The following is a 72,089-nucleotide window of genomic DNA, read 5'->3' on the forward strand; positions in this document are numbered from 1 at the left end:
AGTTAGAAATGGACATGGAACAACAGACTGGTGCCAAATTGGGAAAGGAATATGTCAAGGCTGTATATTGTCACCCTGTTTATTTCACTTATATTCAGAATACATCATGAGAAATGCTAGGCTTGATGAAGCACAAGCTGGAATCAAGCACAAGCTGGAATCAAAGCCGGGAGAAATATCAATAACCTCAGATATGCAGATGACACCACCCTTATGGCAAAAAACAAAGAACTAAAGAGCCTCTTGATGAAAGTGAAAGAGGAGAGTGAAAAAGTTGGCTTAAAACGCAACAGTCAGAAAACGAAGATCATGGCATCTGGTCCCATCACTTCATGGTAAATAGATGGGGAAACAATGGAAACAATGACAGACTTTATTTTGGGGGCCCAAAATCACTGCAGATGGTGACTGCAAACATGGAATTAAAAGACACTTACTCCTTGGAAGAAAAGTTATGACCAACCTAGATAGCATATTCAAAAGCAGAGACGTTACTTTGCCAACAAAGTTCCGTCTAGTCAAAGCTATGGTTTTTCTAGTAGTAATGGATGTGAGAGTTGGACCATAAAGAAAGCTGAGTGCTGAAGAACTGATGCTTTTGGACTGTGGTGGTGGAGGAGACTCTTGAGAGTCCCTTGGACAGCAAGGAGATCCAACCAGTCTATGCTAGAGGAAATCATTCCTGAATATTCATTGGAAGGACTGATCCTGAAGCTGAAACTCCAATACTTCAGCCACCTGATGCAAAGAACTGACTCATTGGAAAAGACCCTGATGCTGGGAAAGATTGAAGGCAGGAGGAGAAGGGGGCAGCAGAGGATTAAATGGTTGGATGGCATCACCGACTCAATGGACATGAGTTTGAGCAAGCTCCGGGAGTTGGTGATGGACAGGGAAGCCTGGCGTGCTGCAGTCCATGGGGTCACAAAGAGTCTGACATGACTGAACGACTGAACTAGCTGAATTGTCCTTTTTAGTGGACTGTAAGGTGTAAGGTCTATATCTATTATTTCCAATAATCTGTGCCCAATGCCCAGCATAGTAGGTTCCCAGATATTGGATAAATCTCAGTGCAAATGAAAAAAGTGAATGAATGGAACACTTGGGCAAAATTTTGCAGGGCACTAGTCTGTGATGTTTGAAAGTGGGCACTAGAGCCAGAAAATAAGTTTGTTCAACAAGAATAATGTCTTTAAATTTAAGTCAAAGAATAGAAAGTATAAAGAAAACTTAAAGATAGCTGGAAAAGCACACTCTATGGTTATACAGAACCTGGGAATGGTTGCTAAGTAGAAAAACAAAACTTTCAAACAGATAACTCAATCAAGGTATTGGTTAAGTAAAAATAATTTGATAAAGTATGATGTTATTTGAAGTACATTTTATTATTTAAACAATTTATGGCAATGTGAAAAAAGCTAAAACTGAAAAAAAATAAATCAGAGTTAAAATTTCCTGTGGTGTGTAACAGGAAGAGACACTGAAGAAATGGCATAAAAATTCATTTCTAGTGAAGAATATGAAAGGTGTTGTATAAAATGAGAGTAAAAAGTCATGGCCAGGCACTTCCCTGGTGGTCCAGTGGTTAAGACTTCACCTTCCATTGCAGGGGGTTCATGTTCGATCCCTGGTTGGGATACTGATACCACATGCCTCACAGCCAAAAAACCAAAACACAAAACAGAAGCTCTATTGTAACAAATTCAATAAAGACTTTAAAAATAGTACATGTAAAAAAATCTTTAAAAAAATTAAAAGAATCATGGCTACTCTCACTGAAAACATGATTATATTGAGTAATGGAAATGTCACCTGAAACAATAGGAGATGTAACTCAAGTAATGAGTTTGAGTAGAAATTACAAGCTAATGACTTCTTGTGTAATTCTCTAGTTCAAACATCAGCAAAACTATTGAAAAGTATTCCATGACCATAGTGCGTATGTCAGACCCCATACCCAATAGTGTATGTTTCATTAAAATATTAGAAACAGTTGTTCAAGTTCAGGAAAAATGGATTAGCAGTGTGGTTGGTGCAATTTCAAGACAGGAAACCTTAGAGGAGGACAGGAGTGAGAGAGGTAATGTCCCATGTTGGCCTTAGGAATGGTCACAGTGATTAATACTTCCTCATAGAGGCAGATGATACTCTGGAAACAGACAGACAGTAGGAACATGTAACCAAACAGCAAAACAATTAAAATTCTTAGTAATAGGAGTCTTAATTAGCTCCTGCTTGATTCATCACTTCCCTTAGTTTCAGTCATTCTCCTGCATCATGAAGACAGGACACAAAATGCATGTTTCCCTAATCTCTGTGAGTCCATATCTTGATCAAAGTGTAATCAAACTGTGTACAAGCTATACTAACAAACTGTAAATACACATGACTCCAGTCTATCTTCTCTGAACTAGAGGAGATTCTTAATATTTACCAGGTAAGACTTTTTGAAAGTCAGGTTATTGCTGCAGCTGATGAGAAAGTGTGTGCTTTGATACATCTTCCAGCTCTAGGCAAAGTCAGTCTCAAGGGCTATTCTTTAAGCCTGAAAAATGTTTTGAGGGTGATCCTATGAGGGTTTTATTTAAGAACTGAATCTTCTAAGCCTGAGATTAAAACTGTAGCAATGATAAAACTAAGAGAAGAGAGGAAATTGGATAGCTACCTGCTTATGAGCCATTTATTCTAAATGGATAACTTGAAGGGTTTTGTCGAATCCACAGCTCTTCAGCAAATCTGTATTCTATAATGCTCCGCTTATCTAGCACCACCAGGAAACTGGTTCGCATAGATCAAATTTCCAGAGAACAGAAGCAACAGAACTACTTTTTGAAATACATAACATACTGATCTGCCAATGGAGGATTTTGAATTTAATAATCACTCCTTTCCCTGAGACGATGATTCAAAACCATCATAATGCCTTGTCTTTAGTAATGACTTGGGACTCTACCAGCATGTGAAGGACTAAAAGATTTTCTTCAAACCAAATGGACCCTACATATTCTACTTCTGTAGTTTTATCAGATTTTAGAAAATTTCTTTGTCTTATTCTTTTGGCATTTTTTTCTCTTCTCCTGTTTCCTTGTTTCTAATTTGTTGGCTTCTTTACAACTGGAATTTCCCAGTTTAAAGGCTTTTTCTCTTAGAGTAAACTACTCTGGCTTTATTATAACTGTTTTGCCATAGCATTCATCACTCAAAAGTACTTTTTGTTTAATTCCAAGTTCACTGCTGGGTCCTAAATGGTTGCAGATTTCTGAAATCTCACATCTAAAAAATACATTTTTCTTTTTTAGTGAATAATTTGAAAAATAAGATAAACCAGTATTGTTTGACACTCAACATGTAGAAATTCAAGTTTAAGAATAAAAGCATGGCTATTTATGAGAAGAGAGTAAATGACAATTTTATGCTTCAGTTCTCACCTGCCTATTATTCAATCCATGAAACTTTGAGGAAGTTTAGAATATTCCTACTGGATTAGAATATTCCACAAACAAACAAATATAATTTCATATTCCAAGTTACTGGGCACCATGTAGAACCACAGCAGATACATACTTTATACCCTTTCCCATATAGATTTTTTTCGGTAAAACTTTGCCTGCCCTTCTGAAGCCAATATTGTATGCATCACATTGTAATGAGGAGGGCAGGGCTTAATATCTATAGTGAGTTAGACATGATGCACTTGATTGAATTCTAAAATATTCAAAAGGATTCAAACAGATTAATCTGAGCAATACATTTTTTTTACAAATCCACAACTTAGGCTTTATAATTTATTTTAGATAGTTTTGGGTTCTTGTTCCTCCTTCATTTGCATAATCCTAGCCTGGAATCTATGCTTTCAAAGACCACATAGAGAAAAGCAACAGTCATACCCAAGTGCAATGACCCTTGAGGCTCCAAACTGTCTCTCTAGATTAAAACCTCTGCTAGGAGAAATGCAGACTGTGTGAAGAAAAACAAATTTTATCCAAACCCTGAGGTAAAAGTGATGCTCTGAAGTTACCCTGAAGAACTATACAACAGGAGATCTAGCTCCTTTGAATTTCTACTCGGCTATCTCAGGATCCCATCCTTCACCTATAATATGTGCTTACTACCCTATTTATTTATTTCACTCGTATTCTTTTCAACTTTATTGTATAATTAACTGTTCTAAATATATACTTCTCCCTTATATGCAGTCCTTTCTACAAAGAGATCAGAGGCTCTGAAAAGATTTCTTTGGGAGAAAGCATGTTCAGAAAGTTTCTTCTAACTGTATCATTCAGTTCAGTTCAGTTGCTCAGTCATGTCCGACTCTTTGCTACCCCATGAATCACAGCACACCAGGCCTCCCTGTCCATCACGAACTCCCGGAGTTCACTCAGATTCACGTCCTTAGAGTCAGTGATGCCATCCAGCCATCTCATCCTCTGTTGTCCCCTTCTCCTCCTGCCCCCAATCCCTCCCAGCATCAGAGTCTTTTCCAATGAGTCAACTCTTCACCTGAGGTGGCCAAAGTATTGGAGTTTCAGCCTCAGCATCAGTCCTTCCAATGAACACCCAGGACTAGTCTCCTTTAGGATGGACTGGTTGTATCTCCTTGCAGTCCAAGGGACTCTCAAGAGTCTTCTCCAACACCACAGTTCAAAAGCATCAATTCTTCGGTGCTCAGCCTTCTTCATAGTCCAACTCTCACATCCATACATGACTACTGGAAAAACCATAGCCTTGACTAGACGGCCCTTAGTCGGCAAGGTAATGTCTCTGCTTTTGAATATGCTATCTAGGTTGGTCATAACTTTTCTTCCAAGGAGTAAGCGTCCTTTAATTTCATGGCTACAGTCACCATCTGCAGTGATTTTGGAGCCCCCCCAAATAAAATCTGACAGTGTTTCCACTGTTTCCCCATCTATTTCCCATGAAGTGATGGGACTGGATGCCCATGATCTTAGTTTTCTGAATGTTGAGCTTCAAGCCAACTTTTTCACTTTCCACTTTCACTTTCATCAAGAGGCTTTTAGTTCCTCTTCGCTTTCTGCCATAAGGGTGGTGTCATCTGCATATCTGAGGTGATTGATATTTCTCCTGGCAATCTTGATTCCAGCTTGTGTTTCTTCCAACCCAGCGTTTCTCATGATGTACTCTGCATATAAGTTAAATAAGCAGATAAGGATCCCACATTTCTCATATGTTAGGAACACACACTGCCAACAAACACAAACAAATAATTTTGGAACATGTCACATTCTCTGAATTAGAGTCTGGGATTAATTCTTACAGAGTGAATCTGAAGTTTAAAATGTTTGCAATAGATTGATAATCTTCTTTCTTTTAAAATTAGGAGAGCTTTTTAAAATGCAATGTCACTGTATTTCTGAATTTAGAGATATTTTTATTAAAGTTCATATTGAGTACCGATTATTACCAGGAACTAGGGACTGTGGATAACTGAACTATATATATAATCTATAGTCTCTATCCTCAAACTCATGACCTAGTTGGGGTGGGGCTGGGGAGAGGATTGTGAACACAAGCAGACACCTCCAGAACACTGTGATAAAGCCTATGCCATTAAGCTCTGCCTAAGTTACCTTTGTGGCAATGAGGGCTCCCAGAGGAGGAGATATTTGAGCTGTATCTTGGAGGATAAATGGGGATTCACCCAGAAGACAGAGGCAGGAGGCATTCCAGGTCAATACGGCAGCAATTGGCAAGATGCACATGTGAAGTATGCCAGCACGTTGGAAAATTCTGAGAAATTTGCTATAATTCAAATAAATGTGCCCCCAAAGATGCCGTGCTTGGAAGGGTCATTGTTGTGGCTGTTCAGAGGAAATATTAGAAGAGATGAGAAAGTGAAGGTCATTGATTGAGAGTTATTTTTTAAGCCCAGGTGAAATATGATGAGTGTCTGAACTGAAGTCATTACAATAGGGGTGAAGAAGCGAAGAGAATAAAGAGGGAGTACTCAGAAAGTAGACTCCTAGATTTTGTTTGCTAAACCTAGTAGATGGCGGTACTAAAGTCAGGATGTAAGTAATAGGAGGCACAGCAAGTTTAGGACAGTATTTACCTCTGCATACCTGAGTTTCAGTCACCCAAAAACCATTCAGTTGGTTATTGATATCTGGAATACAGCAGAGATATCTGAGCTAAATCTTTGGGCATCAGGGATGTGAATAAAAAAATAAAATGTCTACAGGTTATAGTTACTAAGTAAACAAAGTAAATGAATAAAGTGAATAATAAGGGGTCGTGGGGATTGTCATGAGCTGGAAAGAGCATGCCCTGTCTATGGGGGATAGCTGCTACTCAGGTATAATAGGTTATTGGCGTGGGACTCTGGGGGGCCAGAGCTGGCAACTTTTTCAAAAAGAGAAACCAGAAACCTGGATTTTATTGTAGGCTTTCCCAATCTTGATTTAGTTTAAGATTAAAATAAAAACTTGTGAGCCAAAGCAAATTAGCTGCCTGGCCTCATTATATCAACAGATACCTCTATTGTGGATGGTAGTACCAATTATAAACATGAATGAAATTCCTAAGAAAAATGTAGTCTACAGTGAGGAAAGGAGAACCTCAGAGTGAAACTCATAGAAGCTTGAGGTTGAAGAGAGAGCCTTGAACCAGATACTGCACAATATAATTCATATTTTTAGTGGAGAAAAAGTAAAACTAACATTTCACAGCACAAAGATGTGTCCCATTAGAAATCCAGGAGTACCAATTTCAAATAAGCCCTCAATTGTAGGCAGTCCTCTTGCATTTCTTTCATCAACTCACCCTCATCCATCTTAGACATCATTTCAAATCTTCTCCACAATCTTTATTTATCTATTTATTTTTTCATTTGAATTTTAAAAAATTTATTGTGTATATGTATTTTTATTTGTTAAAATTATTACAAAATGATTCATGAAGGAAGGAAATTTTCTTGGATTAGTGGAATGACAGTACAAATTTAAGGAGAAAAAAAAATCTGTTTAAAGTTTCTCAGAACTAGTTTTTTTTTTTTTTTTTTGGAAGAATCTTTTTTTTTTTTAATTTTTATTTTTACTTTATTTTACTTTACAATACTGTATTGGTTTCGACATACGTTAACATGAATCTACCACGGGTGTACATGTGATCCCAAACATGAACCCCCTCCCACCTCCCTCCCCACAACATCCCTCTGGGTCATCCCCATGCACCAGCCCCCAGCATGCTGTATCCTGCTTCAGACATAGACTGGTGATTCGATTCTTACATGATAGTATACATGTTTCAATGCCATTCTCCCAAATCATCCCACCCTCTCCCTCTCCCTCTGAGTCCCAAAGTCCGCTATACACATCTGTGTCTTTTTTGCTGTCTTGCATACAGGGTCATCATTGCCATCTTTCTAAATTCCATATATATGTGTTAGTATACTGTATTGATGTTTTTCTTTCTGGCTTACTTCACTCTGTATGATCGGCTCCAGTTTCATCCATCTCAACAGAACTGATTCAAATGTATTCTTTTAAACGGCTGAGTAATACTCCATTGTGTATATGTACCACAGCTTTCTTATCCACTCATCTGCTGATGGACATCTAGGTTGTTTCCATGTCCTGGCTATTATAAACAGTGCTGCGATGAACATTGGGGTACATGTGTCTCTTTCAATTCTGGTTTCCTCGGTGTGTATGCCCAGCAGTGGGATTGCTGGGTCATATGGCAGTTCTATTTGCAATTTTTTAAGGAATCTCCACACTGTTTTCCATAGTGGTTGCACTAGTTTGCATTCCCACCAACAGTGTAGGAGGGTTCCCTTTTCTCCACGCCCTCTCCAGCATTTATTGCTTGCAGATTTTTGGATCGCAGACATTCTGACTGGTGTGAAGTGGTACCTCATTGTGGTTTTGGTTTGCATTTCTCTAATAATGAGTGATGTTGAGCATCTTTTCATGTGTTTGTTAGCCATCCACATGTCTTCTTCGGAGAAATGTCTATTTAGTTCTTTGTCCACAATCTTTAAATCTCTGACCCTCACGTTTAATTCCAACTATACCCTCTCTCAGCTGATGACCCCATCTAATAGTTTATATAGAAAACAGAAACTATGAGATAGGATCCTGTATTTAGTTTCAGGGATATGAGAAATTCCTATGTTCTCCTATTCTATCCTGTTCTCCTCCCTCCAGCTTGTCATGAATCTTACACTCTCAGTGCTTTCTATGATATATTTCTAAGATATATGCTTTCTATGATATATTTCTATGATATATGCTTTCTATGATATATTTCTATGATATATGCTTTCTATGGTATATAAGATACCCCATCTTAATCTTTCCCTAGGTTTTAAAACACATCCAGGCCTCTCCCATTAACAAGAATGAAAAACAAAACAATCACTCCCAGGCTCACAAGTTTCTCCAGCTTACTCTAGCTTTCCTCCCTTTTATAGTTAAGCTTCATGAAAAATTGTATACACACCCTGTCTCCAGTTCCTTTTCTACACTCATTCCTTAGACTATCTGATCTAGCTTCTGTTTCAAAGCCCTACCAGACTCTGTCTTGTTAAGGTCACCACGCTACTAAATCTATTGAAAGCTTTCAGTCCTCGCCTTTCTTGTCCTCTTAACATCATTTGACCTTGTTGGCCAGTCTACTGTTTCCCCGGCTTCTGTGATACTTGGCTTTCCTGGGCTTCCCTCCTACTCCTTCTTCAGATCCCATATTATTCTTCACTTCCCCAGGGAATCTTGCCTTGACTGGCTCAAATCTCACTATTATATGCTCTCTGAGGACAGTAAAACCCTCCTTTGTAACATTTTTCACTGTGAAATTTTATATTTGTCTGTGTGCTCTCCCCACTTATAAGCTGAAGATAGGTAGGGAATATGCTAAGTTTTCTCATCATCATGTGCACTGAGGCTGGTCAAAGTCCCGAGGGATTACTATATATCTATCTAAAGAATGAATGACTAAATAACTGAAAATGAGTGAATGTAAAGCCTGAAACTTCAGACAATAGAGGCTGCCTCACTTGTTTAGCATCTTATTTCATATTTGGATCATTTTCATTTTTATTAATGAAACCTGCAAAATACATTTCAGTTTAAAAGAGGTTATTTCAATCTATTTAATTTTGAATTATTTTTATTTTTACTTTTTATTCTTAACTCACACTTAGTATATTATATGACCTCTAAGTAGAGTGACACAAAAATGAACAGGAGTTTGTCTCTGCTCTTAAAAGCATATTTTTTTTCCTTTTTATATATTAAAATTGAAATCAGAAATAAAATTCAAATTATCTATTAATTCAAACAGTTGCAAATGCAAAGAGAATAACAATAAGAATGGTGAAAAACAATAATACAAAAGGGTTAGAAGTCATAAAAACCTCATTGAAATTATATAAAAAGGCTTTTATTTCACCTAAGATATTTTTAAATTATTAAATAAGTTCATGTGAAGGATCTCTAGAGAGATATATAAAGGATCTATATTTAGAAACTAGTATGGATGAACACTTTCAGTATGAGAAATGAACCAAATGTTATTGCTTATGATCATCAGCTATATTCATTCAACAAGCATTTATGGAGCTCCTACCATTTGCTAAGGTAAGCTAGGCCACATCTTCAAGACCAACTGAATATGAGATTGAACACAGGGGAGAGAAAAAGATCAAAGGGGAGAGAGACTTCTAGATGTGTTGACTGCAGGGGGAGGGATGAACAGGAATTACTTCTGGAAGTTTTGACTTTAGGCTGTTGATGTGTAACTAAATCAGAGCACGTTGACAGTGTGCCTACAGTAGAAAGTAGAGTTCTTGCTTATAAATATCTTCTTGGTAATAATTGACACATCACTAATGGTTGAAGGTCAGGGAGTAGTCAACAGTGTTGGAAGCTTATGGAGAGATCAAGCCATATAATCAATGAAAAGGCTTTGAGACTTTCTAATTCAACATATATGAGAATCTAGGAAGTATATTCAGAGATTAGAAAACAGAATGTGTCAGCTCAATTCAATCCATGTCAGACAGCCCTGTGTTCAAATCCAGCTTTGTCACCTTCAGTATATGACATTGGTCAAATTTACTGAACCTCTGAAAGCCTCGGAGTTTCTCATCTGTGAAGTGGAGATAACAATACCTGCCCCCAAAATGTTTAGGGAAGAATTAAATATGATGCTTAGTACAATGTCTTTCATGTTGTATAAATGTCAAATATAGCATTGAGGAGGAGGACAGTGGTGACAACCACGCTGTGTTTATGAGGGCCAGGAAAATAGAGAAAAGAGGGAAAGAGATTTTGATTCAACATAGAGATGACATTTTAAAAGACCAAGTTGTCTAGATGGAGAGGTGAACTGTAGGAAGGGTAAATTTCCCATCACCAGAAGGAAGGATTAGATGCTCATTTGGTGGCAAGCTGAAAATGAAGTTTCAAGTATGAGATATAAGTTGACATTCTAGATCTATGACTTTATTATAGCTCTATATTCTGTCAGAGATCAAATTGCCAACATTCATTGGATCATTGAAAAAGCAATAGAGAGCTCCATAAAAACATCTACTTCTGCTCTGACTGTGTGGATCACAACAAACTGGAAAATGCTTCAATAGATGGGAATACCAGACCACCTTACCTGCCTCCTGAGTAATCTGTATGCAGGTCAAGAAGAAACAGTTAGAACCAGACATGGAACAATGGAAACTGGCTCCAAATTGGGAAAGGAGTACGTCAAGGCTATATATTGTCACCCTGCTTATTTAATGTCTATGCAGAGTACGTCATGTGAAATGCTGAGCTGGATGAAGCACAAGCTGGAATCAAGACTGCTGGGAGAAATACCAAAAACCTCAAATACGCAGATGGCACCACCCTTATGGCAGAAAGCAAAGGGCTAAAGAGCCTCTTGATAAAAGTGAAAGAGGAGAGTGAAAAAGTTGGCTTAAAACTCAACATACAGAAAACTAAGATCATGGCATCTGGTCCCATCACTTCATGGCAAATAGATGGAGAAACAATGGGAACAGTGAGAGACTTTATTTTTGGAGGGCTCCAAAATCACTGCAGATAGTGACTGCAGCCATGAAATTAAGAGATGCTTGCTCCTTGGTAGAAAAGCTATGACCAACCTAAACAGAGTGTTAAAAAGCAGAGACATTCTTTGCCGACAAAGGTCTGTCTAGTCATAGCTATGGTCTTTCCAATAGTCATGTATGAATGTGAAATTTGGACCATAAAGAAAGCTGAGTGCTGAAGAATTGATGCTTTTGAACTGTGGTGTTGGAGAAGATTCTTTGAGAGTCTAATGGACAGCAAGGAGATCCAACCAGTCCATCCTAAAGGAAATCATTCCTGAATATTCATTGGAAGGACTGATCCTGAAGCTGAAATTCTAATACTTCGGCCACTTTATGCGAAGAACTGACTCATTGGAAAAGACCCTGATGCTGGGAAAGATTGAGAGCAGGGGGAGAAGGGGACAACAGAGGATGAGATGGTTAGATGGCATCACCAACTCAATGAACATGAGTTTGAGCAAGTTCCAGGAGTTGGTGATGGACAGGGAAGCTTGGCGTGCTGCAGTCCATGGGGTTGCAAAGAGTTGGACATGACTGAACTGACTGATACTCTGTTTGCTCTATGATTATATTGGTTCCAAATAAATAGGACATGTAGTGGGCATAATTTGGGGGGAGAGGGGAAAACAGACAACTTTCTTATCAGATTAATAGAAAAGTTGATATATTATTTCAACACAAAATCAGAGGATCCCCAACTGGATAATGACAATTTTGTTATCAAATGCAGAGTGGAAACTATTACAGTTGACCCTTGAACAATGCATGGGTTAAGGGCACCTGAACTGCCCAGTTGAAAATCCTTGGATAACTTACAATTGGCTTTCTATATCCATGGTTGCTCTGTATCCAAGGCTCCAAATCTACAGATTCAAGCAACTATGAATCACATAGCACTGCAGTGTTTACTCTTGAAAAAATCTGTAAATAAGTGGATCTGTGTGTGTGTGTGTGTGTGTGTGCATATGTGTGTGTCTGAAAGTCGCTCAGTCATGTTGACTCTGTAACCCCATGGACTGTGGGAAGAATACCGGAGTGGGTAGCCTATCCCTTCTCCAGGGGATCTTCCCAACCCAGGGATCAAACCCAGGTCTCCCACATTGCAGGGAGATTCTTTACCATCTGAGCCACCAGGGAAGCCCCATAAGTGGATCTAAGCCGTTCACACCCGGTGTTGTTCAAGGGTCAACTCTGTACTCAAACACATCCTTATGCCACTTCCACCCACACATTGAGTTTCACTAATAGCACCCTCATTTCTTTCGCTGTAATGTCAAAACTTTAGGAAAAATAAAAAGAATTCTTCGAAAAATGTTGAGACCCCAGATTTGTGGAAATAACAATATGTATTTTCCTAAAAATAAAACCCTGGATTTTGAAAACAGGCTCTTCGGTTGGTGATTAGTAGTATTACCAAAGATTTATTCAATTAAGAAAATCATTACCTAGAGATGTCACAAATCTTTTAAGTGGCAACTCTCCAAAAGTATTTCACTTTATTCTAAATGTGTGAACTTCACATAGGATGAAATGCTTATTAATGTAGCCATTTCTGAAGACTGTTCTTTTTGTTGTTTTTAGAGTATGGTCATGAGTGATGGAGACATCCCTACTTGTTCTTGTGATGGTTCATATTTACACTCAAGATGACTGAGTAGGACCACAACTGTAAATTCTAGCTCAAAGCCTAAATGACAGTCACAATCCTGGACTCACTCTCACCAGCTCAAACAAAGAACTCAGGGACTCTAAACATTAGGATAAGATTTAACATGACATTATTCTTCTGAGGGAAGTACTTCAGATAAATCTTCCTAGTCTCTAGATGACAGAGAGTACAGGCTGCTTTGGGAAATAATCCCTCAGAGGAGAAACTTTGAAGGAGTCCTATTTTTCCTTATGGCATATGGAATCTGAACATGTGAATTGTTCTTACATATACATCAGCTCTAAATTCTCCAGGGTAAGAGTTCTTTTCTAGTTTTAAACATACTAAAGAGACCTGTTCTGGATCTGATTCTCTCCCAGGCTAGCCGACTTAGATATAAGGTGGATTTATAGTTCACTCGCATACATCCTGAGTGCAGTGTTGTATGGAGGACAACACTGCTTTGTTCTGAATAAGAAATAAAATCACCAGGGTAGCTAGGGTCTTTTAGGGTTATCTCAATCACACCCTATATCTCGAGCTGTAATTATGAGAAATGCATCAAAGCAGCTCCTCATTTGTGTATGGATGAAGAGAAAGAACAGGTCTCTTTTATCCCTGAAGAGTAAATAAGGGGTATAGAGCAACATGTAAGCAGTTTGGCCTTCTTGGATTTCACAGTCATGGTTCTACCTAGTCTTTTGTGATATTTTTAGACCCTGACTGGCAGTGTTTTATACTTCTACTGAGGCATAAATGTCACTTGAGCATGCAGCAAGGCCAGAAAGATTGGATTAGCTAGTGAGCAAATTGTTTGCTGTTGTTTAGTCACTAAGCCATGTCTTACTCTTTGCAACATCATAGACTGTAGCCCGCCAGTCTTCTCTCTCTATCCATGGGATTTCCCAGGCAAGAATCCTGGAATGAGTTGTCATTTCCTTCTCCAGGGCATCTTCCCAACCCAGCAATTAAACCCACATCTCCTGCGTTGGCAGGCAGATTGTTTACCACTGAGCCAACAGTGAGCAAAATGGATGAGTCCAATTGACTACTCAGCATCCACATCTCAAGGCACCTTTGTCATCTTCCTTCTGGGACATATTTTCAATAACTGGAATAAAGTTATTTTATAATAAACCTCTGTTACTTATGAAATCTGGCCATGAAGTAGAAAAGGAGACAGTTGAACCTGAAACTCTATATAATGCATGCTCACAGTAATGGAAGCATGATTGAATCACATTTTGAATTTTATCCAAACATTTTTCAGGCTTCCCTTGTGGCTCAGCTGTAAAGAATCCACCTTCCATTTTTTCCATACCTGTGAATTTAGGGGATTTCCAGGCCCACAATTTCAGAAATATCTTTCATGGAAGCAAAGAGTTAACTGTATCTACAAAAAAGGTGTGAAACATATCAAGGCACATGGAAAGGCATTTGCAGATAAGAAATAAAATGTAATTTCTGCCTTCCAGGAAAAGGCTTCAAGGCAATGTCTTTTTCCAGTGTTTGATCTCAAAAGATTTATTTGGAAGACATAAAAATTATCAAAAAATATTTTGTAGGATCATCTAAATGTTACCCTTGTTGTTGTTCAGTCACCATGTCATGTCTGATTCTTTGCAACCCCATGGACTGTAGCACGCCGGGCTTCCCTGTCCCTCACCAACTTGAGAAGTTGGCCTAAGTTCATGTCCATTGAGTCAGTGATGCCATCCAACCATCTCATCCTCTGCCATCCCCTTCTCCTCCTGCCTTCAGGCTTTCCCAGTGTCAGTGTCTTTTCTAATGAGTCAATTCTTCACGTCAGGTGGCCAAAGTACTGGTGCTTCAGCTTCAGCATCAGTCCTTCAAAAACAGTACCTTACAGAGAGAAAATATCTAAAATAATCCCCAATTTCAGCCAATAAAACTCAGTTAAATTTAGTAATATAAATTCATCCTGAAAATTCATTTCTAACAAAAATTTTAGTATAAAATACAGATATAATTTGACTAATAATTATTTTACCACTTCATAATATAGAAAATATAATAAATTTTTCCTATGAAAATAACTTCTGATTTGTTGTGAAATCCTTTGGTGGTTCCTCATTGCCTTCAGGATAAAGTCCGTATTCCTTCACGTGGTCCACAAGCCCCTTTATTGCCTACCACCAGAGCCTCACCTTGAACCACACACCCCAACTTATATTTCTGCAAGTACCAGTCACACTGAACTATTTGCACTTCCTGGGCATTTTGGGCCTTTGTTTATGATGCCTTCTCTGTCTGATACTCTATCCTCAGTCTTTTGACCTTTACGACTTGTCTCAGGAACATGTCTTCTATAAGGCCCAAGAACTTCCCCAATCTGCACTCAGTGTCCATCAAACCCTTTCCCAAGGACCCCATGTTTCTGTGTATCGTAGCAGTATTGATACTATATCCTGTCTACTTGTCAGTTTTAATCATTCACTCATTCAAGCATTGCACAAATATTGAATGAGTATTAACCATGTGACAATCTTTGAGGCACTGAGGACAAACAATGAACAGAAAAACTACCAGCTATCCTGGAACTTAGTTTCTAGTGGGAACACAAAAAACAATAACACATAAACATACAATAAAATGCCAGGCAACTTAAATGCTGTGAAAAAAAAAAATACTCAACAAGGTAAGGTAAACAGGGAATAAGTTAGTTCTGGTGAGGAAAGTGGTTGCTTTTACAAACAAAGTGGTTTATTTTTTAAAAAGATTGTCCTGAGAGACCCTTTAATGAGGTGACAGGGTATTTTTTTATTGTTTACTTTTTACATAGATTTGAAATAAGCAAGAAAGCAAGCAATACTGGTTTTTAAATGAAGCTGTGTTCTAGGCAGAGGCAGAGGAAACTATACAAAAGCAAAAGCTGTGAAACAAAAATAATCCTGGCACATTTGGGGGAATAGCAAGGAGGGCAGAATGGCTATCGTACATACACTCTGTGAGGGAGAGAGGAGTAGAAGATGGCATTAGAGAAGTGTCATAGGATGTTCAAGTAGAACAATGATCCTCAATAAGGATGTACATTAGAGACAACTGGTGAACTTTAAAAAATGTAGGACAGCCCAGTCTCATCCCAAGGGAGCCTAAATTTAATAACTTGGAGTAGAGCCCAGGCATTGATGTTTGTTGTTGCTTGTTTCTTTACCATTTTTTTCAAGTTTAATAAACTTTTAATTTTAGAATAGTTAGGAGGTGGATTTAAGGTCCACTTTTTGGAGGGGGTGGGCACAGATACTTTTAAACAGATCTCATGATAATTCTAATGTGTAGTTTATTGGGGGCATTTTAGGCCAATTTAGGATTTTGACCAGCATTCTGACTGAGATGGGAAGGCATTGAAGAACTGTGAACAACTGAGTAATATGATCTGACTTGTGATTTCAAAGAATTTCTCTAGCTTTTTAGTGGACTATGAAGGAAAGGACAGGAGCAGTGAGATCAATTGAGATTCTTACAGTAATTCAGAAGAGTCTGTGGACTTTGGGACCAGGGCTGGCTATGTGCTACCTGTATGGAAATCATGGGTCATGATTTCTTTATATCTTCAGAGTCTAGCACATGTAACAGGTGCCCAATAAATATTGCCTGAATGATTGTGAAACAGATGGTTTATGTACTGTGCTTTGGGAGACAGCACAGCTCAAAGGGTAATAAGATAAGAAATCTGGGAAGGTTCTAGGCCATAACATGGCCTGGATCATTTACAACCAATTGAACAACTGAAAACTTATATTCATTATCTATAAAATGGGAATAACGATCCTTCATGGGGTTGTTAGTAGACTAATAAAAAGAGTCAAATATAAGGAGTAAGTTTATACTGCTAGTAATCTGCCATAATTACTCAAACCTTACATACACTTTGTGATACAACAGTGATAAAGACTGTGAGACCTGGGGTCCTAGAGACTTGGTTCTTATCCCAGCCTTAGTATTTATTACTTTGACCAAATGATATCAGCTCTGTAAGTCTCATTTCTTCACCTTGGAAATGAAGATAACAGTTCCTAGCTCATAAGATTTCTGTAAACATCAAAAAATACCACATAAAAATACTTTGATTCCTGGCATATAATAAGCTCTCAATATGCAAACTGCTGCTATTGCTGTATCATCACTAGAGTATGTGTTACATGTTCTCAGAACATTTTCTCATTTGATACCAGTGTGCTGGATATTCTCTGTTTGCCCCTCCAGATCCATCCTTCATTCTGCTCTGGGCCTGGGCAGCTGACCTTTATGGGCTATGTGAGAATAGTGCCCAGTTGAAAGGCAATCAGAGGACATCATTGGGTAAAAGGAGAATGATGGTAGAATATCAGTCCCCCTCAGAAACCTCCCCCCATGATATCGAGTTGATGTTGGCTGTGTTTTCCTGTGGTAACCCTCAGCTCTGGGCCAGAAGCCCTCTCTACACTCTCCACTTCCATTAATCATTGTCTTTTCTGCCCTTGAAGGGCATGAGGTGCCAAAGGGTCTCCCTTATTCTTAGCCAGAGCACTGTCCCTTTTTCTATATATGTACTCCAGTTCAGTTCAGTTCAGTCTCTCAGTTGTCTCCGACTCTTTGCGACCCCATGAACTGAAGCACACCAGGCCTCCCTGTCCATCACCAACTCCCAGAGTTCACCCAAACTCATGTCCATCGAGTCGGTGATGCCTTCCAGGCATCTCATCCTCTGTCGTCCCCTTCTCCTCCTGCCCCCAATCCCTCCCAGCATCAGAGTCTTTTCCAATGAGTCAACTCTTCGCATGAGGTGGCCAAAGTATAGGAGTTTCAGCTTTAGCATCAGTCCTTCCAAAAGAACACCCAGGGCTGATCTCCTTTAGAATGGACTGGTTGCATCTCCTTCCAGTCCAAGGGACTCTCAAACGTCTTCTCCAACATCACAGTTCAACTCACCCTCTAGTAAACAGTCCCTTTTGGAATCTTCAATTATTTAACTTGGGTCTATATCAGTTTCCTGTTGAAATCCTGACTAATACATCTGGAAATATGTGTCATTCCCATTTTGAAGGTGATGATACTGAACCTTTAAAAGATAATACTCAAGATAGTGAAAGCAGAAGAAATTTCAAATTAGATAGCCATGAGTTCAAATACTGTGGGAATTTGAGCAAATTACTTGAACTTCTTTTTTTCTGTGTAAATCATGTAAACTTATTTTTAGCTGTGTGAGTTTGGACAAGTTATCTAAACTCTCCAAGTCTTAGTGTTTCCTACTACCACATAGGATTTCTGTATTGTAAGCAATACTGCTTTTAAAATAATTATCATAGTATCAACCAGAGTGGTTAATTAAAAAAAAAAATGTTAGTTTTATGTCCCAAGAAGTCCCTGCAAGTCATACATAGTCTTTGGCAACTCCTCTGTCTGTGGCATTTTCCAGGCAAGAATACTGGAGTGGGTTGCCATTGCCTCCTCCAGGGATCGAACCCACGTCTCCTGCATTGGCAGGTAGATTCTTTACCTCTAGCACCACATCTTGTTGTTCAGTCGCTCAGACATGTGCAGCTCTTTGGAACCCCATGGACTGCAGCACGCCAGGTCTCCCTGTCCTTCACCATCTCCTAGAGCTTGCTCAAACATCATGTCCATTGAGTCGGCGAGGTTATCCAACCATCTCATCCTCTGTTTTCCCCTTCTCCTTCTGCCTTCAATCTTTCCCAGAATCAGGGTATTTTCTAATAACTCAGCTCTTCACATCAGGTGGCCAAACTGTTCGAACATCAGCTTCAGCTGTCCTTCCAATGGATATTCAGGATTGATTTCCTTTTGGTTTGATTTCCTTGTAGTCCAAGGGATTCTCAAGAGTTTTCTCCAACACCACAGTTCAAAAGCATCAATCCTTTGGGTCCAGCTCTCACATCCATCCATGACTACTGGAAAAGCTATAGCTTTGACTAGACTGACCTTTGTTGGCAAAGTAATGTCTCTGCTTTTTAATATGCTGTCTATGTTTGTCATAGCTTTTCTACTAAGGAGCAAGCATCTTTTAATTTCATGACTGCAGTTATGATCTGCAGTGATTTTGAAGCTTTACTTGGGAAAACCATAAAATTTTGGATATAGTTTGATAATTTCTGATTCAATATCAGTGGTCTCTTTGTAGGCTAATTTTTCTCTTTGTATTATCTCGTAAGCACAGCTGTAGATATAAAAAGTGTCTTGGCCTAGTGTAGAAAGTTTTCATCAAAATGACATTTACTAATGAAAGCAATCATAAATACCAAATCTCCCTTTTAGATATTAGCTTTTTCCTATTGGTGTATTTGATAGTTGCTTATCTTACACAGTGGGACAGATTTAATTCAAAGCTATTTCTGAAAACTTCTCAGGAGATGGCAAACAACTTTTTTCAACAGCATTTGGCTTTAGAATAATTGTTTTCACATTGGGGATTTTCAATGATTATCAGAAATCATTTGCAATCTGAATGGCAATGCAAGTGGCATTGAATGGCTTTATTGAATCTGATGTTTTGTCCAACAGGTATGTTGACAGGAATATGTCAACTCTAGGCATATTACCATTTTGCAACACAATGTAACTGTCACTTGGAAATTTCATTATAGAGTGGTGTACTGGGCTTGATCCTACCAGGAAATATAAATTGCCTTTTTTTTTTTTTTTAAGTTAGGCTCTCAAACTGCCAATTCAAAAAAAGAAGTCTTTTTATTTTAAAGAATTAATTCTCATGGATTTTAGAGGTGAAAAATAGGGCAGAAAGCAAGCTAATTGGCTATCCATGTGCACCAAATACTGTTCATAATTTATTTAAACATCCCAACAGTCTTGCAAGGCAGGAATTACCTCCAGTTCACTGAGATTCAGACGGGTGTCTGACCATGAATAATCCATCTTGGAAGTGATGGATGTGGGTCTCAAGTGTAGGCTTTTCTGATTTCCATGCTCAATCCACCCCATCTAATGACCTATGTTGTCAGTGCAGAAATTTATTAGAAAATGGCTCTTTAAAAATTACTAAAAATTTCATTTTACTTGATATTTAGGTAATTTTCTCAACTACTAACTAATCTCAAAGGTTTCTCTCCCATTCTTTTGCTCTATTCTCAAGTTAAGAACTCTTAACTGGATTGCTATAATATTATTTTAACTTATCTTTCTGAGTATTGTTTTGTCCACCCCAGTACATTATATATATTAATATTTTAAGCATAGAGACCTGATTATTAATTCCTATTGATACCTTTCTATGACTCCTGCCTGCAGTTCAGGAGACCTGTGTTCAATCCCTGGGCTGGAAGGATCCCCTGGAACAGGACATGGCAACCCATTCCAATATTCTTGCCTGGAAAATCCCATGACAGAGGAGCCTGGTGGGCTTAAGTCCATGGGGTCGCAAAGAGTTGGACGCAACTGAGCAACTAACACTTTCATGGCTCCTTATCACCAATGAGGTAAAATAAGGATTCCTCAGTACCATGTTTGGCATTCCTGACTATGTACTCAGCAATCAGGGTAACTTCTCATACCCTTAGTTCAAAGAATATGGAATTTTCCTAAATCTACCACACTTTTCCATGCCTCCCAGTTTGAACATATTTCCCTCAATACTCACCCCCACAGTACAGTACCTACAGAACGTTTACTTATCTTTCAAGAACTTGGTCAAAATTCCCCTTTAACTAAGTCTTTCCTGTCCTTTCCAAATGATTTTATGCCCATATCATTATTCCTCTTTGTAAGGTGCTGAAAAACATCTATTTCTGCTTTATTGACTATGCCAAAGCCTTTGACTGTGTGGATCACAAGTAACTGTGGAAAATTCTGAAAGAGATGGGAATACAGACCACCTGACCTGCCTCTTGAGAAATCTGTATGCAGGTCAGGAAGCAACAGTTAGAACTGGACATGGAACAACAGACTGGTTTCAAATAGAAAAAGGAGTACATGAAGGCTGTATATTGTCACCCTGCTTATTTAACTTATATGCAGAGTACATCATGAGAAACGCTGGTCTGGAAGAAACACAAGCTGGAATCAAGATTGCCAGGAGAAATATCAGTAACCTCAGATATGCAGATGACACCACCCTTATGGCAGAAAGGGAAGAGGAACTAAGAAGCCTCTTGATGAAAGTGAGTGGAGAGTGAAAAAGTTGGCTTAAAGCTCAACATTCAGAAAATGAAGATCATGGCATCTGGTCCCATCACTTCATGGGAAATAGATGGGGAAACAGTGTCAGACTTTGTTTTTGGGGGCTCCAAAATCACTGCAGATGGTGACTGCAGCCATGAAATTAAAAGACACTTACTCCTTGGAAGAAAAGCTATGACCAACCTAGATAGCATATTCAAAAACAGAGACATTACTTTGCCGACTAAGGTCCGTCTAGTCGAGGCTATGGTTTTTCCAGTGGTCATGTATGGATGTGAGAGTTGGACTGTGAAGAAGGCTGAGAGCCAAAGAATTGATGCTTTTGAACTGTGGTGTTGGAGAAGACTCTTGAAAGTCATTTGGACTGTAAGGAGATCCAACCAGTCCATTCTGACGGAGATCAGCCCTGGGATTTCTTTGGATGCTAAAGCTGAAACTCCAGTACTTTGGCCACCTCATGCGATGAGTTGACTCATTGGAAAAGACTCTGATGCTGGAGGGATTGGGGGCAGGAGGAGATGGGGATGACCGAGGATGAGATGGCTGGATGGCATCACTGACTCGATGGATGTGAATCTGAGTGAACTCCGGGATTTGGTGATGGACAGCGAGGCCACGTGTACTGCGATTCATGGGGTTGCAAAGAGTTGGACACGACTGAGCAACTGAACTGAACTGAAGGTGCTGAAGGCTTTTTGTTATGATTTGTTGTTTCCTTTTTGCCATTTTGTTTCCTCCTAGTGAATTTTGAGCTCTTTGCAAGCAGGGACTATGTCTAGATGTTCAATAATTATTTGTGAATTTACAAATCTATTGAAACCCTTAGAGTTAGTTTCATGCTTTCAAGCAAATGTATTTCAAAATAGCAACTTCAGGGACCTAATTCATTATATTGATGCTTCTGAGAGAGTTCCAACAGACTTGACTCTTGAAATCTTCTAAATGGGTCCCGGGTATGCCTAGAAAGTGATAACTGCTCACACTATTAAAAGTTGGGAAGAAGGCTCAAGAAGAAAGAGAAAGAAAATGTAAGAAGCAGAGAGCAAAAAAGGAAAGCAGCAGAGAATAACCTGGATGTAACAGAGTTGAAAGAGGTAGAAGCTGCATAAAATGTACAATCTATAGATTCAATGCAATCCCTATCAAGCTACCAATGGTATTTTTCAGAGAAATAGAACAAATAATTTCACAATTTGTATGGAAATACAAAAAAAAAAAAAACCTCAAACAGCCAAAGCAATCTTAAGAAAGAAGAATGGAACTGGAGGAATCAACCTACCTGACCTTAGACTATACTACAAAGCTACAGTCATCAAGAGGGTATGGTACTGGCACAAAGACAGAAATATAGATCAATGGAACAAAATAGAAAGCCCAGAGATAAATCCGTGCACCTATGGACACTGTATCTTTGACAAAGGAGGCAAAAATATACAATGGAGAAAAGATAATCTCTTTAAAAAGTGGTGCTGGGAAAACTGGTCAATCACTTGTAAAAGAATGAAACTAGAACACTTTATAATACCATACACAAAAATAAACTCAAAATGGATTAAAGATCTAAATATAAGACCAGAAACTATAAAACTCCTAGAGGAAAACATAGGCAAAACACTCTCTGACAAAAATCACAGCAGGATCCTCTATGACCCACCTCCCAGGGTAATGGAAATAAAAGTAAAAATAAACAAATGAGACCTAATTAAACTTAAAAGCTTTTGCACAATGAAGGAAACTATAAACAAGTGAAAAGACAACCTTCAGAAATGGAGAAAATAATAGCAAATGAAGCAACTGACAAAGAATTAATCTCAAAAATATACAAGCAGCCCCTGCATCTCAATTCCATAAAAATAAACAACCCAGTCAAAAAATGAGCCAAAGAACTAAACAGACATTTCTCCAAAGAAGACATACAGATGGCTGACAAGCACATGCAAAGATGCTCAACATCACTCATTATCAGAGAAATTGAAATCAAAACCACAATGAGGTACCATCTTACACACTAGTCAGAATGGCTGCTATCAAAAAATCTACAAACAATAAATGCTGGAGAGGGTGTGGAGAAAGGAACCCTCTCACACTGTTGGTGGGAATGTAAACTAGTACAGCCACTATGGAGAACAGTGTGGAGATTCCTTAAAAAACTAGAACTAGAACTGCCATATGACCCAGCAATCCCACTGCTGGGCATACACACCGAGGAAACCAGAATTGAAAGAGACACATGTCCTCCAATATTCATTGCAGCAATGTTTACAATAGCTAGGACATTGAAGCAACCTAGATGTCCATCGGCAGATAAATGGATAAGAAAGCCGTGGTATATATACAAGATGGAATAGTACTCAGCTATTAAAAAGAATGCATTTGAATTCATTCTAATGAGGTGGATTAAACTGGAGCCTATTATACAGAGTGAAGTAAGTCAGAAAGAAAAGCACCAATATAGTATATTAATACATATATATGGAATTTAAAAAGATGGTAATGATGACCCTATATGCGAGATAGCAAAAGAGACACAGATGTAAAGAATAGACTTTTGGACTCTGTGGGAGAAGGCGAGGGTGGGATGATTTGAGAGAACAGCATTGAAACATGTATATTACAACATGTGAAATAGATCGCCAGTCCAGGTTCGATGCATGAGACAAGGTGCTCAGGGCCAGTGCACTGGGATGACCCTGAGGGATGGGATGGGGAGGGAGGTGGGAGGGGGTTCAGGGTGGGGAACACGTACACCCATGGCTGATGCATGTCAATGTATGGCAAAACCACTACAATATTGTAAAGTAATTAGCCTCCAATTAAAATAAATAAATTAATTTTTTTTAAAGTACAGGTGTAGCTTCAGAGTAACTCAGATGGGTTGTGGCTTCTTGAGCATGGAATAGACAAGAGAGGGTTATGAAATAAGAAAGGGGACAGTAGGCCAGGCTAAATTAGCCAGAGCAAATGTTGCAGCCTGCTGGGGCTCACAACCATGTTCTTCCATCTCTTCATCCAGTATTGGGAAGCTATACAAACCCTACTAGTTATAATCAAGGGTATGTCACTCCCATCTCACCTGTTGCTCGTGTAAACAGATTACTTGTGAAAGGAAAAAACAATGAATTTGGGAGCAAGAGACATCTGTAGTTGACTTTGTAAACCCAAACAAAAAGTTCAGATAGACAAATAATATCTTTTTTCCTTTACTAGTTAGATCCCTTGTAACACAATTTTGTCTTTGTTGACACTCTGGCAAGTGATAGTGACATGCCAAGGAATGTCAATAGCAAAGTGTAAAGGAAAGAAAAGCAAGCAATGGGCATAAGAGTTAGAAGGGATAATTAGATCCTTTATAGTTGAAAGTGGAATGTAGGCACAATTAAACAATCATTAACAAATTTCTTTATTCAATAGAAAATTGGATTGCCTGTTTTCTTCCCCCCTGAGCACATATGAAAATGGTACGAGAACTAACATGATGTATGACAGTTCATACCCACAGGTGCAACCAGAGGATCCTCTGGCCACTGATTCCTCCTAACTAGTCTTAGCCTCCAAACTTGTATTATCTAATGTAATTGCTGCTACCACGTGTGGCAATTTAAGTGTAAATTAATTAAAATCATAAGAAATAAAAAGTTTGGCTTCTCTGTCACAGCAGCTACATTTCAAGTGCTCAGTAGCCACATATGCCTAATGTATTGAACAGTGCTGGACATTTCCATCATTACCGAAGTTTTTATGGGAAAGCTCTGCAAGCTTCCCAGTTTACCCTAAACATCCCCACTAAGCTAAGACGACTCATGCATAATTTTATCATATCACTTTCTGGCTCATAAACTTCTGATGGATTTCTTACTGCCACCAGGACAGTGCTTCTCAACATAAAACACACATTTGTATTATCTAGAGATCTTGTTAAAATGCTGTGTCTGATTCAGTAAGACTGCAGTGACCCCATGATTCTGCATTTTAGCTTAGCTACCAGGGGACACTGATGGTGTTCCTTCAACCATATTTTATCACCTTGCATTACAGGTTCTCTGTTTCCTCACCAGCTCTTCCTAATGTCCATCAGGTTCTAGAAATGGCCCTTCTTTGCTCCAGGTGCTAAGTTTATTAACAGTTCCTTCTGATGACAGTATTCACTCCTGCTCCCTTCCTAGGTTCCTCCAATTTCTTTGTCCTTAGGGAGGTTGTTCCCATTGACTCAAGCCAGCTCAATCACCTCTACAGAGATGGCTTTCAAACTTCAGTGTGCATAGAGATCACCTCAAGGAAGCTTAAGGACTTGTGCTACTCAGGTCCTGTGTACTTGGTCACTTCAGTCGAGTCTGACTCTTTGTGATCCCATGGACTTCCAGGCTCCTCTGTCCATGGGATTCTCCAGGCAAGAATACTGGAGTGGTTAGCCATTCCCTTCTCCAGGGGATCTTCCTGACCCAGGGATCAAACCCGGGTCTCCTGCATTGCAGGCAGATTTTTTTTTTTCTTTTCTTTTTTTTTTTTTTTAACATCCAAGCCACCAGGGAAGCCTGTGCTCAGGCCCTACCTCGGGAGAATCTAGTCCTTACATTTGAGATGAGGCCCAGAACCAACTTGACTCAGACTTTAGGTGATTCTAAGTGTTTCCCTAACCAAACTCTGAGAAATACTGTCCTTAGTATACTTCCTGGCTATATAACTGATTTTGATACTTAAAAAACTTATATATAACCTTATACTGATATTCCACTGCTTGTAGTATTTTTTTAAATCTATTGTGAAATTAAGTATAAACAATGTTGGAATCCCTTGAGGGAGATTTTAAAAGCCTTCATTCAGAGGCCCCATCCCGAGACTGATTTAACTGGTAAGGAACTCATCATCATCATTAGTGTGTGCTCAGTTGTGTCCAACTCTTTGTGACCCCATGGACTGTAGGCCACCAGGCTCCTCTGGCCATGGGATTCTCCATGCAAGAATACTGGAGCGGGCTGTCATTTCCTCCTCCAGGAGATCTTCCTGACCCAGGGACTGAACCTGCATCTCTTAAGTGTCCGTCTCCTGTATTCACAGGAAGATTCTCCACCACTAGCACCACTTGATAAGCCTCTGATAAGGGAATATATTTTTGTTTGTTTTCTAAAGCTCTGTAATTCCTCTCCTGTGGCTGCCATAACAGAGTGCTATAGATTTAGTGACTTCAGATACCAGACATCCCCTCTCTCAGTGTCCAGAAGGTTAGAAATGTGCAGTCAAGGGGTTGGCAGGGCCACACGTCCTCTGAGGGGTCTGGGAGAGAGTCTGTTGCGTGCTTCTCTCCTAGCCTCTGCCGCTTGCAGGTTATTGTTGACATTTCCTGGCTGATAGCTTCATCTCTCTAATTTCTGCCTCTTTCCTTGCATAGCCTTCCCTCCTGTGTCCATGTCTCCAAATCCCACTCTTCTCATACAGACACTGGTCATGGGAATTGTTTGTGTGTGAATGTGTGTGTGCTCAGTCATGTCCAACTCTTTGCGACCCCATGGACTGTAGCCCGCCAGACTCCTCTGTCCTTGGAATTCTCCAGGCAGGAATACTGGACTGGGTTGCTATTTCCAACACCAGGGGATCTTCCTGACCCAGGGATGGAACCCATGTGTAAGTCTCCTACATTGGCAAGCGAATTCTTTACCACTGAGCCACCTGGGAAGCCCCCATGGGATTTGGGACCCACACATATCAAGTCTGACCTCATCTTAGCTTGATTCCATCTGCAAAGACTATCTCCAAATAAGGTCACAGTCAGCAGTATCTTGGGTTAGGACCTCAACCTCTCTCTCTCTCTCTTTTTTTTTTTTTTTTTTTTTTGTGGGAAACAATTCAACCTGCAAGCTCCTCAAGTGATTCCAATGCACAGCCCAGTTTTAAGAACAATGGTTCTGAAACTTGAACATACAACAGAATCACCTTGGGGCTCAAAAATTGAAAGGTTGCTGAATCCAAACTCAGATTTGGATTCTTGGGCCTAAGAGTTTGCATTTTTTCACAAGTTTGAAAACCACTGGTGTAGGGGAATGGAAAGTACAATGAATGGACACTTTGACCCTTAAACAAAGCATGTTTGAACTGGGTCCACTTCTATGAGATTTTTTCAATAGTAAGTACTACCATACTATACAACTTGTGGTTGGTTAAATCCACAGAATCGCAGATGCAGAGGAACCTCATGAACAAAGGACTGAGAATAAGTTATACACACAGGTTTTTTACTGTGCAGAAGGTTGGCACCTGCAACCCCTTTGCTGTTCAAGAGTCAAAGTGACTTTATTTCTTTCCTGCCCTTGGAGGAACAATGTAGGTATCACCTGGGAGCTGAGGAGAAATGCAGAACTTTGAGCCCACCCCAGATTCCTGAATCCAAGAGTGTATTTTAACAAGATTCCCAAGTAATTTGCACTTCCATTAAATTTTTAGAAGCATTGTTGTATACTATTCAAAATAAAGGTGATCTTAAATCGCTAGTTGAATTAGTTAGTAAAGGGATGGCTGGATAAAGAAATAAATGTGTGCTAAGTTGTTTCAGCCGTGTCTGACTCTTTGCAACCCTATGGACTGTAGCTCCCAGGCTTCTCTTCCATGGGATTCTCTAGGCAAGAATACTGGAATGAGTTGTCATCCTCTTCTCCAGGGGATCTTCCTGACTCAGGGTCAAACCCACAGCTCTTATGTCTCCTGCATTGACAGGCAGGTTCTTTAACATTAGGGGAACCTATGATTGAATAATAAAAAAGATTCCCTAACTGCCTTTCTCCCAGGAGACAGAAAAGTGGTCCTTCTAAATCCATTGATCAAGTTGTCTTAGCAACTGTGAAGACAGTGGCTCATCATCTCAGTGGCTCCAAGGGAATCTGTCTGTTGGTTCTTCGGCAATGGAGTGTTCTTGCTTATTTGGCCTTTCTCAGGCTTTAACCAAGAAATTCCATACTTTCCTCTACCTGCCTCTTCCAAAATGACCTCATCTTAACATTTTGTGGCTTCTCTATCAGCACTTTGTCATTTGTGCCAAAATCAGAAATAGGAGGCTGGCTGGGATACAGAGAAGTAGAGCACAGTGTAGATTTAATGATGAACTGGCTTTGGGCCAGAAGGGTAGCAGGTAAGTTTCAGAGTTTCAGCTGAATAAGAAAGAAAAGCTTTTAGAAAGCTTAGAGCCAAGTCAAAACATGCCGTATATGATTTTTTTTTGGCAGATATGCTGTAAAATAAGAGTAGACCAAATTCCCTAGGTAACAGTAATTGACCTATAAATGTCATTATTGATAGATTGTGTTTCTGGAAACATTGTTCTAGAGCTAAAGTGCTCATGTGAATCTCAAAACGGAATTTAGAGACAAGCTTTGAAAGTCTTTCTTTTTCTCTCTCTGCTACTGATTTCCATTTTCCTCTTGGAAAGCTGCACTTTTTTTTCCCTCTTAAGCAAGTCACACACCCAAGCTGTCACAAACAGTTGTCTTCTAGAAGGCCAGTTTTCTTGGAAAACAGAGTTGTTTTTCAAAGGCCATTACCTTTCATTCCTTCACGGAGCCATTTCACATAGACAATGAATCATTTAATAGAAAGATTAATAGAGTTCACATTAAAGTTTGCTTTTTTTAACTTGACAGTTTGAGAAAGAGTTGATATTTCATTTTAATAAAATGGGTATTGTCTGGAGAGGCACACTCTGATTTTAGGAAGCAATGCTGTACATGTGGTACCTCCTGTCACATGGCTTAAGAAGTATTCTTTTAATGTTTTGTTGCCTCCTCTTCCTCTTCTGTAAAACAGGATTAACAAAGTTACCAATCTCTCTCCCAGATGTCTGTTAGAAATAAAGATAACACACATCTCATAACCAAGAAAAAAAATCTCTCATGTCTTTAGCCGTATAATATAGGTACATTTCTGTAATCACTACTTAATTTAAATTTTCTTTTCTTTTTGGCATGAACTTATGAAAATCAGTTTCCACATTCTAAATGTTCAGTTAAAGCATATAAGGTTTTTTCTTTTTTTTCTTGTCTGAAATTAACCAGTTATACACATTAGTAGCTTTGTAATAAAGATCACATTAACAACTCTAGATATTTCTATATTTGTCCACAATCAGAAATGTTGCCTACCTAAATCCAGGATGAAAAAATTCTCCTTCTTCTCTCTGTCATATATTCTGCTAGTAAATTGCTGAATCACTGTGTATGGCAGCTGAGTTCAGCTCTTGGGCATGCCTCTTAGAGAACTGTCAGGGGCACCCAAGGTCCCTCTGCTATTTCTAGATAACAGGAATAGCAAAGCAGCCTGATGCCATACTCTCAACAGCTATGTGAGGATGTGTGTGTATGAGAGAGAAATTATTTCCTTCCTCTTTATTAAAGCTGGTAGAGACTGTATCCCTGCATACTTATGCAAATCACAGTTTATACAATTTGAGCATAATATAAGGATCTTAAGAAATCTTGTAATATGACTCTAAATGGTAGTATGATAAAATGTAGGCAGCCCTGGACAGGAGTCAGGGGAGTTGGGTCCTGTCTCACTGAGGTACATAAACTATAAGTCATTTTCCAAGACTAAGGTGAGTAAAAATTTGATACTTAAAATTTTCCTTCTCTCACTGTAAAAATAAACCACAATCTGCAGATTAATTCTACTTTTAAAAATTCTTGTTGGGAGTAGTACAACATTCTGGTAATAATGTTTTATTGATTTCCAGTTCCATTACTATTTTTGTCTTCCTCAAATTGAAACGTTTCTTTAATTCATCCTTGAAAAAGTCTTCTGCAACCCCTTAATTATTATCCTTTAGAGCGAGACATAATAACATAGTAAAGAGTTGATGAACATTTAATAAAACTGTAGATTATTTTATAGGTCAAGAGTATTAGGTCTATAAGAGAAGAAACCAACTTAAATGCTGGAAAAGGCCTGCCTGGATTTGACTGAATATTTTACTAGTGTGATACTGAGCATGTTACATAAACTCTTGGAGTATTAGTTTCCTCTTCCCTAATAGACCCTACACTACAGGGTCATTGTGAGAATGAAATGTTATAAAACATGTAAAGTTTTTAGCATGGTGCTTGATATGTAGTAAATGTTTGTGACTTACAGTGAAATATTATCTAATTAAATGTTTCTTAAAATGCTTGCCAGCTGGGTCCTAAATTCTCTGGGTTATGCAGAAAATTATTTTTTGTATTTTGTTATGATGGATTTTATTAACACCTATTTGAATTTAAAGTATTGGGCTCTATTTTAGTTACTGTTTATTACTGACTGATTCTTTCAAATAATGTGTTTACAATCCTTAAGCCTTTTTAGTTTCACTGATATGTCATCAACCTTCCCCAATCCTCCAATTCTTTGTCAGAAGATATGACTGCTTTTTCTTAAAACACAAAATTATCCTTAAAAATTTTTTAAAGATTTATTTATATATATATTTTTTGGCTATGCTGAGTCTTCATTGCTGCACATGGGTTTTCTCTAGTCGCAGAGAGTGTGGGCTACTCTTTGTTGTGGTGTGTGGGCTTCACATTGCAGTGGCTTCTCTTCTTGCAGAGCAGAGACTCTAGGGCCTGTGGGCTTCAGAAGCTGCCACACGTGGGCTCAGCAGTTGTGGCTCCTGGGCTCTAGAGCACAGGCTTGAGAGTGTGCTGCGTGGGCTTAGTTGCTCTACAGCATGTGCGATCTTCCTGGAGCAGCGGTCCAACCCATGTCCCCTGCATTGTCAGGCAGACTCTCAGCTACTGGACCACCAGGGAGGCCTATGACCAGATGTTATGGGGAGGGAGGTGGGAGGGGGGTTCATGTTTGGGAACGCATGTAAGAATTAAAGATATTAAAATTTAAAAAATAAAAAACTAAAAAAAAAAAAAAGAAAAAAACAAATTCCAGAAGAAGATCCATTTCCAACAATCAACCCCTCTTGCTAAGTAAATAGAATTCAGATGTGGAAAATTCATTTTTAAAAAAGATAAGAGAACATTGTAAGAAAACTTTCACAGTAGGAAGACAAGGCAATTTTCTGAATTATTTAGGGAGAAAAATCTACTTTTTATTAAGTTATATGAAGATGTCATGTTTAAATACCCTTCATCTGATGGCTTTGAATATCGTTTACTTACTGAAGTAAAAAAGAAAACATTCTTTGATGTTGGGGAAATTTTGCAAGTGCTAGAGCAATTGAAAGACATGTTCTCATTATTTTCTGTTTTCTTCTGCTGTCTCTATAGTGTATGTCTCAGTACGCTAAGGTTAATTATCTAGAATATCTCTTAAAATCTCCAGAGGCCATTGTAGACAATGGGCTGATTATGTATTGTGAAAGTTCATAGGTTTTTTTTATCTTTGGAAAGAATTGTTTCCTTTATCCAAACTGCAGTTTATACTCTGAGAAGTCCTGCTACTTATATACTCTAAGATGGGCTTCTCTGGTGGCTCAGACATAAAGAATCTGCCTGCAGTGCAGGAGAGACCCAGGGTCGATCCCTGGGTTGGGACTATCCCCTGGAGAAGGGAATGGCTACAGTACTCTTGCCTGGAGAATTCCATGGACAGAGGAGCCTAGTGGGCTGCAGTCCATGGGGTCACAAAGAGTTGGACACGACTGAGTGACTAACACTTTCACTTTCCTACTCTGAGATGAATAAAAGTTTATTATTGTCATGATAATGGTAACTGGTAAGCTATTAAACTCAAGAATAACACACATGAAAAATTAATAAGGTTTTTGACTATGGAGTTTTAAAGCATTTGTTGAAATAAGAAACAACTTTTCATATCTAGAATTTAAATGGAAAATTCCTGATTCAAGTTATATCTATAATGATTTTCATGATAGTATGATGGCAGAGAAAAATTGAAGATGACTACAACAGGAAACTGGCTAAGTATTGATTAAACCAAGATGACCACTCATGATGTAATGCCTCTGAGTAAAACTTATTAGAAACAGTATAATGGAGAAAAAAAAAGAAACAGTAAAATGGAAGACTGATGGAAAATAGACAAATGAGTTTATCATTAGAAGTATAACTGTCAAACGGACTAGATATTTGTTTTGTCTGGGTAGTTTTTCTCTTTTCTCATACAAGGATTTAATGCTGTAAATGTCCTTCTCAGCTCTGATTTAGCTGCATTCCCATGAATTTTGCTATATTTTATGCTCGCTTTCATTCAGTTCTATGTGTTTTTAAGTTTCCTTTGAGATTTCTTTTCTGACCTATGGATTGTTGAGAACCATGTTGTTTAATTTCCAAGTGTTTGTTAAGAGGGCAGATCTCATGTCAAGTGTTCTTAACACACATACACACACACATACACATAAGCACACACACACACACACACACACATATACACATACACACACACACAGCCAAAGGAACACAAGGAAACTTTGGGAGGTGTTGGATATGTCCTTTACCTTGACTGTGGTGATGGTGTCAGGGGTCTTTGCCTATGTGAAAATTATCAAACTGTGCACATTAAATTGGTATAATTCTTTGTATATGAATTATACTTTAATAAACCTATTAAAATTATTTCATTTGAGTCTAATCTCCATTCTGTAATGATTCTACTAATTAATTTCATTTTTATGTTGTTTTACATAGTCTTATTTGCTCATCAGCAACACTGGCATAGTAAAAAATGAGAAAATATTTAAAAGAGCACAACTATTTCTAGGTATTAAACTGAAAGATTAATATTAAAGATAAGAGCATTTGCTTCAGATTACTTATAGGAATAATAGATGTAAGTGATTAGATTTGTTGTTATGCCAAAAAGCAGGAAAAATTATTGTCCCAATAATATAGCTCTGCCAACTTTAACTTGTTCACCTTTCAAATTAGTTTAATTATTAAGACCATTATTGATTATAGAAACAACTTGACCAAATAATTTATTCAGTAAATATCAATTCAACAAATATTGAGAGATACCCTGCCACTCAATATGTTTTAATCTGCTGTAAGAAAAATACTCCTTTTTATGGACTGAATCTTACTATCTGCATTGTTTTTCTGAATCGCTTTCTAATTTGTTCCATTAATAGAGTAATGGCCCATTCAGCCTTGGTCAAGCCTACATAGACTATGAGATCTCAGTTTCTTTCCTGGTAGAAAACTGAAGTCAGGTGTCATAGCATTGGTGCCAAAGTGGCAGGTATGTGATCAGGAAGCCTCCCTGACAGCTGGAAGATCTGTGGGTTATAAACACAGTCAACCCTTCCCTCTTGAGATCAATGAATTAGGGAAGCTGGAGGGTGTATCATAACAATTACCCAGCCACACCAGCATTTATGCATTGTTATTTCATTACCATGCCCCTCAGCCTCTTAAACTTTACCTAAAACAATTATTACTTAATCTGAATTATTACTTATACAATTGACAAGATTAATTTTTCAGAGGCAGCATCCACCCTTGTATTATATTTATGAGAAAGTTCTAAGGGTGGCTTTAAAATACCACACATTTCTTAACATTGGGGAACCTTGTTCAATTGAAATACAGTCACCTTTAATGTATTTAAAAACAGTCTAGATTTTTACAGCTATTTGATACAGAAATTTTATAGTTACTATATAATAAATCATTATACAGTATTTATCCCTGGAGCGGGGCATGGCAACCCACTCCAATATTCTTGCCTGGAGAATCCCATGGACAGAGGATCCTGGCGGGCTATGGTTCATAGGGTTACAAAAAGCTGGACAAGACTGAAGTGACTTAGCACAGCACAGCACAGCATTCGTATTTCAAAAAGTCGAATTGATTGGAGGTGGAGGAAATACTTACCAGTCAAGATGCAGATGTTATAGGTTTAATAAATCTCTCAGACTATCTGAAGCTGGAGAATTCTGGAACCCTAATAAACTATTTCATTTTGTTCTCTTGTGACTCATAAACAAAGACTGGTATCTCTTTGGGCAGGTTTTAGAATACTATGCAATCAAAGCTTCACAAGGACAGCACACTGAACTTCATACTATGGCAGACCTGGCACCCAAGGGTGGCCCTTGATTGCCAGTGTCCAAACTGATTCTTTAGGTCCAGAGTTCTAAGGAAAAACTTGGTCCAATTAATTGCATCTATATTTCTCATTTCTTTCTTTCTCACTGCCCTTAAACTCAACCAGTCCTGCTGTTGGAGGTTGATTCCAACCACAATAGGGAACTCAAGATTTACTCCTTACTAAGTCTATCCACAAGAAGCTAAGGACTTGAGGTAAGCCTTTATTGAGCTTAGACCTTAGTGCATAATGAATGAATGGGCTAGAAACTGACAGACTGTGTTGTGGTGTAGACTGTGGACATTGATCTTCTATTTGCATTCATCTACATAGATTACTTTTCTTTCTATGCTCCTCTAAGATTCTTTAAGTAGGTCAGCCACTCTCCTATTGGGAGATAGTGCCAAGAAGTGGGAGGATTTCAGCTGTTCATAAACTTTTGATGAGCTAAAACCTAGAAAACTCAGAGACTTACAGGAACCAGCCAGATAATTACTGCTGCTCTGGTAGTGACTCTGGTGAACCCCAAACCACATTGCATCAATCTAAAAAGAGCGGCTCCTTCTAGGGTTTCCAACAGACTTTATAGATTAAGGGTGTTTTCAAGATGTGGGCTTCTCAGTACTAAAACTGGAAATTCCTGGGCAACTGGCATGAGTTGGCCACTCTAGCTTCTACTCAACATAGCCAACTGTTACTATATTCAAACTTCCTTCTTTCTAATTTTCCTTTCTTCATTATGTAAAATCTTCTAATGTTGGGAATTAATTCAAATCTGAACAATATCCTATGGATAAAAACCATGACTAAACTTGGTCCAGGAATCTCCCAGTTTGTAATCTCTGTTTAAGAGATGAGAGTGTGGACTGAGGGAGGGAGAGTTAAGTAGATGACCTTGGTTTGCTTTTAGTCTGTATCTTAAACCAGAGTCAAAAATTAATCATTGTGGCTCATGTATCCATAATATCTTACTAACTCTGGGGCTTCCCTGGTGGCTCAGACGGTAAAGAATCTACCTGCCAAGGCAGGAGAACTGAGTTTGATCCATGGGTCAGGAAGATCCCCTGGAGAAGGGAGTAGCTACATACTCCAGTATTCTTGCCTGGAGAATTTCATGGACAGAGGAGCCTGGCGGGCTACAGTCCGCCAGGGTTCAAGAGTCGGACATGACTAAGTGACTATAAATGTTCCACGTAAGCTTTAAGGCTAAAACCTAAACTAGTTATAAATTGTGTCATTTTAATAGTTTTTTTTTTTTTTAATCCTTGTATCTGTATATACCCTCTTTGGGAATCTACCAGAGGTATCTGTGAGAAAACAGAATTCAGAGACTCTGTTTATGCTCAAGACTATCATCACAACTACTATTCTAATTATCACAATGCTCTGCCTGTTCTTCTGTCCTTTCACCACTGACCCTGTCACTCTTCTTTTTGCCATTTTAAATTTGCTTATTTTATCAAAAACAAACACCTTTACATCCTCAGCGTTTTCTTTTTCACAGATCATCCCCTCCCCCCACTAGACATAAATAAATTAATAAATATAAAAATACATAGAGCAGTGCCTAGAATGTAATGTGTCAATAAACATTTTAATCACAATCACAATGATCATTGACTGAAACCTGACTCTGCTCAGAGGACACACTATTTTGCAGTTCTCTCAAAGGGAAGCTTCCTATTGTCTATAATGCCTCAGCTGTCCTCACAGGGACAAAATGATTGTATTTTCCCAGCTACCCACTGTTGTTGATAGATCATTATTTTTCTTTCTTCCTGTGAAAACTTGTGTTTTCAGATTCTTACCATTGACCCAAACGCTGTTTTCCTCATCTTTGTCGCTTAATCACAACCCTCTTGTCGCTGAGGACTGGTGATGCCTCTGCATTTTCCTCCACCCTGAATCCTGGTGGCTCAGAGGTTAAAGCATCTGCCTCCAATGTGGGAGACCTGGGTTCAATCCCTGGGTCAGGAAGATCCCCTGGAGAGGAAATGGCAATCCACTCCAGTATTCTTGCCTGGAGAATCCTATGGATGGAGGAGCCTAGTAGGTTACAGTCCACGGGGTGGCAAAGAGTCAGACACGACTGAGTGACTTCACCTTGACTCCTGTCAGAATCCCAACAGACTGCATGTCCATGTGAATGAGCCATCCATTCTAGCTTCCTGCTTTCTGCACCTTCAGTTTTACTGTGTGCCTCTTCAGTGTCATCAAGAGGTGCTCTGAAATCCTAAGTGTCAATATACCACTCTCAGACTACATCCTCCTTTAAAAACCTCTTTTACAAAAGGCACTTGAGCCTTTGCCTTTGCAGTACCACCCGCTTTCTCAGCATCGTCCTTCATAGAAGAAACAAAAACTACCATGTGGAAATAGCCTTACTTTCCCTCCACTGAACCTTGACAGTTAGGTATCTGTCTTTCTACTACCTGACTCAGAGGAAAAGGACCCTGGCACCATCTTGATCAAACTAAACTTGCCACTTGTGTTTTTAATCTAATCCACACTGTGTAGAACATTTCCAGATCACTTCTTTCCATCCTTTCATTCTGTGTTAGTTCTGGATCCTTACTGTTTGCCTGTCAATCTGTTTAAGACTCTTAAGTCTCTTGCATCTTAAAAAAACCCCCCAAAACCCAACAGAAATGCCTCTCTATATCCTCCAGCTATTACCCCACCTCTTCTCATTCCTTCACACCCTAAGTTTTCAAATGCTCTTGTCAAGCATCTTTACTTCCCACACCCTCTTAAGGATTTCACACCTGGGCATTTTCCAGTCACTCTAATGAATAACTTCTGTTTAGCTCACTTAGCACACTTGATCCTAGGAGAATCATTTTCTTTTCTAACACACTTGTTACTACGGAATATTTGACTAACCTTCATTCACTTTTCCTCCATTGCTTTATGTAGAGAATTTCATGTGTGTGCATGAGTTTTTGTCATTTTTCTGGCCATTTTTCAGCCTCCTTCACTGTATCCTCCATGACTTTTCTCAGTTTTATACTTACTCCTCATACCAACCAATATCCTTGTTATTCTCATTCATAACTACAGAACAGACCACCACCGACATGTGATAACTCTCAGATCTATACCTGTGTCTCTGACCTCTCTTCTGAATTCTTGATTCATAATATGCAGTTCTCTGCAGGGCTTCCCAGGTGGCACCAGTGGTAAAAAAAAAAAAAAAAATCCACCTGCTAATGCAGGAGATGCAAGAGACGTGGGTTCAATCTCTGGGTCGGGAAGATCCCCTGGAGGAAGAAATGGCAACCTACTCCAGTAGTTTTGCCTAGAGAATCCCCTGGACAGAGAAGCCTGGAAGGATGCAGTCCATGAAGTTACAAATAGCCATACGCAACTGAGCACACAGGTGGGAGTGTGGGAAATCTGTCCCTCAGTGTCCTAGAATCCTGCAAAACAACATATATAATCCTGCAAAACTGACCTGGTATTTCCCAGACTCTCATCATAGTCTTTATAATTGTCATCAGAATTGATTATTTTTTTTCCTAGCATTGACCTGAGAATCCTTTAGAATCTGCCTCTTCCAATTTCCCTACATTTAATTAGTACTATGTTACTGTGAACTAGGAGTCTTGCCTCCTATAGGAATGGTCTGCACTGGTGGCCCAGCCATACTCATACATTGGTTGGGAGCAGCCCATGGGAAGCACAACCTTGTCTTGAATAAAGTGGTGGACCTGGTGGGATAGACACTGGGACCATTGGTCCATTATACTCTACACACTGCTAGAGATCTGAGGAATACATTTTCATGGCTTCCACTTTCCAAATCTTGTCCGTTTAACCTCCTAATTATCTACATACTTCTTTCTGATCTATTCCTCTGAACATGACCTCATCATCTTTTGGGAGGGGGAGTTGGAACACTAACTCTTCTCTCTGCCACCACTCTTGCCTGTTTTTCTCTCTAGTTCATTCTCCAAGGTGCTGACAAAATGCTCCTTTGCACATACAAATTCAACTTGGTAACTCCCGGCAACCAGACTATAATATTGCAGTGGACACTCAGGGATAAAAGCCAAGCTTCTTACCATGGGAACAAGGATGTACCAAAATTCTACTGGTCTGGTCCAACTGCGTCTGTCAGTGTGACTTCTCCAGAAACTCAGTGCAATCCACTGACCAAATCTGTAGTTCCTCCGATGCATTTTCCTCAATTCCATGCCTTCTGCCTTTACACACACAGTTTCATCTGCCTAAAGTGTCAGCTCTTCACTCTCCTCCCTCTCCCTGCCTAATGGCCTTGTTGTTCACTGGCACATGGCTTAGTATATTCTTCTAAGCCAGTTCTTGTGTTGGCTGTGCAGCGGCTAGAGAGCTTTCAAAGTAAAACAAAACTGAGACATAAGTACCTAAGATTCTTATTTGGTTAGCCTGGCTTCTTTTTCTTAGCACAGCATTTTTGAGATTCATCCATGTTGTATATATTAGTAGGCTGCTTAAGTAATTACTGAATTGGTGATAACTGAAGAGACATGACTTTTTTGAATAATTAGTGAATATATATGCTGTTGAGTTACAGTAGTTGCTGGAGTTCTTTTGCCAATGATCTTACACTGAAAGCAATTTGAAAATTAAGTATTTAGATGAATTATTTGAAATAAAAGTTTGCAACTGTTTAGTGGCTAAAGCTGGTTGTTTGAATTCAACTAATTTTTGTTTAAAAACCCAGTTGTTTCTCTGAATTTTTATTTTTTTCAAAACATTTTGGAAATTTCCGTGAAAATCATGTACACAAGACAGCTAATGACTATTGATTCTATTTCCTTCACAAAGGGAAAAAGAATAAAAACCGTATATCCGCGAAAGTTGACTCTTAGGAGTGTCTGAATTCTTATTCTGAATAAGAAAGTTCTGAGGCAGTAGACTTGGCTTTGCCCCCCCGGGGGCCAGCTTTCAGCTAGATTTGGGCGCTGGAACCAAGAAAAAGATGGCAAACAAGGTGGCCGCCCCCCCACCCCCACCCCAGCAGAATGTAGGCAGCCTGCTTCACTGAAGCATGGGTTGCAAGGACCTAAGCAGAGGGTCAGGACCCACGTATGTTCGTGAGGAAAGGGAGAGCAGCATAAGCCGTGTCAGAATGGAGGAAAAAGGAGAGCCGCTGGGGCCATGGCTACAGGCTCTTCATAGACAACTGTGTTTTGACTGTGAGTGGGTTGTGAGTTGGGAATAGTTTCAAACTGGTCCAGCTATTCCTGCGGAAAAAAATTAAAAAATACACTGAAATGGTAGCAACAACCAAAAACAAAACTAAATGTCACTTTCTTGAGTTGAATGCAAGGACTACTCATATCTGAAACGTTTAGTAGACTATCAGAGAAGTGTTTGAACCACAAGGGGAAATAGTCTTAAAAGCAGCCACACAGAAGATGCAAGTTATCTGCAAAAGAAAGAAACTATCCTGCTTCGGTTTTCTCTTTGTAAAAATGAAGGGCAACAGGGACAGAGCAGCATCCACGTTATCATGAAGGGAGAGGCTGTACCCAGCACAGTTCTTGTTTATATATGGTACCAGGAGAGATTTTGAAATATGCAAAGATTCCAGAAACATTTCACTCACTTATACTAATGCAAATGAAATTACTTGAAGAGGTGTGTAGCCAACTGAAAGATGTCTAAAATGTAAAACTTTCTGAGAAAGTTATGCTATAAAAGATTGATGATAAGCATCAGTGTCAGTTAAAATAGAAGTAGGTCAACAAATCTATAGTAGACCACACAAGAAAAGAAAATTTGTATAGGCCACACCCTTTCTACAGTGCAAAATCCAAGCCATAACAAAAAAACTTTGCATAAAGAGCCTCCCCTGCAATGTGTCAAATGCCTTATAAAAATTACATCCTGTCATCCAATAATCCTTTCCCTGAGCTAGCCTAAGAAACCATCTGAGATACAGACGATATAGACACAAGGATGTTCCTCACATCATTACTTGTTATAGTGAGAATCTGAAATGAAATATTCAGCTGTCATTGAATGGGTACGCAATTACATGTGCATTTCAAATAAGTGGAAAAAAAATTATAAGGCCGAGTATGGTGCTATTTAGGCAGGCATTTGATCACAAAGGATATTGACAGTGGATATTTCCAGGCTTGTAAACTGCTGAGCCAGCTTACATTCTTCCCTGGGCAAGGCCATCCCTCTTTCATACCTAAACTCTCTACTCTGGAAAGGAGTATGCAACAATCCTTTCTGTTTTTCCTAATGGTTAATTTAAACCCTACTTGTAAAATTCTCCCCCAAATGAACTCAGATTTGTTCCAGTGTTCATTATTTTCCACCCAATTATATACATCCAATCCATCTAGAAGGAAATCCAAATAAATTGTTATGAGTTCTTTGATCCCAAAGTCTTCACAGAGAATTCCAGAAACAAGGGATGGAAGAGTGCTGGCACACAAATATTTATTTATGTCCAAAAAGTATTTATTGAAAATTATTTGAATATATCTGATGAAGAGAATGCACTGTCAGGAAAGTTTTGAGAAGTTCCAGAACTGGTATGGAAAACTAAATGATTGTTCAGCAAATGTTCACTCACTGCCTAGTGCTCCCACCTCTTTGGGAGGAATGTCTTCTCTGTACCATGGGTAATGGGTTTGTCTGTGTGACATGTTTTGGCTGATTGGATGTTGGTGAGATGACTGGCAGAGATTTGAAATGTGCTTGTGAGATTGGATGTAGCCTTTTGATTTGCCACAAAAAATAAAATGCTTGGGTAGCCAGCCCAGGAGAAATGAGAGATCCATAAAGCAGATCTGGATCTGTCCTACAATTTGGCACCCAGCACAGCGAACCCAGTCCAGACCAACAAAATTCTAACAACTTGAAGTTATGTGAGCAGAAAATGCATTCTTGTTGCTGTAGGTCACTGAGTTTTGGGACTCAGTGCTTTCTTATGCAGCATATAGCGGCTGTAGCAAACTGATAAACTTCTGTCTGTAAATTTGGAGACAAATCAGTGAATTATTATTTTTTTAATATGAATGTATTTATTTTAATTGGAGGCTAATTACTTTACAATATTGTATTGGTTTTGCCATACATCAACAAGAATGTGCCATGGGTATACACGTGTTCTCCAACCTGAACCCCCCTCCCACCTCCCTCCCCATATCATCCCTCTGGGTCATCCCAGTGCACCAGCCCCGAGCACGCTGTATCATGCATTGAACCTGGACTGGCGCAAATCAGTGAATTAAACAATATGTTGTGAAAAATGTTAGTACTCGTCAAAGATGAATGTAAAATATGAAAGACTGTAATGTTACTCAGGACAAAAAAATACAAAAGTAGTAGTTAAGTATATTCAGAAGCTAAGCTCATGAGAGAAGGAGAATAGAGGAAATTTTTAAAAAGAGAGATTATTCAGAATCTTAGAACCATCAGCAGCTGAGGGCTAAAACACTTGGACTAAAACCTTCTAAAAGTTGGAAGGAAGTGGAGTAATACACATGGTCTATATTTTGACCCAGTTATTTTATTTATTTGGGCCTCTGCTTTATCTTCTAGAAAAGCAGAGAATAGCACTGGGTAAGCTGTTTCAGCATTAAAGCTTGATAAGCCTTTGAGATCATTTTAAATCTCTTTAGTAAAATAAGCTTAGAAAAGTATGCATCAGAGATTTTAAGGAAATTAAATTTTCATTATTTTGGTAAACCTGACTTTTTATAGTTATTCCTTATTCAGATTATTAAATAGGACACTCATAATTCAATAAGAAATCAATTCAATAAGTAAATAAGTTTCCAGCTTAATGTAAAAACTGATTTGAACAGATTGCAGTTTTTGAGTTAGCGATGTGTAATGCAATTACATCCATTTTCTTTTAAATTACTTCTCTGCTAAATGTTATTTCAATATTTTAAGATACCTTTTACATATTTCTAATTTCCCATATTAAGGAAACAATTTTTCTTTCAACATTCTCTAAGTGAAAATACACTCTATAAGACATTTTCATTTTTAAAATCATAAAAGCAGCTGAAAAACAAATTTCTATCAGTTTTTATCCAAATGATCACTCAGTCAGTCACAAGTTTTTTAGTAATTTTGTGCTGGTACACAAGTAAGGGGGTTTCCCTTGTGGCTCAGCTGGCAAAGAATCTGCCTGCAATGTGGGAGATCTGGGTTTGATCCCTGGGTTGGGAAGATCCCCTGGAGAAGGGAAAGGCTACCTGCTCCAGTATTCTGGCCTGGAGAATTCCATGGACTGTATAGTCATGGGCTCAAAGAGAGTTGGACATGACTGAGCAACTTTCACTTTCACGCAAGTAAGGGTTTAGGGATAATGAAGATTCTAACAGATTTGGAAGGTCGCCTAGTTGATAAGACTGAAACTATCTAATCTATTGAAGAGTAGCATAAATATAAGCTTGAGAAATTTATGACATGACATAAATCATATAAATATGACAAAAGTGCCTTGCATTCTAATAGCCATTTGCTTTCAAATGCTCCTGATAAATGGATAGGGCTTTCTCCATATACAATTACCTTTTGTGAAGAATACGTATGAGAAGTGCAAAGCCTAAGTTAGATAGGTCTATTAACCACTAACTGGATTTTACAAAAGTAATGATGAACATCAAAGTTCATTACATTCTGCTGAGGTTAAAATTTAATTAACGATGATAAAAAATTTTAAGAATTTAAGTATTGCCCAAACCCCAAACTTGTTTGGGGGTTTAAGTGTATTTTTCTTAAACATTCTTGTTTGTTGTTTAATTGTATTTTTCATAGCAGAGAGTATCAGAACATTGAACTCATCCAGTGATGTTTATCCATAACTTCAATCATATTCATAGCCTCACACTATTTCTGTTTTGCTGACCTATGCATAAGAAATATGACTTTTAATTTTATTTCTATAAGCATAATTTTCATTTTTTAAAACCTCTGGTTAATCCCATTTACTCTTTATATTTAAAGAGGTTCATCAGTTACAAACTATTTGGTGGTTGTTGTATTTCATAATTTATTTATGTACTGTTCCAAGATGGAAAACCAGGAACAATTTTTAATCATAAATTAGGGGGGAAGTATTTAACACAGTTTCATGATTCAGAATCACTTGGTATTTTAAAGAGTAAAATGATGACTTCAATGTGGGCAATACTAATGAGATCTATGCATTTACATAATAGAAATTAAAATTTTTTAAAAATTTAGAAGGAAAAACAAAATTCATAGCTAGGCAAAGAACTCTATTTCACCAAAAATCTTTCAACAAGTAAGTTGTATATGGGTGAACAGCAGACAGTTGTTAGCAGTTACATAGGAAAACTAAATAAAAAACACATGAAATATGCTCTCTTCTCGAGTCTTAAGGAGCTAAAGTTGTAGCTCTAATGCCAGAGCACTGTGATCCATGGGAATTTAAAATGATATACCATGTGTTTTAGCAATGTTCACAACATTATTTTTAAAGAAAACTAACACTTTCTTTGTTTTATTCTTCACCGTCCAGGGGATATTTGAATTCATAGAAAATTATCTCAAAGTAAGCATGGGAGATGAAAAGCAGCAAGATAGTTGCTCTTCTCAAATGTATATTGATTGCTGAGTATTTGGGGAAGAGAGGGAGGAAGAATAAAAAATGTATATAAGCAACTACAATAAAGACTAGTAAAATATGCCATCAAATAAAAAATAATTCTATCCATGTTAAAAAGGGGGAAGGTGTGGGGAGGAGAAAGAGGATAGATAAATTCATTGATTAAATATTTACAGATAGTCTCCCACATACCAAATGTTGTACAAGGCTCTTAACCAACCATAAAGATAAAGAAATACAATTTCTGCTCCTCAGGGCTCAAAATCCAGAAAGAATGATAAGACAGGAAATGTGCCCACAGCTGTCTTTGAGTTCAAGAATAGCAAGGACTGTATTTTGTTTGTTGTGGCATCCTAAGCAGTGAGTGAATGCTCACTAGATGTTTAATTCACATTTCTAAAGAATCAGTTAGTCACCCGTACAAAGACAACTTAAAGCTAAGCATGACTTTTTTTTTTTTTCCTATTTAATCTTCACAACTCTGAGGAAGCAACTGTCAAATAATGAAAATGAGGGTTGGAGAAGCTAGCTATGCCCAAAGTTATACAGCTAGTATATGGTAGTGTGTATCCAGAAGGCTTTTAATCATTTATTTTCTTATTATCTTATTGAGTGATACAACTTGCAAAAAGATATAGCTAAATTGTTGTACAGGTTAAAGAAGGAATTATTCCTACTATGGAAATCAATAGAGGCATAAGAGTATAGATGGTTGCCCTGGACACCGTGGAATGGAGAGAATTCTGAGAGATGGTGGCAAAATCCAGAACCATATTTTCTGGTAACCATTCATTAACATCAAATAAAATTAAGAATTAAGTTCCTCAGTTGCACTAGCCACATGCCAAGGGTTCAATAACTATGTGTGGCTTCTGGCTACCATATTGGTCAACACAGACTTATAGAGCTTTTCTATTCTTATAGAAAGTTCTATTAAAGAGAGCTATTCTGGACAGAGGAAGTAAGTAAGTAAGTGTTAGTCACCCAGTCGTGCCCGACTCTGTGACCCCATCGACTGCAGCCCACCAGGCTCTTCTGTCCATGAGATTTTCCAGGCAAGGATACTGGAGTGGGTTGCCATTTCCTTCTCCAGGGGATCTTCCAGACCCAGGGATTGAACCCGGATCTCCTGCACTGCAGGCAGATTCTTTACTGACTGAGCTACAAAGGAAGCCATTCTGGACAGAAGGGACTATGAAAACAGAGAAAGCAGCAAGGAAACAAAGTTCAGGTCTGTTCAGAGATCAGGGTGTTGAACTTGCTGATAGCATAAAGTCCTTGTTACTATGTAGGACATGATAAGTAAGTGCCTGATTATTTTTGATGATGTTAAATGCTAACAAGTAGAATTTATATGAACATGGAATGCATTGAGAAACATGGAGGATTTCTCGTTAAGGAATTATGTTATTGGATGGCCTTCCCCAGTGGCACTAGTGGTAAAGAACATGCCTGCCAATGCAGGAGGCATAAGAGATGGTGGTTTGATCCTTCCCCTGGAGGAGGGCATGGCAACTCACTCCAGTATTCTTGCCTGGAGAATCCCATGGACAGAGGAGCCTGGAGGGCTCCAGTCCATGGGCTTGCAAAGACTAGGACACGACTGATGAGACAGCAAGCGTGCACAATCTGTTCTCTAAGTGGTTCACAGGACAAATGCAATAGTGAGAGCTGATGGTCAGAAAACTGGCCGTGAGGTTGTGGAGCTTGGGAAAGGAAAAGCTGAAAAGGCTGTGAGAAATTTAAGTTAGAACCTCTATGACTTGATATCCTGAGGAGAAAGAGAAAAAAAAGGTTGAATAACTAGGAGAATGGTGTCATAACTGGGAGAATGGTGTCAGAATGGGAGAATATGGTCAGAAATGCAGAAGTCTGGAAAAGGATTGGATTTGTTTCAAAGGGAAAAAAATAAGTGTAGTTTTGAATATGTTGAATTTAAGCTTCTTTTGAGACATTTATTTGGAAATTTCCATGAAGCACTAGAGAAATTTTCCAAATCCTTTCTTTATTTTCACAGAAAAATCAATGGCTGGTCTATGGAGATGAGATAGATGGGGGAGACAAGGAAGTCATCGGTGCCAGCAGGAGGACCAATATCCAAAATGTGAGGAATGAAGTCCAAAAAGGTGCCAAAGTCAAGAATAGCGGATATGAAATTTGAAGTAAAAAGCCAAGAGTTGGGGCTATGACTGATGTAGTCTAATTTGTTTCTTACAGTATTGGAATATTGTGCACTTTCTTAGCCCTATTGGTTTAACATGATTCCCCAGAAAGACTACTACTAGAAAAGTTCCTAAAGGTTTCAATTTCACACTGTTTGCGAACATCTTAGATGTTTATGATAGTATGACAGTGACTTTGCTGTGTATGAAATGTTATCAGAAATTTGTGTGGGATTTTTCTAAATTTTTTTTCTATGGACTTTCATACATGATACAAACTGTGGTTGTGTTTCATTGAAGCAGAAAGCCTCGTAAGAGTTGTAAACTATCAATCCTGTTGTTTCAAATATCACAGAGAATCATGAGAATTTCTTTCATCTTAATAGATTCCAAGATCCCTGGAGTGATTCTCTTTCACAAGAATTTTTCTATTGACCATTTAGATTTTGTTAGTGTAATTGGTGGTAGAAGGAAAGAACCAGCTGTGAAATTTAAAAGGGAAAACAGAACTCAGATGGTAAGATAAAGTTCTATGTATTTGTCCAACTTCATGAATAGAGACAGGAAGAGATAAAGATCTTTCTATCTTTCAAAAGATAATTAAGTCTTTGTCACAAACGAAGACAAGGTACTTTTGACAACCAAGATTTCAGGGAAAAAATAATGTACCATAAAATGATGGGTACTAACCCAGAATTTTGAAGTTTTACACAGTGGATTCCTGAACATAAGGCAAGTGTTCTAACAGACCTCACTCTGTATGACTGAATATATAAATGCTGATTTTGTTCAGTGAGTTACTCGTTTAAAAAGGTTAAATGCTTGTAATTTGTACACTTCCCAAGGCTGTAATTACTAAAAAGCCATTGAAAGTCCTTCAGTTAGGGAATTTTTAATGAGTTAATCCTTGATCCTCCTTGAGATATCCTGAATTCAAAAGGAAGGATGCAGGTGCAAAAAACCACAAGAGAGGCAAACTGAATAACCTCTAGTAGAATCAGGATTGAAATGCAGACCTCCCAAACCTCAGTGGCAGTGTACATTAGTCAGAAAAGCAAAATGGACTTGACAGCAAAGGGAAGAGAATTAATATGAAGAGGAAACTGTGATGGTGTTGAGAAGTTAGTCATTAGCTATAGCAATTAACTGCAATTACCATTACTTACAAAAACATAAGATATTTTACCCAAGCAACTATTATTCAGTAAAAGATAATTATTTCTCGTGATTATGTTGTGTGATAGGTTGTGTGCCATAGATCAGCTAAGATAAAGTGAGAGTAATTGTCTCAGCAGCTGTATTTCAAAGCATATACCTTCTGCCTCAAGATTAATGTTGACAGCATCTATCCAATCCCAAACATCCAAAGGAAAGGTGAATGCATTTAATTCTCATCCCAATATGCTGTATACACAATGTCAAAAATATAGATGCTGAAAGGCTGTTTTTCACTTAAATAATGGAGAAACTGGAATTCTACCATTAATCTTTTGATCTGAATTTGGGATTTTCCACTTCTAACCTTAATTCTAGCAATACAGGAAACAAGAACTTACAGAATTTCTCTAACGTGAACTGTATTTTTCCATTAGCACAACATGTATTTGAAGGTTTTTCTTGACTGCACATAGTTATCTTTGAATATGCCATAAAAGCAAAGATGAACAAACAATAGCAAGGTGGAGTTAGCTGAGAGTTTCTGTGTAATGTAGCAAATCATGGAGAATATATTGTAAGCTTTCTACAAAAAATTCAGAAACAATTTTTGGACGTGTATTATCTATTTTACCTGCTTTAAGTAAATAAGTGAATTATGCATCAATTGACGCATCTTAAAATGCTTCCACAGCATTTTTTGTACTTGATTCACACTGCCACTGCCATCAGAGGGCTGTTGCTCAACCTGGTCTAAGCAAGGATAAAATATTGCATGATTTTTTTCTTGACTCAGGTGAAAAGCTCAAAATGAGTTTACTGGAGGCCAGGAGAAAATGAAAGGGAAACAACGCCAGAGAACCAGCTGATGTGAAGCCTACCCCCATACTTTGGGTCCTCCAGGAAAAAACAAAAACAAAAATGTGTCAGGGGGATTCCGGCTTTTCAATACTTCTACTTTCCCCTTCTCACTTTTTCTAGGATCCCACAGGATATAACCTGGCCAAGTTCCACACTGTGTTTAGAATGGAAGAGAGGGAGGCAGTAATACTTATAAGAGACAATAAGTAATCTGAAAGAAGAAAACAACAGTACACTCTACATGGGCACCAAGACTTGGTAGTTTTATGCGGTCTAGGTCAGTGGTCAGCAAACTATGGCCCTTGGGCCAAATTACCCAACTGCTTGTAAGGCGTAGTTCAGGCCGAGGCAGAAAAGAAGGAGAGACGACCTCAATGGAAGTAGGTTACCTTTATTCAGGCAAGAAGGAGTGACAGTCAGCCTAATGACCAGGCTGAGTGTAAGAGGGATCAGGGAGGCTTCATATTTAAAGGGAGGTTTGTGGAAGCGATAAGGAAAATGTTAGTCAGGTGGGGTGTTTTGAGTATTCTTTAGTTGAGTTGGCATTTGTAGTTGGGCAGGGGATGATAAGTCCCCTGGGGAGGGGGTGATAAGTCTCAGTTAGATACAACCGTCCTGGAGCATCAGAGCGAGACCTAAAGTTCGGTTTTGTTTTCCCTGAAGTTAGATGATTCAGCAAGGGCCTTTGACACTGTTGTTTTCTTTTCTAGGCCCAAAGACTCCTTCATTCCAGACCCTGAAATCATAAAAAATGGGAGAAAGGGCGCCGTATCTCTCTGGCTACTACCTGCTCGATAGGGGTGACAGTTTTAGGTCTGGAGTGGAGGATCGTCCTAGGGCCCAGGGTCTCCTTTTCCTGAGCTTGGGATGAGGCTCTTGAGAATAAGAATGGTCTTGACCTGGTCTCAAGAGATGGCCCGAGTCAGTTTTTGGAGAAACCTTTGAAAGAGATTGAATAGACAGGGTCCAAATAAGAGGAATAAAATGATAAGTACCAATGGTCCCAGGAAAGGGAGCAACCAAGGGAGGGCCTGTTGCAACAGGTTTTGGGGACTGTAAAGGTTTTGTAACTCTTTTCTGTAGTGTTCAATTCTAAGTTCTTTGACTCTGCCCTGGACTATGCCCTTTTCATTAACAAAATAGCAGCAGTCCTCTCCTAGGAAAACGCAGGTCCCTCCCCTTTTCACGGTGAAAAGTCCAGGGCTCGCCTATTTTGTAGGGTCACAGAAGCTAATGAGTTAGTTTGTCTTGGACTGAAACGAAGGACTCCACTACCTGCTCCGTGTCTTCATTAAGTTCTTGGGACAGCTTGTAGTAAAAATGGGCCGAGGTCGAGATGCCCCCAATCCCAGTGCCTAGGGCTGCTGCTAGGCTAGTACCAATCAGGAGGGGAGCTATGACAGCTCATATTTTCCTGTGGGAAATTTCCCCTTGGGGGTAGACTGTTTGCTCTACCTCTTCTTGAGGAATGTTAGACCCAGGGTCAGGAAGACAAAGATGCAAGGTCCAAGGAGGTCCAGGGGGAGGTATGAATATGCATAGGTCCCGCAGAGGAAGAAGAGTCTTGGATTGGTGCAATTATTTGTGCTGTTCCAGAGAACCCATGGAGAAGGCAATGGCACCCCACCCCCAGTACTCTTGCCTGGAAAATCCCATGGATGGAGGAGCCTGGTAGGCTGCAGTCCATGGAGTCTGCAAAGAGTCAGACACGACTGAGTGACTTCACTTTCCCTTTTCACTTTCATGCATTGGAGAAGGAAATGGCAACCCACTCCAGTGTTTTTGCCTGGAGAATCCCAGGGATGGCAGAGCCTGGTGGACTCTCGTCTATGGGGTCGCACAGAGTCGAACACAACTGAAGCGACTTAGCAGCAGCAGCAGCAGAGAACCCAAGTGGAACAGAAGGAGGGAGCGGAGTTTTTAAGACCAGTATAGTTGGGACTAGAGTAGTTGATACAGGTTAGGTTTGAAGAGGCTGAGAGTAGGACATTGTCAGAGACTGGCTCAATGAGTTGTGCAGTTTTTTGTTGGGAAGGGGAGGTATAGTTGCCCTGTGACAGCCAGGTTGAGGGTAAGGGAATTGCTGTGTGTGGTGAGGGAGACAGTGACATGCATACCCAACACTGGGATGTGTGTTGTGTGTAAAAAGAAGAGTTGAGAAGGCGGGTAAGGTGTTAGTTGCCAGAGGGAGGTTTTAGGAGAGGCCATAATTGGGAAAGGAGGTCTAGGCATTTATAAGGTTCAGGGGTCACCTGTAACCAGGAAATTATGTTCTTTATGACTTGTTCTTGTTTCTTTTACCGATCTTGATCTAGTACCCACCCCCCCTCCCCCACCATCTGAGTACCCTCATTGGGTAATGGGATAGAAGTATATATTTCTTCCATTTGGCTTATGGCAGGTGCTCATGAAACTCCTCTTTTGTACTTTGACAATGAGTAGGGATTTAGACTCCCACCCCACCGAGGTTCATGGTGCATGGTCTTGGAGCCATATTATAATATGAGGAATGAACATAAGAATAAGTGTCTGAGCAGGGGCAGGGAGTAGCCAGAAGGCTGGGGAGTGCCGAAGGATAAGGAACGAGGGAGTCATGGGGCTGTTAGGCAGTGCGGAGGATGTAGCACCCTAGGAGTAGAACACAGCTAACAACGCAGGCGATACTGATGAAAAGATGAAGGATAGGTGACCAGTCCTGAGGGGAGACAGTGACTAGGCCTATAGCAAGGACTAAAATTAAGAGTGCAGTTATAGTTAGAGAGATGGAGAGAGGCCAGTCAGGGCGAGGGGCAGAAGGCCCCAAGTTGGTGGTTACTTGAATCTAAGGAGGAATAGTGTTCATTAGGATGTAGAATGGTGTAGAGAATGAGAGTAAAGAAATCAATTTTATCTGGAGTCAGGTCGTAGAAGGTTCCCTGAAGCCTTGAGACACCAGTTGAGACATCAGTTTGGTTCGGGTCTTTGAAGGAGGTTCCTGTATGGGCGCTGGTCCAGAGGTCTTGTAGTAGTTGGGTCAGGAACAGTTGTAGGTTGAAGAGAGTCCAGGTCATGCAGTGTCTTCTTGGATGGTTGACAGGGGCTGTCGCTGGGTGAATTTTAAGGAGGTGGGTCCTGTGAGTGAGACCTGATAGAGGTCAGTTAAGGAGGGCAGCGCAGGATTGGAGGTGACCCATTTTAGGCGAGAGAGGTGTACCCAGGAGGTGACCTTTTCGAGTTTAGCTGCAGTTGGAGTAAGGAGGATGATTTTGAATGGTCCCTGCCACTTTGGGGTTAGGTCACCCTGGGAATTATCAGACAGATAGACCATGTCCCCAATTTGTGAAGGGGGCAGGGAGGCTTGGGGGTCAGGGGCAGGCAAGTTGTGGTTAATGTATTTCCAGAGGACATTGCGGAGTTCTGCCAGCAGAGGGGAATGTAGGAAGCCTGGTATGGGAGGAGATTCAGGGATTAGTCCATGAGGGAGCATGGGGCTTCCATACATTACCGCAAAGGGGCTTAGCCCTAGGGGCTTTGTGGGCAAAGACCATAAGAACTGTACAAAAAAGATCTTTATGACCTGGATAATCATGATGGTATGATCACTCATCTAGAGCCAGATATCTTGGAATGGGAAGTCAAATGGGCCTTAGAAAGCATCACTATGAACAAAGCTAGTGGAGGTGATGGAATTCCAGTTGAGCTGTTTCAAATCCTGAAAGATGATGCTGTGAAAGTGCTGCACTCAATATGCCAGCAAATTTGGAAAACTCAGCAGTGGCCACAGGACTGGAAAAGGGCAGTTTTCATTCCAATTCCAAAGAAAGGCAATGCCAAAGAATGCTCAAACTACCGCACAATTGCACTCATCTCACATGCTAGTAAAGTAATGCTCAAAATTCTCCAAGCCAGGCTTCAGCAATATGTGAACCGTGAACTTCCAGATGTTCCAGCTGGTTTTAGAAAAGGCAGAGGAACCAGAGATCAAATTGCCAACATCTGCTGGATCATGGACAAAGAAAATTCCAGAAAAACATCTATTTCTGCTGTATTGACTATGCCAAAGCCTTTGGCTGTGTGGATCACAATAAACTGTGGCAAATTCTAAGAGAGATGGGAACACCAGACCACCTAACCTGCCTCTTGAGAAATCTGTATGCAGGTCAGGAAGCAACAGTTAGAACTGGACATGGAACAACAGACTGATTCCAAACAGGAAAAGGAGTATGTCAAGGCTGTATATTGTCACACTGCTTATTTAACTTATATGCAGAGTACATCATGAGAAACGCTGGACTGGAAGAAACACAAGCTGGAATCAAGATTGCCAAGAGAAATATCAATCACCTCAGATATGCAGATGACACCACCCTTATGGCAGAAAGTGAAGAAGAACTAAAAAGCCTCTTGATGAAAGTGAAAGAGGAGAGTGAAAAAGTTGGCTTAAAGCTCAACATTCAGAAAACAAAGATCATGGCATCCCGTCCCATCAATTCATGGGAAATAGATGGGGAAACAGTGTCAGACTTTATTTTTGGGGGCTCCAAAATCACTGCAGATGGTGATTGCAGCCATGAAATTAAAAGACACTTACTCCTTGGAAGAAAAGCTATGACCAACCTAGATAGCATATTCAAAAACAGAGACATTACTTTGTCGACTAAGGTCTGTCTAGTCAAGGCTATGTTTTTTTCCAGTAGTCATGTATGGATGTGAGAGTTGGATTGTGAAGAAGGCTGAGCGCCAAAGAATTGATGCGTTTGATCTGTGGTGTTGGAGAAGACTCTTGAGAGTCCCTTGGACTGCAAGGAGATCCAACCAGTCCATTCTGAAGGAGATCAGCCCTGGGTGTTCTTTCGAAGGAATGATGCTAAAGCTGAAACTCCAGTACTTTGGCCACCTCATGCGAAGAGTTGACTCATTGGAAAAGACTCTGATGCTAGGGAGGGATTGGGGGCAGGAGGAGAAGGGGATGACAGAGGATGAGATGGCTGGATGGCATCACTGACTCAATGGACGTGAATCTGAGTGAACTCCGGGAGTTGGTGGTGGACAGGGAGGCCTGGCATGCTGCAATTCATGGGGTCACAAAGAGTCGGACATGACTGAGCGACTGAACTGAACTGAACTGAATCAGGGAAATCAGCTTTGAGTTCTGATTTATGATTTCAGCTGTTTACAAATTAAAATTCATTAGAATCGGATGACTTTGTATATTGTACCATCAGATTTAACTCTAAATGCCAGTTGCATAATATTAATCTTTATAAAAGACTTGTCTGGTGGTGAAGAGAATAATATTTGGAAGAAGGCTATGTGGGTTTGAATCCCTGCTCCTCTTATATTAACAGTGAAATCTTGGCCAAGTCGTGCCTAACATGCCTCTGCTTTTTCCAGCTGTAAAATGAGCATATTAAAAATAATTGCTTCACAAAATATTGTACCAAATAGTTAATATATGTAAGACCCTTAAAACAACACCCATTACAATGTAAGAGCTATAAAGTCTCACCTTACATTGTTATAGGTCTGCCTCATATTACACACAGCTGGAGGCCAATATGTACGCAGTAAATGCAGGAAAAAACTTACAAGAAGTTAAAAGTTTGATAGTAATAAAATAAAAATCTTATAAGATATAATTAAAAAAAAAACTCTTAAGATTTCAAGAAAGTGCTCAACTACCAAAAGAGTACTCTATCTAATAACCCAAATAACTTATTAAGACTAAAAGTTCCTTCCCTCAACTGTTTATTCACTAAAAAGCTTTTCTTTAAGTTGTTAAAATTTTCACACTTGAGATTCATGAAGACTAAGTTAAACTGACTGAAGAGTTTCTATCATATTACAAGGCCAGTCATATGAAAAATAATTGAGAGGACTTTAAATAAAGCAGTGAATAATATCCAAACTTTTAATTAGCTGTGATAATTGGGCAATGTACCCTGGATAATTAATGGTCACAGAAAATTCTAAAAGCTTATTATTTAAGTCTCTCCTATTTCCAAGTTTTAAAATTTATTTTTGGTTGGAACTGCAAACTAAAAACAAAGATACAGATTTTCTCTGTTTTGTATTTTTCTACCATAATTTTTATTAGCAAAGATAAAGATGGCCAGGAATTAAGGACCTCATGGTCTAGTGGCTAAGATTCTGCCTTCTCAGTTCGGTGGGCCTGGGTTGGATCCCTAGCTGGGGAACTAGACCCCACATGTCAGAGTAAATAAATAAATAAAAATAAGTATAAAAAAACAAATGACCAGGAAATAAAGCTGTAGGTTTCAGTGGTCTCTAATGATTGAATAATCTGTGAAATAAATTCAAATAGTTTCTGAAAACAAAGTTTGGACTGATACAGACCTTAGTATGAGTCTAAAAGTGAAAGTGGAGTCGCTCAGTTGTGTCCGACTCTTTGCGACCCCATTGACTGCAGCCTACCAGGCTCCTCTGTCCATGGGATTTTCCAGGCAAGAGTACTGGAGTGGATTGCCATTTCCTTCTCCAGGGGATCTTCCTGACCCAGGGATTGAACCCAGGTCTCCCGCATTGTAGACAGACGCTTTACCGTCTAAGCCATCAGACAGTCAGTATGAGCCTAGGCTATGTCATTTATAAATTATTTCATTTTGCACAAATGATTCAAACACTGTCAGCCTCAGTTTCCTCCTCTGTCAAACTGAGATAGGAGTATTTACTTCTTATGATTTTGAGATTTAAATTAGATGACACAGAAGAATACATAGTACATTTCTTGGCATAAATAGCTTGATAAATGTGAGCTGCTAATGGTGGTGACAATGATGGTGATGGTAGTGATGGCTCCACTTACATTTGTTTTGCTCCACTTACATTTTGGTCTTTAATCACTGATAGGTTTCCTTATTCTAATGTTTCTTTTCTACTTCTGTAAGTATTCTTTCTCCTTTTTAGGACTTTTCTTTATGTACCTCTTTCTTTAAGGGTTATGATTGTTTATTAAGATCTTTACATAAGAACTGAGATATGGATAAACATACAGTAGTTGCTCGACAACTTGTTTCACATTTTGTAGTGTTTTACACACCTTTATACCTATCAAATATGTAGAATCTGTATAAGAATTCGGAGAAGGCAATGGCACCCCACTCCAGTACTTTTGCCTGGAAAATCCCGCGGATGGGGAAGCCTGGTGGGCTGCAGTCCATGGGGTCGCTAAGAGTCTGACACGACTGAGCGACTTCACTTTCACTTTTCACTTTCATGCATTGGAGAAGGAAATGGCAACCCACTCCAGTGTTCTTGCCTGGAGAATCCCAGGGATGGGGGAGCCTGGTGGGCTGCCATCTATGGGGTCGCACAGAGTCGGACACGACTGAAGTGGCTCAGCAGCAACAGCAGCAGTAGGAATTTGAGGAAGACACAAAATATTTCCAAGACATAGTTTCCTCTGAGGTTAGAGTCTCTTAGAATTTGGGATCTGTGACACAGAACTTCTGGCCAGGGGTCTCTTATGACACAGAGCTGTAGATACATCAGGTAGGGGTGAGATAAGTTGTCTTCATGAGTAGACAGAAGGTAACTGCAATTTATTGGATGCCACTCTATGTACCTGGATGACAGCAGGTAAAGAATCTGCCTGCAATACAGGAGACACAAGAGACGTGGGTTCAATATCTGGGTTGGGAAGATCTCCTGAAGGAGGGCATGGCAACCCACTCCAGTATTCTTCCCTGAAAAATCCCATGGACAGAGAAGCCTGATAAGCTACAGTCCATAGGGTAGCAAAGAGTCAGACTGGACTAAGTGCAAACACTCTATGTACCCCTTTTAAGTAAATATTCCTCAAAGATCTACCTGGTTTCCATTTAGCTTCTCATGATACAATCTCTCCGATGCACGCATTCATGCTCAGTTGCCACAGTCGTGTCCGACTCTTTGCAACCCAATGGACCATAGCCCTCCAGGCTCCTCTGTTCATGGGATTCTCCAGGAACAAAAGAAGATGTCTAAAAATTTTTACATCTTTAGATATATATATAGTTTTTTCAGATGGTTCAAAGGCCCTCTCTCTGGCCCTGACTTATCTCAAAGTCTCCAGTCTGACAGGCAATCTTCAGGGAGATGTCACACCATTACTCCAACCAGTGAAGTGCTGGTAAGCTGGCTCTCAGAAACGTAATTTATGGACTTGTCTGGTGGTCCAGTAGTTAAGACTCCACCTGACAGTGCAGGGGACACATGTCTGATTCCTGGTCTGTGAAAATCCCACATGCCTCAGGGTAATGAAGCCTGCGTGCCACAACCGCTGAGCATGTGCTCTAGAGTTCGTGCTCTGCAACAAGAGAAGCCGCTGCAATGAGAGGCCCACACAACTGCAACTAGAGAGTAGACCCTGCTCACCAAAACTAGAGAAAGCATGCACACAGCAACGAAGACCCAGCAGCCAGACCCAGTGCTGCCAAAATCAATAAATCAATAATTCAAAAAGTTATTTGTAAGCATTCATCAGTTTCTATAGTGTAAATACTTCGAACACGGCCTGTTTCCTAGCTTAACATCACTGAATGCAGATTTGAAAGGAGATGTGCACACTCACTACAGCGGAGCACTGGACTTTCCCTAACTTGTAATGCCCCAAACCAAATTCATCATCTTTGCTCCAATCCCAGTTAACAGCACTTCACTCACCAGTATATCCAGCCTAGAAGCGCAAGAGTCAGCCTCAGTGGAATAGGAGGTATTCCTCAGTTGTCTCCTGCTTACCCCTGCGCCTTTGCTGCTGCTGCTGCCTCAGACTGCACTGTCTCATGTGTTCACAGCTTCAAGTCTGAGCTCAGACATGGAATCTGTTGAGAAGCCTTCCTTACTTGACTTTCCAGTTGGAAGTAGTCACTTTTTCCTCTGTAATCATACTAAGTATTTTTTCTTTAAATAGAAACATCTAAAGTTGGTACATTAAAAGTAAACCCAGATTTCTCAACGTGAGTAAAGAAAGAAGAGCTCTACCTGTAGGGTGTGAAGATGGGTCTGAAGTTCTGAGCTCTGGTCTGCAGTCATTCACCTTCCTCCCAGGAGGATTTCATATGCGTCTTCTTTCCTTAATTCTGTCATCACAGTCCAATCAAGATTGGAACTTTAAAACACAGCATTCAACAAACTCAAGAGAGACAGGAAGGAAATAAAGGACTTTGCATGGATCAGGTCAGTGGCCCACTCCAGCATGAAGGTTTGAGTTAGTAAATAAAGCTGACCTTTCAAAAGCATTTATTTATTTATTTATGCTAATTATAGTCTTCACCAAATATAAACTTCTATCTGCTAGGATAGTGTTTTACTCATCTCTAAACCACTCATATAGACTGGCACTATATTATGTATAATACATAACTCAAAATTTGTGAACACAATTCATGAATGCATGACATGAGAACTTTGATTTCAAAGTTTAGCTTGAGAAGATTGTGACAGGTAACAGAATATAAATATGCCACTAGCCTGTGAGCATCGATAAGAGAACTTTTGTGACCCCATTTGACCTTAAATGGAATATAATAATTTTATTTTTACTTATTTCTATGTTTCTTCTGAAGAAAATATAGATAGAAATACACTATTCAAAATGCACAGTAATCCATTAAAGGGAGATAACTCTTAGCCTTTCTTTCTCCTTCAGAAACATTAAGAGCCGTGACTTTGTTTTCCTATCCTTAATTTGCAGGCAATTGCTTCTAAAGAATCCAGCTTCAAATTGACATGAGGACTGCAGAATAAGTATTTGTCCTTTGAACCTTATTTCAAAAGATCTGAACACTTAGATGGTATATTTTTCTTAGCTGAAGAGCCCTTAACTTCTGGGACAAAAGAGAAAGAGGAGCTGTAGCAAGGGCTGTGATTAAACCTTAACCTGAAAGACAACTGGCCAGACGTGGATGCATGTGCTGGTTTAGCTCGTTCAGACTTGCTACTCCTTGCGTAAACATTCTCATCAGACCCGCCCATCTCTGTCTAGCAGGGATCAGTGAATCATGCTGAATCCAGATTTTTACCTTTTCAAGGTCTATCTATTGCTTTTGCCTCCAATCACCTTTTCTTTGCCTCCTGCCTTTTTGCTTGGCATCACTGTTTACCAGGCATCTGGAAAAGGAAATAGATTTAGAAGGAGATTTGGAATGGAGTAATATTTGGAAATAATTAGGCAAGAATTCAGAAGACCTGGTTTGGTTCTAGTTCTAGCTGATTTTGAGTAGCTATTGACCTTGAATAAACTCCATTATGTTTGTGGGTAGAATTCATAAAAGTTATTGAACTGTCATAAACAGTATTCATGAATTTGTAATATTATCATATGTGTAAGTGCTATGTTTGCCTTTTTAAAAAATAGACTTTTAGTGATATATACAATGCACTAAAAAGCACAGAAGTAGAAATAGTACTATAATGAGAAATTAATGGGATCAAAATAGTTGATATGGGAAGAGAGGAAAATAGGGAAGAAAATATAGACCTAGGTACAGCGATGGGTAGCCTTGACCTCCAGATTTGTTATATAAAATTAATTTTGCACCAAGGAATTGGTTTTAAGGGGCAGAATGTACTGACAATTTATAGTTTTACTTAGTTATAGACATTGGTTGCTATTTTACCCTGATAATGTCTGCTCCTGTTTTTAACTTTTAGTCTGTATCTTTTGTTTTGCTTCTTATTTATGCTTTTTCTTTACAATTGAAAAATGAAAGCATACCTTAAATAAAATAATTAATAAAATAATAATTCATTAATAAAATAATAAATAAAATAATTACACTCATTACCCAGAATCATTGAGTCACAGTTTTGGAGTTCTAGTGTTTGTTTTTTTTTTTTTTTCGGAGAAGGCAATGGCACCCCACTCCAGTACTCTTGCCTGGAAAATCCCATGGACAGAGGAGCCTGGTAGGCTGTAGTCCATGGGGTCGCTGAGAGTTGGACGCGACTCAGTGACTTCACTTTCACTTTTCACTCTCATGCATTGGAGAAGGAAATGGCAACCCACTCCAGTGTTCTTGCTTGGAGAATCCCCAGGGATGGTGGAGCCTGGTGGGCTGCCATCTATGGGGTCGCACAGAGTCTGACACAACTGAAGTAACTTATCAGCAGTGTTTGTTTTTATTATTTGTATATAATGTATATATTAGTCTGTATTATTCCAGAAGAAAATCCTCCAACAATTATTTGAGTGTAAATAGTTTATGTGAGGTAGCAGGGGACACTAGAAGGGCAGTTGGATAGTGAGAGAAGGGGAAGCAGCTAAGAAAGAGTACTTTTGTCAACCCACATCTATGGTGGGTAACTGGAGTTTGTCCCTTGGAAAGACTCTGGGAAATAGTATGAAAAAAGAAAAATACCAGGTCTTGATAATCCCATCTGAAGTTCGAGAGGACTGGCTTTAGGGCTGCTGGTATGCATACATGCCAAGTTGCTTCAGTCATGTCCGACTCTTTGCAACCCCCACGGACTGTAGCCTGTCAGGCTCCTCTGTCCATGGGATTCTCCAGGCAAGAATACTGGAGTGAGTTGCTATGTCTTCCTCCAGGGGATCTTCCCAGGGATTGAACCTGCATCTCCTGTATCTCGAACTGCCAGAGGATTCTTTACTGCTGAGCCACCAGGGAAGCCCTAGGGCTGCTGTGGGGGTTGTTTGTGTGTGTTAATCCCTCAGCACCTGTAGATCATTTTCCATGTATAGAGGGCATAGCAGCCTTCCATGGGCTGGCGGATGGCACTTGAGCACAGAAACGTGGATAATGGCAGCAGAGAGTCAACTGGAGCACACAGAAGAGTTAGAGAAATTTGGGTGTAGCAACAACAATGTCTACTTCAATGTATCACTGAATTTTTTAGGTAAATCAATTATTTTATAAAGATGAAACATGTTTACCTTGAGCAAGTTAGAAATGTTAAAATGATATATTATAAAATCATTCTAAATTTGACCATCTTATAGTAGTCATCAATATGTTTAGGTGAACACCATTCCCATTAAATAAGTGTATGTGTGTGTCCGTGTGTCTGTATAGACATGTGTATGTATGTGTGGAGAGAGACAAATTTTGTGAATTCTTCATTTCAGGAATAAATTTTTATGTCAACTGAAAAAAAAAAACCACACAATAGAAAAGCTGCAAGTTAAGTTTCACTGGGACCTTATTGAAGACTATAGCCTGGGAGTCAGCCACTCAGATAGCTCTGAGAAGTAAGAGAGGGGCCAGGATATATATCAATTTTCTGCTGAAAAAAAAAAAAAAACACACACACACACACACACAACATGTAGTCTAATCACAAAGAATAGACATCTCAAGTTAATTATTTTAGTGCTGTTCTAAGTATGGGAAGATGCTAGACTCTGAGGTCATTGAAATTTTCCTTAGATATGCATCTTAACGATCTAAGGGCCAGTATATCCAAAGCACAGAAGGCTCTCTGTTTTTCTTCATTGCAAATTCCTCTCAGGGTGCACTTGTCCCTAGGTGACTGCAGTATCTCATGGCTTTGATTCTTGTAGAAATGAAATGGCAGCAACATTCTTTTCTTTACAGATACATCTGCTTTTCTTTGGTCAGATTCCTTATTAAGGAGTGTTGTATATGCTCATGATGGATTTTCCTTATCTTCAGTATCTATTAGCCATTCTGTGGTTGGTTAAAACATTATTTTTGCCTCTTTGATATGCACTCATTAAAATTATCTTAAACTCTTCTTCTACATCAGTATTTTGATTTTTATTGGTTTACTTTTTACTCTGCTTTCTTTAAGTTAGCATTTTTTGTGATTATATTTTAGCCTTCTTTTATTTTCTTAAATCTACACTTCCCTTTTTCATTTATTTTTATTGTTCTGTCATCTTACCTTTGAGTTTCTGAATTCATATTCTTGCTAAGTTATTCTCTAAGTTAAGATTATTGTGATGAATTTTCTTGTGCTTTGAATTATGTTTTCCCTCACCTTTAGGATCCTTATCTTCCTTTTAAAGTCACATTTCTTTCTTGCCTGCTTTTTTCCTCTTCTCTGCATATTTTGTTTTGCTGTAGTATGTTTGCATTTTTGCCACGGCACTTTCTTTCACATTGTTCAAAATTAAGTGGTTCTGTTCAGACATTTTTTGTGATATTATGTGAGTACACTCATGATTCTTCCTGGTACAGTTTTGCCCTTCTAGCTACTGTTTAAGAGATATTTTGCTTTCTGTTCATTTAAGAACCCAGTTGAAGTGCTATGCAGTCTATAATACCATGGCTCTGGTCTCTTCTGAGATGTTAATTATCGTGTTGTGTTCTGTGTGTTATTTGTGCTTGTGCTCAGTCATGCCCAACTCTTTGCGACCCCATTGACTGTAGCCCACCAGGCTCTGTCCATGGAAATTTCCAAGCAAGTATAACTGGTGTGGGTTGCCATTTTCTCCTCTACGGTATCTTCTGGACCCAAGCATCAAATCCACAACTCTTGTATCTCCTGCACTGGCGGGCAGATTCTTTTACCACTGTGCCACCTGGGAAACTGTATAGAAGGAGTAAAATAATCTAGTTTGGTAAGTCATATACTTATAGGGGGATTATACTTGGATTTCACACTATTTTCTCAATTCAATGTATTTGTTTTACTTTTCTAAGACAGTAATAATCCAGCTTCTTAGCTTCAGGACAAAAAGAAAAACTTAATCTATAGTTTACTCTCCCTTATATTAAAAAAAAATGCTTAGCTACTTATATTTTTCAAACTACATCTTTAGGTGGAAGAATGCCCAAGAACTGAATGGGATAATTTACTTCAATGAGATTATACATATATGGTTACATGCCGACCATGATGGTGCCTGTAATTAGGTGAGCCAGTTTTTGTTTTCTTTTAACTTTCATGACAAGGGAAAAGAGTTTGCTACACCCTCATTTTAAATAAATGCTTGTTTATTTCCTGGAATTGTTTTTAATCAATCAATATTCAGGCTTGTTTTATTGCAATATAGATTATTTATAATATTATATTAGCTTCAGGTGGACAACACAGTGATGCAATATTTTTATAGATTATACTCCATTAAAGTTATTACAAAATAATGACTATGTTTTCCTGTATTATGCAACATATGTTTGTTGCTTATTTATTGTATAAATGGTAGTTTGTGTCTCCTAACCCCTTACCCCTCTTTTGTTCCTCTCCCCTTCCCTCTCCCCATTGGTAAACACTAATTTGTTCTCTTTATCTATAGTTCTGTCTCTATCGTTATATTCATTTGTTTGTTTTATAGTTTAAATTCTATGTGTAAGTAATAACATAGGGTATTTGTCTTTGTCTGACTTATTTCACTTAGTATGATACCACCTAGGTCCATTCATGCTCCAAATGACAGAAATGTTGCTTTTCTTTTATGACTGAGTAGTATTCCATTGTATGTACACACTATATCTTTATCCATTTATATGTTGATGGACACTTAAGTTGTTTCAAACTCTTCATTATTGTAACTAATGCTGCTATAAATATTGGGGTGCATGTATCTTTTTGAATTACTATTTTCAGATTTATTCTTGAATGATATTAATACATTATATAATTACAAATTTTAAAAACATTCTTACAATACACAGAAAGAATTCTTACATTGGAGAAGTTAAACTATCTGAGCATTATGATAATTTCCAGTTGATTCATTTGTAATTCTAAATAGTATATTGTGATATGAAATATGTAACTTAGAAATAGGACAATCAAAGGTGACCTCTAAGAATACTATCAGACTCAAGAAACATATAAGTAAACCAAAGGTATCTATTTTCAGTCAAAATCCATAGCAGAGGGAAAAAATAACTGAATAATATTTAATATAACATTTAATAAAAAGACAAGGGAATGCGAGGTTATGAACACCTTTACTCAGGGACTAGAAACAATGGGATAGTGTTACCACCCCTAAATTAGAATGGACAGGAGAAGGAAGGCTTGCAGACCAGGTGTTAGAAGTGCAAAGGGGCTGCCCCTTACCTGGAGGAACATTCACAACTGAAACCTGGGAAATAGTGCTGCCACAGACTCTGATCCTTTTCTCCTTTCAGCCTCAAATCTCCTATCAATGCTTGTTATTGACCAAACCCACAGAATGCTGAAGGCAGGAGGCCAGGTGGAGAAGAGAGGAGAGGTTAATCTCCAAGGATTTAGTAAGTCAGGAAAGGGTGGAGGATGGATCTGGAGGGACAAATGGAGGCCACCCAGCAGAGCATCTTACCTTAACATTGTCTTTAAACATCAGTTAAATAACAGGAATGAGCTCTTTAGCTATAGAAGTTAAGAGCATGCTTTTCTGCATTTACATAAACTTACAAAGCCAATCATGTATAATTTGTAAAATGGAATTGCTTCTTGCATGTTCTATGTATGTAGGCACTCACGTTCAGAGTTGTTTCTACTACTTGAATTAGCTCACACTTCTTGAGCGGTATATGCAAGGAACTTTTCAAATGGTGTTATGTGAATTTACTCATTTACTCTTCAGTAGTAGGCACTATCGTTCCCCACTTTGCAGGTGAAGAAACAGAAGCTCAGCGAAGTTGCCTCAGGTTAATAACAAGAAGTTGGACTCTTAAGCTGGGATGCTAACTGGGGCATCTGGCACCAGAGCATTTCCCCCTAACTACCATCCCTAAAGGAAGTCTATGCTATTAGCCCATAGGCTAGTCAATTGCCTAATTTTGGAGTCTCATGAGTTTTTGTGTCATTCTTATTACGCTTGAGTAATAACTGCTGAATTGGCAAAGTAACTTAATCTGAAAGAAATGACCCACTTCCCAAATTTTGTACACAATGTCTGAGAATCAGATTCCAAGATGTTTTGGGTCTGAAAGGAACTTAGCCAATCCTTCCTTTAGCTGTGACCAGACCAGTCCCCTCTCTAACCTCATTAGCATCTTGCTGATTCACTTACTGGAACAGATGTAACTCCTGTTTCGTAAGCTTAAAAACCATCCTCCTGAAATACTGCATAGCTCCTAAACAGTGGTGGTATGAAGATATTTTGCATCAGATATGATTCTAATAGCAATGTGTGGCAACTCTGTCAAAGGGAAAGAAATCTAACTAAGTTTCTTCTTGTGAAACAGAATAAAGAAATGGAGATTTTTGTAAAAGAAGTAATGAGTTCAGTAGCTTCTGAAAGTGAAACTAGGAATTAAATGCAATCACATAGAAGTCTCTCTTTAAAAATGAAGGTCAGTTTGGGAAATATCTTAGGTAACCCAACCTCCATAACAAAATATCATAGATTGCATGGCTTAAACAACAGAAATGAGAAACAGAAATATTCTCAGTGTTCTAGAGGCTAGAAGTTCAGATCAGGCTGCATGGTTGGGTTCTGAAGAGAGTTCTCTTCCTGGCAGATGGCCATCTTCTCACTATGTGTTCACATGGCTCTTCCTCAATGTGCGTCTGGTTTTGAAAATAAAGACAGCGCTTCCTCTTCTCATCAGATCAACAATTCCATTCAGTTAGAACTTCTTCTTTTCACTGCTTCCTAGAAGCCCTATATCCAAATACTGGCATGTGGAATTTAGGACTTCAACACATGAGTTTACGAGGACACATTCAGTCCATAGTAAGAAACTACTTTTCTCCTGACTAGATTAGTAAAATAGAATTACTCTACACATTATTCAAGAATAATTTTATCACAGCACATTTATATTTAAAATAGGAATAACCCATGAAAGTTTATTAAAAAATAAACCAGCAATTACTACTTTATGAATTGCTAAATGCTGGCCATAACATGGAATTCTATTAGAATTCTTAGCTTACTTCAAATTAAACTGACATATAAAATTTCTAAAATAGATTGGGCTTGAAATTGTAAAGATAATCAGAGTTTCCTTAAATGTGGCCTCCTTCCATGTCATTGTACATGCAGATGACTATGGTCATTGGAGTGGGTGGGGGGAGGTGAAGATTATATTGGGTCCCCTCCTTTGGAGCTTCTGTTTATTTAGGGCAGTGAATCAAGGTGGCTGTTAATTGAGAAAAATTGATATGTCAGTGCATTTGTGTAAAAAAGACACAAATACAATCAACCCACAATTCCCACCATCCCTCAAATAAGTTATTTCATTCGTCCATCTATAAGAGGCTTGGTGTTGTTCTGGTATCACCTCTTTCCACTCTGAGTTTCTTTATATATGGCACTTAACTTCATTTCTTAGGAATACTAATACCTGAGATCAGTATTTTTGCCCGGAAAATCCCATGGACAGAGGACCCTGGTAGGCTGCAATCCATGGGGTCATGAAGAGTCGGACACGACTGAGTGCCTTCACTTTCACTTTTCATTTTCATGCATTGGAGAAGGAAATGGCAACCCACTCCAGTGTTCTTGCCTGGAGGATCCCAGGGATGGCAGAGCCTGGTGGGTTGCCGTCTATGGGGTCGCACAGAGTCAGACACGACTGAAGTGACTTAGCAGCAGCAGCAGCAGCAGCAGCAGCAGCAGCAGCAGCAGCAGCAGAGATTAGTTGGGCATAGTGGTTTAGGGGCATAATTGCTTTGGGTCATATGCAATTCCAAAGACAGCCATAGTATTAATACTGCAGAAGGCTGGATAGTGAAGATATGTGTGAGCATGGATAGTTGAGACACATTTTTACATGACAAACTATGCCTTTCAATTTATATGACTTATATGACTTTATGCAACCTCCTAGACTTCAATTTATTTATTTGTGATATAGGTTTAATAACAGTATATAACACATAGTGTTGTGAGATTTATATATACTATTATAAATATTATGTATGATGTATATTTGTATCCGCATATGTATGTATGTGTCTATCTAGAGGGAAAGATAATTTCAGTTGAGACCACTTGATAAATGTTAGTTGTTCTTACTACTTTTGATCTGGAGTTATAATTTCTATTTGAATCTTTTTAGGTAGATACTTTTATCACTGGTCCAATTTAACTCAGTTTCTATGTATTTTTAAAGGGCAAAAGCAAGAATAATTTTGAAGTTATAATATAAATTATAAAATTAATTTATAAAATTGGATTGGGGTGGTAAATTAGCCAAGGTTGCAATATATGTCTTATCTGATTTCTTCAATCAGTAAAAATGACCTTTTGTGAACATAAGACTGCATCTGAAAGAAAAGCATATTTTTCAACTTCAATACTGAAAATAAACTTATAATATTAAAACAAATTATCTTATTTTCTATTTAACAGTACACTTTATCACCAAGATGTTTATTTTTTAAAATGGAACAAGAATATGCTGCATGACCATGAATACTAATAAAACCCCAATGACAATCTGTGCTGTCTCATCATCAAATGATCATATAAAATGCTTTACAATGCCCCTTGGATTATCTATTTAAACAATATGCATGATCCATTCTGAAGGATTACCATTGATTGTCAAAGTAAATTCAAAATTATGATTTTAAAACAATCAGGAACTGACAGAAAAGTTGGAGGTAACTGTAAAAGAAACTTTTTATTTTCCTGAACTGTTTAGAACAAGTTGCCAACCTGATATCCCATTATTCCAGAATACTATGATATATATAAACAAGGACCTTTCCTGTACAACTGTAATAAAACCATTGAAGTCAACAAATTATCACAAAACATCACTAACATTTAATCCTCACAGTCCATTTAAATTTCACCAATTGTCCCAATAATGGTCTTTACAGCAATAGGATCTAGGTGTGAATCACAGGATACAGTCAGTTGTCAGGTCTTTTTAGTCTCCTTTTCCTGGAACAAACTCCTGTCTTTCTTTGACCATTATGACCTTGAAATTTGGAGGCCAGCTTTTTTATAGAATGTTCTTCTGTCTTGTAGAATATTTGGGTTTGGCTGATGTTTCCTCATGATTAAGTTCAAGTTGTATATCTTTGGCAGAAATATCACACGTGAAATGCTGTGTTCTTTTTGTTGTAACCTATCAGAGAGCACAAAATTTTGATCAGTTTCATTACTAAAGAAGTTCACTTTAGCCACTAAATTAAGGTGGAGTCTGCAAAACTTCTCTGCTATAGTTTTCCTTATAGTAACCAATAAGTATTTTGTGGGCTACTACTTTGAAAATGAATTGCTATTTTATTCCTCAGTGAACCCTCAATTTATTCACTTATTTGTATCTGAATGGACTCACAGTTTTCTATATTATTTAGTGGGTTATAGTTGTCCTTTGCCATTTCTATTTATTTTGGCATCCATACTGGTCCTTACTGGGCCATGCAGGAACAACCAGTCCTATGGACACCCTCCTCACTTTCCTTAAACTTTTACACCTCACGCCTGACTGCCTTCCTACACAGATGCTCTCTCAATCTACTGGGGTTCTGGTACCCCGATCTTGACCACTGCAACTCCCCCAGACTGGCACAAATGCCTACCTCACTCTGTTCCACCTAATGGCTTTAGAACTAAATTGTTCAGGAAGGAGAGATGAGGGGAGTAGAGGAAAGGAGAGGGAAAATGAGCCACAGTTACAATTTGACAATGAATTGTGTAGCCTTAAAATTCTGCGACTCTGATGCTGGGAGGGATTGGGGGCAGGAGGAGAAGGGGATGACAGAGGATGAGATGGCTGGATGGCATCACTGACTCGATGGACGTGAATCTGTGTGAACTCCGGGAGTTGGTAATGGACAGGGAGGCCTGGCGTGCTGCAGTTCATGGGGTCGCAAAGAGTTGGACACAATTGAGCGACTGAACTGAACTGAACTGAAAATTCTGCAACTTAAAAATTTTTTTCTCTGATATTTTCTCAATTTCATATGAGAAAACCATCAAGTCACTCTCAGGCAATTCATATCTATTTGAACTTGTGTGTGTGTGTGTGTGTGTGTGTGTGTGTGTGTGTGTGCGCGCGCACGCGCGCGCATGCTTGCAGTTGCTCAGTTGTGTCTGACCCTGTGACCCCATGGACTGTAGCCCTCCAGTTCCTCTGTCCATGGAGTTCTCCGGCAAGAATACTGGAGTGGGTTACCATTTCCTACTCCAGGGGATCTTCCCAACCCAGGGACTGAACCCGCATCTCTTGCATTTCCTGCATTGGCAGGCAGATTCTTTACCACTGCGCCACCTAGGAAGTCCCTATTTGAGCTTACTGGTCAGAAATTTATTTAAATTTCCTTTTAAATAAATCTTAATGATTGTCTATGTCTGCCTCCTGAGTCTGCATTAAAGAACACTGAGGGAGGATCTGGTCCTTTGAAGGAGAGAAGACTAATGATGGATTTCTGAAAGGCTTCTTTCAGAAGCTTTATAAGTATGCAATTTAAAGTGTCTGTTCACTAAAGAAAATAATAGAGTATGGAATATATGAAAGATCTTTTTGATTATGGGTGAAAAAGCATTCCCTTTTAAGGATATAGAACTGTTTGGTGAAACTGACTTGAGACCTGTACCTTTTCTGCCATTCAAATGTTAACTTTAACCCCAATCTGACCTCAGTCATGTGTATACTGTTGGAGAAATCTGTCTGCATGCTTTGAGAAAATGTCCAGACAGGAAAAAAGCCCAGCAGAGTGAACTCAGCTTTCGAAAGGCTTCGACTGCCAAATGATCTATAGGGCTCTCTGGTACGCAAAACCTGCACTGCCTAGTGATATCTCTTCTTCTGTTGTTTCATATTAATTCTCCTGCACGTACACATTTTTTATGTTTCTGTTTTGTTTCATCAGGTTGGCTGTAAACAATTTGATTATACAAATGATACATTTAATGATTTTTTTCCTGGATATCATCCAAAATAGCAGTAGATATATAACTGTTTGTAGAATGAATCAATGTGCGTGCTTGCAGTGCTTAGTGACTCCATCATATCTAACTCCTTGTGACCCTATGGACTGTAGCCCACCAGGCTCCTCTGTCCATGGCATTCTCCAGGCAAGAATACTAGAGTAGGTAGTCATTCCCTTCTCCAGGAGATCTTCCCGACCCAGGGGTCAAACTCAGGTCTCCTGCATTGCAGGCAGATTCTTTACTATCTGAGCCACCAGGGAAGCCTGAATCAATGGTCCAATTAATCAGTTAAGTGACTCAAGTACGTGGCAGTAACCATAGTTTAAAAATATTTTTTCCACCCTAAAAGTCCTTAGGCTTGGGTTTTCAAGAGAGAAAATAAATTTTTTGCTATTAATGATCTCATTTTTATTGTTATAGATTCTGCAACTTAAAAAAAAACCAACTATTTTTTTCGCCAATATATTGGAAAGTGACATTTGAGAAGTGACAATATATGTCAGTTCTGTGCAAATGTCACTTCTATATATTTTCCCAATATTGTTTAAGAAAATCATCGTGTTCTTAGGCCATTCATCTCTCTATTTTACGTATAATCAGAAATTGCTAGAGCAGATGAGAGATTTCCCCATATTTGTAAAACAGTCAAGGAATAATTTTAAAATGGAGTCTGCCTATGCTGCCCCAAAGAAAATGCTTCAACATCATCAGATATTTGGTATCGTTAATGAATTAAGGCAAATACATGGTTTCACCAGTCATAGGTTTTGTCTGGTTTTTTTTTTTAACTTGCCCTAGATCTATACCAGTTATAGATCTAAGTTACTATATAGATCTATATAGTTATACTTGTTATTTAACAAGGAGTTCCACAAAGCGTAAGTGTATTGTTATCACTAAGGCAACAAACAGAACATCTCTCCAGAATGTAAGTACACTTTTCAGTGTCAGCAAATACAATTTTGACACAATGCTATACTTCTCCTCCTGAACACTAGCATTTTATGCAAATTTGGAAGGTGTTAATGACAAGCAGTAATATGGCTTATCTCTTAGATGATATTCACCTGAAGAAGGCAAGTATTTTACATAAAAACATAGAAAATAAAACAACAAATATTTTGCCCTTTTCCCTTTTAAATGTACCGTTTTTGTCTCAGTGTATTCTAAAAACAGTAACTGTACCAGATGATGACTTGAGGATTTAATATATAAAGTAGAATATACACCCCCATCAATCACTTCCCTGCTCAGACCCTCTAATCCTCTTACTAGTGTCTGCTGGGCCAGGCGTGATGTGGCCCTCCCCACCCACTGCTTTCTGACCTCATCTCTTACTACTCATGCCCCTGTTTCTTTACCTGTTCTAGATCCTGGGAGAGCCAGACTAGTTTCGCTTTTGTGCCTTTTTCTTGTGCTCTTTGCTCTGTTTGGAACTGCTGGTAACCCAAAGTACCACTCTGTAGTGTGAAGAGAGGGTTGTTTTTTTTTTCATTAGCTTCCTCCATCTCAAATACATATGTAAGTAAACAGAGTATGTTTTCTATGCGAATGTCACTTCCCAAAAAGGTCCTCTCAAACTTCCAACCAGATGGCTGCTTCAGTATAGGCACTCTGGATCCATGTCTAAAAGTTCTTCCCCTGTTTCTCCTCGCAGCTGACTCCGCATCATTCAAGGCTCAGGTCAAATGCCAGCTCTTCAGAAAGACATAATATCATGTTCTTCTTCCTCACTCCAGTCACTCTTTCCTTACTGTGCTCTCTACTAGGTTTATATTCTTCACAGCATGTGTAACTTTCAGAGACCAGTTTATCTTAGTGTCTACTCATCATTTCTGTGTTCGGAGTGGATTGTAAACACAATGAGAGCAGGAGTTGTGTCTTTTTCCCCCCTGCTATATCTCTAGTTCTCAGTGGTGCTTGATATACAGTGCACTCAAAATCTATCTGTTGAGTGTAAACAGACATAGAGAACAGACTTATGGACATGGGGAGAGGGGAGGAGAGGGTGAGATGTATGGAAAGAGTAACATGGAAACTTACATTCCCATATATAAAATAGATAGCCAATGCGAATTTGCTGTGTGGCTCAGGAAACTCAAACAGGAGTTCTGTATCAACCTAGAGGGGTGGGATGGAGAGGGAAATGGGAGGGATGTTCAAAAGGGAGGGGATATATGTATACCTATAGCTGATTCATATTGAAGTTTAACAGAAAACAAAAAAATTCTGTAAAGCAATTATCCTTCAATAAAAAAATAAATTTAAAAAAGTCTTATATGTTGAATGTAGAAAAAATGATTTCTTTCCTTGACAAAGTTGGATACATGACCCAATTCTAAACCAGATGACTCTACAGTCATATTTAGCAATCCTATAACAATTTCAACTGCCCTCTCACCAGTATTTCTTCAGAATATTTAAATATTCTGAATTTGACAGAGAATTTGATAGATTTTTTTCTAAGTGGTATCAAATATGTTGCAAAAAAGTTTAAATTTATGCTTTTATTTGTTATAGATTTGGAAACTCTGAAGTTGCTTCAGTTTATAATTTGTACTGAAGAACATACTCTTCTATTAGATGTCAATATAGTATTTTAAGAATCATTGTCTAATATTTGTAAAATAAACAGTTGAAAGAGAAAATTACTTGAGGGTATTTTTATTTATGAAGGCAGACTTAATTTTAGGTAATATTGGAAGAAATAATAGTAGCAATATGGAGCTAAATGCATTCTGGGAAATTAACATTGTTCAAGTGGTGTAATTAGGCAGTTTCATAGTATTATCACTTGCATATAATTAGGACTAACTCTAGTTTCACTCCTTTTTTTTTTTTACAAAAAAAGCAATTTTGAAATTTCTAGATATTTGTGGTATTAAATATTATCATTATTTTTATTGACTTGCTCTTTTAGCAGACCAAAAGTGATACTTAAACCCTTCTGATGTGAAATATATAGAAGACAATGAACTAGTTGAAATATTTTACAAATGTATAGGAAATGAGTTTTTAAAATCCACTACTGTCATTTCAATTTTATTTTAGTCTACAAGGACAGTTTACTTTTTAAATTGCTAAATAGCTGATAAAGTGAAAATTTTCCTATTATGGAGAAAAAATTCAATATAGGAACACAAAATGATTAATACTACTTTTAGTGGTTGATTTTAAAACTGAGGGGATGTGAAAAGAAACACTACAATCTACAAGTTAAGATTTGCTCTGCCATATAATGGAATTTGACAAGGCTGAAAAGATTTCAAGTCCTAATGAGTACTGTATGAACGCTAACAGGAATACCATGGGGAGTGGCTGCGCTTGCCAGAATTGGATTTGGAGGCAGTAGGAATAATATATCCTGGCAACCAGGGTCTGCTTGTTCTTCTAGAGTTTGAGATTTGAACAACAGCAGATATAAACAGACTCACATCACACTTAAGAATCAATACATTTTGCTACTTGACCTTTCAGAGTTCGCTTGATCCATCCCTGAGAACACAATGTTTCTTAATATTTACTCCTTGACCCTCTGCCCTCTGGCTTAAGTACCTCCCCTCCCCTCTAACCATCTCTTTATTGCTAAGCCCATTTCTCTGGTCTCCCGCCACACTCATTCTCTTTTCTCATTTATCCCTGCTTATCACTACTTCCTTCTGGGTTTCTTCAATGTTGTATTTCCTCCTTCCCGTCTT

The 72,089-nt window shown here is 38.8% G+C and overlaps 1 long non-coding RNA gene across 1 annotated transcript; it reads right to left on the reverse strand.

Moving 5' to 3' along the window:
* Window positions 1-14,213: 14,213 nt before the first annotated feature.
* Window positions 14,214-29,108, reverse strand: LOC114109738 (uncharacterized). Its single transcript, XR_003586326.3, has 2 exons — window positions 28,991-29,108; window positions 14,214-28,644 (listed from the first exon to the last, which is right to left on the reverse strand). It is a non-coding gene; the product is annotated as an uncharacterized LOC114109738 (long non-coding RNA).
* Between the last annotated feature and the right edge of the window lie 42,981 nt (window positions 29,109-72,089).

The sequence above is a fragment of the Ovis aries genome, chromosome 1 (genome assembly GCF_016772045.2).
Source record: "Ovis aries strain OAR_USU_Benz2616 breed Rambouillet chromosome 1, ARS-UI_Ramb_v3.0, whole genome shotgun sequence".
Lineage (NCBI taxonomy): Eukaryota > Metazoa > Chordata > Mammalia > Artiodactyla > Bovidae > Ovis > Ovis aries.